Genomic DNA, 68762 nt, shown 5'->3' with positions numbered 1-68762 from the left:
GGTGTTGTAGAATTTCTAATGTCTTTTGCATTGACTGTGATGCCACAATAATGTTGCAGCAGGTGGTGACGGTATTGTAAATAAGTAGAGGAAAATGCATAGACAAATAACAAGTTACCAAGTCAACATGCATTTATAAGAACATTAATTCTTGCCTCATAAGCTGCAGTGTCTTCAGTGTTTCAGACAGTTGATTACTAAACAGAAATCACTGAGTCCATGGAGGAGGACAAGAACATATTACAGGACAAAAAGGGTCACTGGGCTCCACCAGCTCACCCTCCTTGTATCACAGAGTTATAAAACGAGTAGGGACTAGCCCATGTTGTTAAGGTATGGTGGTTCCAAGATTATTCTATCGGCTTTATCTGTACATAGCATTTGTATATGTGTGTTTGTTAGCTAGAACTGACATTGCAGGCTGTGCTATATGAGAGCACACTGGACTAATACGTTTGACTCAGAGTTCTGAATTAAATATCATGATTCCTGCAGAATTACCCAATGTTTTCTTGTAAAAAAAAATTGTATACCTCTCATTGTAGCTCTAGGAGTTAGTTTGTGTTATATTTTGTTATATGAGGGTTTATGCTTATAAAAATTCCAATTGATGCAGTTGATGTACTAAAACTTGTTGATGTCTCCCCATATTTAACATGAATTCCCAAACAAAATAGGAAAAAAAACAAACGAAATATAACAAAACTAATCACCTTTTACCATGACCCTCATTTATTTCATGATGTTTCTTCAGTTCATGTCAATATTCAATAATAATAATTATAATTGGTGTCATGTTTGTTTGTCAGTGAGTTAATTTATAATGTTTAATTATTGCAACTTGTGGTTGATTATTTCCCTTCTGGCTGGCTTGACCCTGCTCATATTTTCAAGGATTTTTCTGTGGAATTGTGTACTTATTCCGCTGCATTAGTAATTATTTAGTAACTTTAAGATTATTTATAGTTAGACCAGTAAAATCTATGACACTAAACTTACCACCAGAATCCTGCAAGCGTTTGAAGAATAACTAGTATAATTATTATTAATAGCAAATTTTGTTCTCTCCACTTTATTTATGTCAGAATTCTTGTTTATTACTTTGAATACGTCTTTTAAAAAAGCACACATATTTCAATTTATCAACTTACTTGCAAAGTAGAAACTAGAGTTTGTCAGGTGTCTCATCAGTTCTGCCGAGCATTAAACGATGTGTTGCTGCCACCTTGGAAGTAACCTCCAAGTTGAGTTGGTCACAGAATGTTGGGGGCCGGCCTAGACCTGAGACAAAGTTCCATTTTATTCTGATATCACAGCTATCCCTTCCCTCTGAAACCTTATTGGACAATCTGTAAGACTGAATGACCTGTGGAATATTTTCCTCAGGACAAAAGAATTAAATGTCCTCTAACTGTTTGCTTCTGGATGACGAAACAGAAATTGCGTAATTCCACAAAATGATAAAGGCAAACGAAATATTGATGATTTATAGGTCATTTTAAAGCCCTGTATATTTGAATCAATTCCATTTGAATGTCCTTGATTGGTTAGACAGAAAGTTAACCTTTGCCCCATTAGGTTCTGGCACAAGGATTTGCTCTTTCAATTTGGTTCTGATTAGACAAGAGAGATCACAGTCGAGCCACCAGGACACACTTAACTTTTATTGCAGTCATAAGAGCATCCAAAGCTGTTGTAAATAGGTTGACAAAACCAGCAACCTCGCTGTTTTTTTAAAAATAGAACATGACCTCCCTTCCCCTTTGAAACCTTCCTGATTCATCACGTATTGGTTTTTTAAGATGATGTGTGAAGACAGAGATAAAAGACATTCCTCTAAGAGATAACCTAGTTCATCAGTCTGAGATTTACACCCAGAAGCTATATAACGAATACGTGAAAGCACAGACAGAAATATTATATTACTTCCTTTACTGCAGTACATAATAAAACCATAAACTGTGAAAGTCCAGGAAAGTATTATGATTTATGTATTGATTTAGTGTACCGCACTAAGACACAACATCCAACATGTCAAGAGATACGATTTACAAAACAGATAAACTAAGCTAAATATAGATTATATATATAATTGAAAATGTAACTGAATTATATGACTTATTATCAGTACTATAAACAATACAAGTGATACAATATTTGTTTAGAAAATGAAAGTAAAAGTTGATGTCAGCAGAAAAACAACATATTAAAATAGCAGCAACATGTTGGGAGGGACAGCTTAGTTTTCTTCATAGCAGTGGGCTTTATGTGGTGAGAGGACACTGATTTGGAGATATGAACCATGAATGCAGAGAAGTGTTTAGAAACTGGGTGACAGACAAAGAGGAGAGCCTATTGTCGTATTTTCTTCACAACACCTGAAGCAGATTTTTTTTTTTTAAAAAGAAGAAAAAAAAGACATGCACCAGTTCCCCCACAAGGTGGTGCAAAGAAGGAGGTTGAGCCTGAGCAGCATGGAGAGCTTTTGAAACAGTGATGGCTGTTGTTTTTCTGACATATTTTAAACCAATCAGGTGTGACACATATGCAACATATTCAAGATAAAGAACATGTTTCTCTAAATGGATTACAGCTCAACTTTCAATACAATCATCCCAGACATTCTCATCACCAAACTGGTCACCCTCAGCCTCCCCCCTCTCAGATCTCGCCTGGATAAAGGACTTTCTCACCAATCGGCCCCACTCGCACGCTGAGCACCGGCTCCCCACAGGGCTGTGCGCTAAGACCCCTCTACACCCACGATTGCAGTCCGGCCCACAACAACAACCTCATCGTCAAGTTTGCCGACGACACCACAGTGGTCGGACTCATCTCAAAGGGAGACGAGGCAGCCTACAGAGAGGAGTTCCTGAACTTGGCAGCCTGGTGTTCAGAGAACAACCTGGCTCTGAACACCAAGAAAACAAAGGAGATCATTGTCGACTTCAGGAAGAACAGCACCGACCTAACCCCCTGCACATCAATGGCGAGTGTGTGGAGCGTGTCAGCTGGTACGGCAGCTGCACCGTGACAGACAGGGAGAGGCTTCAGAGAGTAGTAAAGGCAGCAGAAGATCGTTGGCTGCCCTCTCTCCTCCCTGACGGACATCTACACCTCCCGCTGCATCAGTAGAGCAGAAAACATCACCATGGGCAGCTCCCACCCTGGCTATGATCTGTTTGACCTGTTGCCCTCAGGGAGGCGCTACAGGTGCATCAGAACAAGGACTAACAGATTCAACAACAGTTTCTTCCCAAAAGCCATAACCACTTTGAACATGGCTGACTTCACAGTCTTACCCCCAATCCCAGACTTTCTTCTTCCCACCTACTGTGCAATATATAATATGTAATACTTTTGGTAACACTGATAATCTGTGTCAGGGGATGAAGGATTTCTTGTAGGTGTTTTTTTTGGGCCAGTGGTACCCTAAAACGTCTGCCTGATGGTAATAGCTGGAAGGAGTGATGGAGAGGATGATCAGGTTGGCTTCCCTGATCACTGAGTGGCTGTACAGCTCAGATTATTATCATTTTACAGTCAATGAAAGGTTTAAAATAAAATAAATAATCCCCTGAAATATATATATATATGTATATATGTATGTATGTATGTATGTATGTATGTATGTATGTATGTATGTATGTACAAGCAACTTCCAATAAGTCATCCAAATGAAATGTAATGTAATGTAAACTTTTATTAGAGAATTACACTTGAGACATTACACAACACAATATGTTACATCTACATCATTGCAGATGACACAACCTTGTACCCCATCATATAAGAAAGAAGCAAGAACTTCCTTTCCAATCCCAAAGGACATTAGTGTGCCAGAGATTGCTCAAACAACAATTACCACCAGTGCCTAACAGACAAGATAATTATATTTAAATAAGTAAGCTAGATAACAAAACTAATATGTTGTGCATGATATTGAAAATATTGGCAGTGATATTGAAAAAGTAATAAAAGTAATAGCTGTAAATACTACATGTATATATACACATTTGTGTGTGTGTGTGTGTGTGTGTGTGTGTGTGTGTGTGTGTGTGTGTGTGTGTGTGTGTGTGTGTGTGTGTGTGTGTGTGGCAGTGTAATGTCTTATAAATGAATGTCATTTAAATGAAGCAGAAATGCAATGTCATATAAATGAAGATTAGCTTTATAAAACCTAATGAGCCATATTGTCAAAAGTAAAAAATAAATAAATAAAATAAACTGAATTCATCATCCAGCTGTCAAAACAAAGTGTATGTATAATGGCCATTCTGCAGAAGACACGCAGTCCCTCGACCGCACTGAAACCACAGTCTTTGTCCTGCACCCATGACTGGGAGACTTTCAGGTTAACTCGTGTCTCTATTACAGGGTGATTCTGCTCACTCTCCTGTATGACAGCCACAGTCCCATTGTAATGCAGAGTAGCATGCCAAACTATATTGACAAATAGCAGCTGGAGCTGCATATGCTCGGCTGGCAGGTAAACAGACAGTGAGAGTAATTGCACTTGTGTCCTGTTTGCACAGGATCACTGAGGGATGCACTGAACATGCGATCTTATTCTCACACTATTGTTGGTCGGTCATATTGTCTTAGTGTGCCTATGTGTTGTTATGCTTAAACATCAGCGACAGGCCTATTTAAGTGTTGTTTCAGTCTGAAACCTTAAAAGGATGGCACACAGCTGTCAGTCAATGTGCAGTTATTATTAATCACATGTGAAGACTTATAGTCAGAAATGTTGAGATTTCTTACCCACAGTCTGTGGAAGGTTATCTTCCTACTGAGCTTTCTAACAATAGGTAAGTGAAACTTTTATTTCAGACGGCATTATTTTAGGAGGAATTATGCTTGGCGAAGTATTTCTAAAAAATATTCCAAGCTTTGGTGTACTCTCTAATATCAGGATGTGGACATGCTGACTCCAAATGCACAAAACGCAGATGTCTCGCTGAAATGTTGATCAGTAAAAGACGTCTATCTCAGCCACAGTATGAAAACTGCACCCAAAAGATTTACGTGCCACTCATTGAGTACCAGACTCTGTCAGTTGTAAGTATTGTATTGTATACATTTTTTTTGTGGTGATAACTGAGAATAATTCATTGTTTCTCCTCTTATAACTTGATAAATATTCTTGATTAATCTTTGTCTTGTAATTGACAGTTTTTGGTGGTGTTATTCCTAAATTTTGGAAATGTTAACCTGCTGAAGATGTGCTGAAATGAGAATGTGTTTTGATCAAGCAAAAAATACATACAGGAAGTCTTACCACATTTTATCTTATTTTTAACAGGACACAAAGAATCTCCGCCTAATAAGTTGGCTGCAAGCCTCACTTGTAAGCTTCAAGTCAATACTTATATGGACAAAAAATAAGATATAGAGTATGTTTTATTCACATAATATTTTTTGAAACCACAGGCATGGATAGATCCTGACTTGGGATGGAACACATCAGTTTACCCATATGATACAGTGGTCCTGCCAGTAAATAAAGTCTGGACCCCAGAACTCCATGTAACAAATGGGTGAGTTACATAACTTATCACAAATTCAATTTCATTGACTGCTTGGTCATCTCACACACCTGTTGTCTCTCACCTGGGCAGAATAACAACAACTATGGAGCACACCTCCAGTGATCTGCTGGTAAACAGTAATGGCACAGTGAAGCATAATGTGATCATAAATGCAGAGGTGAACTGTGAAGTCAACCTTTTCAACTATCCCTTCGCTAGTGATGAATGCCCCGTCGCGATCCAAACGTGGTCCGAAGATGGTGAGCTCAGCAATTCACGAATACACATATTTTATTCAAGTTTTAGAGCAAGTGATAATGCCCTTAATTTTATTATTTCACATACATGTAGGCCTATATGTGTTAATCCTGAAGAAAATTTTAATGTATCCTATGGTGTGGTCATGTTTTTCCTTTACAGCTATGCTTTTAAAAATGTGCTTTATTCTTCCTATTAGGATTGCTATTTGAATGGGTCCAACGATGTGAAATGAGCATAAATGCACATTTAGCTTAGGGTAAAAGGCATGTGAGTTGTATGTAATTACAACTATTTATTTCCTGCCAAAATGTTGCATGCAGCTTTTTGTGGCAAATCCTCACTTTATCATGTCAGCTGTTAAAATGAGTGAATGCAGAACTACGGGAGACAATATAGGTAAGGTGGTTTAAATATTATTCAGCTATGATCATTCCTCATCAGGGAGCTGCCCAAAGTCGGATAAATTGTCTCAGGTCATGTGACTTGAGGCAAATTCAGTATAGGCTGAAAACTAAAAGTTTGAAAATAAAAAAACAATCTGGAGTTGTTAAGTTAGAAAGAAGTGAGCTCACCAGACCTCTGTAGCTCACTCTTCATTGCAGCTTGAGGCTAAAGGTTCAAATGTTTTTATAATATAGGTCAAAACTGACCATCATGAGTCTGTCAATGTTAGTAGAGTTCACTGCTCTTCTTCTCTTTTAAAGAACACTTCGTTTTCTTCAGGATGTGGTACAGAGCTGGTATTTGGTAAGGTGATCATGATTGATGGTAACAATGGAGATTGGCAAACTGACAGTGTGGCCCTCCGGCAATATATAAACAGAGATGATCGCAATTACATCATGGTAAGTTCATGAACATATGAAATAGTCTTTTATACTTAATATAGGTAATGATAAAGACCATTAATTCTCATTTTTGTGCTTTAACTTTGAAATTAATTGTGACATGTCTGATGAGGTTAGAACTAAACGAGTAGTTGAGTAGGATTTGTTGCTTTTCTTATTTTTCATACCTGTCATATATGACAGTAAACACATTTGAGCGTTAGACTCTAGACAGGACAAATCACACAGTTAAAATGTTACCTTGGACTGTGGGAACTTATAATGGAGATTTTTCGCTATTTTCTGACATTTTATAGTAAAACAAATACTAAATACTAATCGATTAAGTAAGAAAATATGTTGTTGAAAATTATTTACGATTTTTTCCACTCACATAATAGTATTTAAGCCAGCAGTTCTAAAAACAATGAAAAGCTGTTGTTATATTGTACTGTTAAATTCTGTCTGCCATACTTCTCAGGTGGCATTGAGCCTCAAATTTCTGAACCCCTTCTTAACGTTACTGCTGCCCAGTGTTCTGATCGTCTTAGCTGATGTGTTCAGCTTCTCTCTGCCGCTGGAAGGCGGCGAACGCAACTCTTTCAAGGTCACTCTGGTGCTCAGCTTCACCATGTTCCTCAACATCCTCAGCGATCAGCTCCCCGGAGACAGAAAGTGCAGCCCCATCATCCGTCAGTCAGCTCGCAAACACACTCACAGTCCAAATACTGTACATCGACAGCATCACAGTTTACTGAGTCACTAAACTGTCTTGTCTGTGCCGCAGGAATCCACTTTGCTGTTTGTCTGGTCCTCATGGTTTTGAGCATGCTGGAGTCCATGATGCTGACACGGTTGGCCAAAGACGGCAGCCTCATTTTCTGCTCCAAGGGGTCAGTCCCAGAAAACACAGGACACAATGACGAGAAAGTGGATGAGGGTGAGGAGGACTTGATTGTTAAACAAGTACTGCATGTGTTGAGTCTGTATTGCAGTATTTGGTATTAAGTAAGGTATTTTGATGCTCACAAAGTCTTGATTTTTGATGAACTAAATAACACTGTATGACTACTCCGATTGTGTCTTAAATCCCTACAGAAGTCAAAGCTGACATTAGTGTTATTCAGCTGAACGGTTCAGAGGAGGACAGTCGAATGCTCAGAAAGGTGTTCAACTTCCTGGAAGCTCTTGATGCACAGACTATGAAAACTGAGAGAAATCAGATGGTTGCCAACAAGATTGACAAGACATATTTCTGGTTCTATTTAATACTAGGCACTATGTACTTTTTTGCCATGACGTATGTGATGATAAACTATACATGTACAGTCAACCATTTTGATTTCTGGTACTAATAAAACATGTAATTACTATAAAAACAGCTAAACTGAGCTGTTCTCAATCTCATAAATTCAAATTCAAAATACAAATGCAAAGATTCAAAGATTGATGCAATTCGCAATATGTCAAAGGCTCATAGTTTGTCTCTTTTGTCTGATAAAGATGTGTTGGCATATTTCTGAAAATCTAACAAATAAAATAATTTCATCCTGTATTCCTAATATACTTTTGAGACACGAGTATATTAAACTGTTATTTAAAACTGGGATATCTGCACACATAACAAAACCATGTTCCTTCAGCTCTCAAAAGTGGGAGATTCTGCAATATTGAATAACAACATCTTCAGGACTTGTTTAGCAGTATTAAAATATAGATTTTTCAGGAAGTTTAATCCATGGAATAAATGCTAATTATACTAAATGTCTACACAAATTCAAAGATATTAAATGCAAGGAAAAGAGATGAAAAGGTGAATGGACACGGAATCTGCTAAACACAGTTGTTCATTTGTTTCCACCTAGTGGTTGAATTATTCCCTACAGACAGACTGGTGACCTACTGCACTTGGTAAGCTTCCACAGAAATACTGTAAATCCAAGTGCCGTAGGTCACCAGTCTGTCAGTACTTCTACATGTACTCTGACTTGGACCTGATCAACCAGGAGGACTTCAGCTGATCTGAATAATTCACAACTCTGTTTATCTCCAAAATTAGAACAAAGCTGCTGAAATGAGAGGTGAATATATTGGTTTTTGGAAACATGTCAAGAAAATGTAATGCTTACACTTTAACATCCTATGAAACCCCGGAGGACACCCTTTTGTTATACTATCTCACTTAAAATTACAGTTCAATATACAATATGTTGACATGCCCGAAAGTATGGTTATACGTTTATTGTTGTATTTATTTTTCTGTGAAACAACAATTTCACAGAGAAGTCCGTGGTAAATCACCAGTTTTTGTATAAGAAACCCATACCAAGTAACACTTATTTCAAAACATTTTAAACTTCTCCCATACCATACCCGACAAGGTCATATTTAACAAAACAAAACTGCCTTGAATTAAGGGCATTGCCTTGATACAAATTCCATCAGAAAGGCCTTTTAACATTATTAACTCCTGCTTTAAGATGAATTAAAGCCTATTAGGGACTGCGACAAAGCAATGTAAAGTAATGGTTTGATCGTGATTACATTTCACGCTCACCTTACATTAGTCAAAAGTATAACTGCTCTGAACTAACGCACTGCCAAAAAGTTTTGGCACTTATTCCTGAATTCATCAGTCAATGAATTGGGAGAAACAACATACAAAATCAATTTGATCAAAATCTTGTAAAGAGTGAAATTACAAAAACCCATACATCCTCAGAAAAGACCAACAGGAAGCAAGTAAATATAAAGTGTCCATTACACTGCTGATGTGTCTTCACTCTTCCTCTTCAACTTTAAGGTTCCTCTGATTTCTTCATTGCCTTTAGTGAAAAATTTTAAAATTGAGACGTTAATGCATCATGTCATTAAGACAACAATGTAAGGAGGAAGTATGATAACGCTTCACATACCTGTTTAAAAAGCTGGACACCAAGATAGTTCTTTGCCATGTTTCTCAGGCTGGACTTTCCCCCCACCTTGCATCTGACATAGCCATACAGGTTGGCCCATTGTAAAACCAAGCCCATGATTACCACAGCCTGAGGGGCACAAACAGGAATGAGACATGAACTAACAAATAGCAGCTAATTAGATGGAAATGAAGTTGACTTAATTTTCATAAACACTGAACTGACCAGCCATTTAATCTTGAAGGAGAAGATGGTGCTGAACACAAAAACGATCCAGAAGATGGGGCATACAATGAGTCCAAGCCAGAAGATCCGTGACTCAGCACCAGACGTTGTGTTTAGACTGTGTGTCTGTTAAGAAAAAAAAATGTAACAAGATTTGGTTTCATGCTATTCAAAAAATATCGGGGAAAAAGAAAATGGGTTAAGTCTTTGGAAAATATGATATTTCTAAGAGAGGACAATGAAGCTGTTATATGTTACACTATTGTCAATTGTCCAACTGGGTCATGAAGCTACATTACATTGTAAAAAGGCTTTGGACTGGCCCCTAAAAAATAATCACTGCGAGGCATATTTAGCCTGTGAAATTGTAGACGCACATTTATGAATGCAGTCACCTGTGTGTTACTTTTAACATCCCTGTATTTACTGAGATCTCTATTACCGTCACATTATAAGGAACTTTATCTTACAAAGGATGTTGTTTTTCCAAATGGGTCTTCCACGTGAGAAACCTTTATTAAGAAAACTTTTTTGTTTACTATTGAGCTGAAAATAGCCCTTTGGCCCACCAGTCCTTTTAAGAATGTATCTGATGAGCGTCTGCTTACCTTCCTCGACTCAAATACCCAGTGGCTCTTTCCATCTTCATCCACTTGATTCCACCACCGAAGGCCCACCAACAATCTGCCAGATACATTCTGGGGGGGGGAGGGGACGGACAGACGGACAAGAAGAAGAGACAAAAATATGTGAAATAAAATAAAACAAAAACTATTAACAGCATGTAAACGGAGTATAGTTGGGGTTGGGACAACACATGCTATGTGAATCTGTCACCTTGGGATGTGGGAAATTATAACAACAACTTTTCACTGTTTTTTTATAAACATTTTTTGCAGCCCTACATGAAACACAAACAAGGTATTATGTATTAAACTGAAAGCATGACACAGGACACATTTATTTCCATAGTGGTCCTGTAGTTAAACATCCTCACCTTCATGGTCGAGAAGAAAAAGAGACAAAAATATGTGAAATAAAATACAACAAAAACTATAAACAGCATGTAACTAAGGTTACAGTGGTTAGAAAATGAATCGGCAACAATTTGTGTACCGGTTATTATGATTATAGTAAAATAATTGTTTCAATAATTTGTCAAGCAAAAATGCCAAACATTCTTTTGTAACAGCTTCTTTAATGTGGTTGTAAACTGAGTATAGTTGGGGTCGGGACAACACATGCTATGTGAATGTGTCACCTTGGGATGTGGGAAATTATAACAGTATAACAGTTTTTTTATAAACATCGTTTGCATCCCTACATGAAACATAAACAAGGTATTACGTATTAAAATTGAAGCATGACACCGGACCATTTATTTCCATAGTGGGCCTGTAGTTAAACATCCTTACCTTCACGGTCCAGAAATCGCATGACAGCAGGAGGATGATGGTGACCATACAGGCAATGAAACGACTGCTGAAGATGTCACACAGTAAGTAGACCAAGATGGCACTTGTTCGGAAGAAGAGATGGAAGAAAGAGGCCAGTGGATGTCTGAAACACAGGTTTTATTCTCCATAGTTCAAACAAAACCTTTTGGTCGGACAGTTACTTAGGAACCACAAAAGTAGCACAACTCACCTAATTTTGGACTTTCTTTGCCTGATGTCGCCGTCATCTTCACCAAAAAGAGGTGCGTCTTGGGAGTCCTGAAAACATAAAAAAAAAACATTAGCAGGTTAAGCTAATGCTAACCTGCCAAAAATCTGTTTCAACGGCTTAGTTTGACATTTCAATCTGAAAAGTAATGCACGGTAAAGTCTAAACTATCGATTCAGGCAAGTTGCGCTATACTCAAAACAAATGCTGTTTCTAAGTAATTAATAAATCAAAATTAGGATCGATAACCTGTCTCAGCATGTTGACCATGGATGTAGCTAAGAGATGTTGACACACACGGCATGTGTTTCCTGGTGACGTGGATGTAAACAAAACCGTGTGCTAAGGACCCAAAGGAAATGTGGCTTTAAATGTGCCTGACTCAAAAGTGACAAACATATCAATCCAGCCCATAGACTGTAAATATTAATATACTCATATTTTAAAAGTAAGTAAAAGTAGCAATACCCCAGTGTGAAACGTTTTTTTTCCCACAGTGTGGAACTTGTAATGAAGTAAAAATACAAAGGCATTAGCATCAAAATAGCCAATTAAAATGCCAAATGTAAATGCAGTTCAGAATTATGTAGGCTATGTAATCTAATGGATTAAAATTATTGACGCATTAATTAGCAAGCATCACTAATGTTGCAGCTGGTAAATGTAGGGTTAATTGGCCTACTCCCAGGTATCTTAATTTATTAATAATTTATCATCATGTGTTGATTTATATTATGTATAAATAATCTGAATCTGCAAAGTAACTAAAGCTGTCAAATAAAAGTAATTAAAAGGTACAACATTTGCTTCTGAAATGTAGTAGAAGTATAAAGTAGCATAAAATGGAAATACTCCAGTGAAGTACAAGTAGGCTACCTCAAAATTGTACTACAGTACTTGAGTAAATGTACTTATTCCACCACTGAATCTAGTCTATATTGCAAGTAATTGTTTCACTGTGGATGTGTCCTTTTATAAGCATGTAAGCTCTTTCAAAAGCTTATTTTGAGCATGTTTTGTATACTGTATAGTGTTTATTGAATTATTGAAATATTGATTTATTTAATCTTTTTTATTATTATTCTTTTTTAGAACACGGTTTTGTGTTTTGTATAAAATCCCACCCAAGTGGCAATTATTTCAAAACATTTTAGAACTTTATAAACTTGCACTTTTACATTATAATGTATAACAGTAGTTTGTTTTAACTAGACTAAATAAGATGCCAAAAGTTTGGATACACCTTCTCATTCAATGCGTTTCCTTTTTATTTTCATGACTATTTACATTGTAGATTCTCACTGAAGGCATCAAAACTATGAATGAACACATATGGAATTATGTACTTAACAAAAAAGTGTGAAATAACTGAAAACATGTCTTATATTTTAGATTCTTCAAAGTAGCCATTCTTTGCTTTTTTATTAATAAGGGAAAAAATTCCACTAATTAACCCTGACAAAGCACACCTGTGAAGTGAAAACCATTTCAGGTGACTACCTCATGAAGCTCATTGAGAGAACACCAAGGGTTTACAGAGTTATCAAAAAAAGCAAAGGGTGGCTACTTTGAAGAATCTAAAATATAAGACATTATTATTATTATTTCACACTTTTTTGTCAAGTACATAATTCCATGTGTTCATTCATAGTTTTGATGCCTTCAGTGAGAATCTACAAGGTAAATAGTCATGAAAATAAAGAAACACATTGAATGAGAAGGTGTGTCCAAACTTTTGGCCTGTACTGTATATTATCCCCAATAGCCAGTCATTCTCTTATTCAACTTGGCTTGCCTTTATGTTATGCATACAGAGGCTGAAGCATAAAACAAGTCATACAAGATTAGCTTCACAATTTTTTTGGGCTTCTGAAAATAACATTATGAATACATTTACTTTGTTACATAAACAGGCTATAACAAAATTATGAACTATTGGTCAGTAAACATCTACTTTGCAAATTTATATAGCATCATTAAAGCATCATCAAAACAAACCACAATTTATACAAAAGAGCTTTATAATGTCAAAACAGTTGTACACAGTTGTACACATTGTATCCTCCCGCAGCATTATGAGGTCAAAAAAACCTCAAACAGACTGGCGACTGAATGCATGCGGTAAAAGATACCAAAAGGAAGTCCAATATTCACAATCGCAGCCCACATGTTGACATTGTAGAAGTTAGCTTCAGTGTCATGGTCAAACTGGGGACGAGCACCGAATGCCGGCATGATCCACAGCTGTCAAAGAAAGAAGAGAGAGATGAGAACAGGTTGAGTATTTGGGGAATTTTATAACAGTGACTTTGAGAGTGTGAGGGAGAATGGCACTCACTATGATGTTGCCTAGCAGCAGAAACGCACAGACCTCCTTCAACACCCGTCTCTTCCACAACAGTTTTTGCCTGTGCTCGGCCGTAGGGCCGTGCAGGCTGTCTGCTGTGAGTACTGGGCTGGGCTTTGAGTCCATGTCTGATCCTCCAAGGATGCTCAGCTCTTTGCTTGGTGGCAGCACATATGGATTTACAACCACAGTGGCCAGGTGCACCTCGTGGAAGGGCTCCCGATGTAGACCTTCAATGATGAAAAAGTTCTGCAGGCCAAGTTGGATCACCATCAGGACGGCCCAGGCCAGGTTGAGCCTGTTCAGGTAGCCTTTGGCTCCAGTTGAAGCCATGGCTACGATAGAGAAATAGCTGATGATGAACTGCCCTAGTGAGGCTCCCACTAGCAGCCCAACATCCAAGCTGCGTGTTGGGTTTTTCTCTGATACATGCTCTCTGTGGTCCACCTTGTAGATGGTACAGCCAATCACAGTAGAGACAGACATCAGGGTCACTATCACTATATTAACGATAAAGTGCATCATCACTGCTTTGTCTCTGTGGTCACGCTCACTATGGTTGTTAACCATTTCCATTTCATATACGATAAAGGTTGCCAGACCCGCCACCACTAAGAGAACTCCTGTCACAGGAGCAAGATATATATCATTCAGACGGAATTTGATGTTGGGGTGACTGTGTTCTTCTGTTACTCTGCCCACATTTTTCCACATGATGTAGGACATGGCAGAGGCGAAGAGACTGTACTCGATGTTGAAGGGGTACAAATAGTAGTAGGCATCCATGAAGATGCTACATGAAGTGTGGCTGCACTTGCAATTATCGGCTCCATAAGCCGCTGTAAGAGATAACAGGGCACAGGTAGACAGAAGTGTTATGTCATGTTAATTTACTGATTGCATCTGCTTTGATTGCTTTATCCACTTCAATTACCTTTACTGGTGTACAGGCTTCGTCCAGTGAGATTAGTGATGTTGCTTGAATATTGGGAAACTGTTCTTTGGTGAAGGGACTCCTCAGTGACCGCAGTCATCCACACAACTAGATTTGTGGAGAGAGTGAGCATCAGCCCACAACTAAATAACAAGACCAGACGGAAGCAAAAGGAAATAATCATCAGAGACAAAAACAGTGTCAAAAAACTTAACGATTTCAAATGTATACTGGATATTAGTGCAACATTTAACAATAGTATCCACCAAGTAATAAAAGTCTTGCATTTAATTACATTCTAGTATTAGTTTAGAGCTAAAATGAGTCGATTTTCAATCAACAGAAAAATAACTGGAACATATTTTGATAATAGATCATTAGTTTAAGTCCTTTAAGTTGAAAATGACAAGACAAAAAAAAAACGGCTTTCAATTTTTTAAATAATATTAAATATAATGTGAATATTTGCTGGTTTTCTTAGTCTACTATGAAAGTAATTAGAGTACCTCTGGGTTTATGACTGTTAAACAGGTCAACTTTGGCTTTGGGAAATTATTATAAACATTTTACACTATTATTTGCCAATCAAATAAATAATTGTTAGTTGCAGCGCTATTGCAGTTAACTGTAATACAAATAATATAATAAATGCACCTTTTCAAGGACTACAAATTAAAAGAAATGTCTGATTTTAGCAGTGAAACAACATCAGTAGTGTGGCAGCAACTTCAGTATAAAACTACTCTCAGTTTTCAGTGGGTGATAAAAAGAAGGAAAAAGGTAATTCAATAATCACCTACCGTGTAATGTTCCTTTGTATCTGCACACAGTCCTTGGCGTGGATCCACAAAAAGTATGTCTGCAAATTGATGGCACAATTATATAAATATTTTTGCAATGATAAAGACTTGAGTAAATATCTTAATTTCTTTGTAATAGGCTTTTTTACCTGCAAAACTACGAAGACAAATTGCACCACAGGGAATACAACCTTAATAGCAGAATCACAGTGGAGGTAACCCACATAGCTGGCTATCTTGAAAATGTCCATGATAATGCTAAGCATTCCAAATACCACAAGTCCTCCTGAAGGAGCAAGAACAAAAATCATAAAACTATTGGAAAATGATCTGTAAGAGTAAAAGAAAACGTAATAATAAACACTATTAACTTACCCCTGAGCCATACAGGTCCAGCATGGCCATCCTTGTACATAACAGCATTTTCTTTTCTGGCCGTGTAGATGACATAATAAACCATCCAGATGGAGGTGAGGAGGAGGAGGATGATGAGGAACATTTGCAGGTCAGAGCTACTGATATTGACATCACTGAAGGCACTGCTGCTGACCAAGGCACAGCCCAGGATCAAAATGTTTAAACAGATGACCCCAGACAGCATCCATCCCCAGTATCGACCCGGCTCTCTGACAACTCCAATGGAAGGGATGTTCAGGTCGGGTTCACATGTGCTCTCCACTTGACTTTGTACATTGATGTTGTTGGACTGGTGAGCCTCGGCTGTCTCCTTGTCTTTGGCCGTCATCCTGCATGATTCACAAGGATTACCATCGATCAAACAGTTGCACGAATAGCCACTGTTCAGCCACGTCCTTCCTCTCTCTTAGGCTATGTTTATTATGCTATGAAATTCGATTAGTATGCACACCAGGCGTCTGGTGCCTCACAACACCACCAAGTCCATAGAACCTTCCTTCTACTTCCTTCTAGGGAGAAGTGAACAACAAAAGCTGACAATTTTGCCTGGACAGATGAGGAGGTGGAGTTATTGCTCCAAACAATGCACACACACACCCGGCACACACACACACACACACACACTAAGGCAGTGCGTTAGGCCTACATAAATATTAATAAGTATATATACTGATTTGATTACAGCAAAGTAAAAAGTCGGCAGTATTGACGGCAAAATAGGCTACAGAATATTTCCTTTTGTATTGACAGGTGCCACATTTGAAAATCGATTTTTTTTTTAAAAATTAGCCTACATTTATATCTGCATTTATGTCAAAACCTAGAGACTTTCAAACATCAACATATCATTTATTAATATGTAGGCTATTCGTGTCAAAATGACATACACATCTTTTTGTATTCTATTTCTAGCACACTTTTTTTTTTTCGGACGCAGGCATGCGTGTAAGTTCTAACCTGTTAACATACCGAAATATACGGATACGCCACGCAGCTGACACGCTCACCACGCAGCCAATGTGGCAGGCGGTTGATATAAATGTAGATATAAATGTAATTTTAAAATGTTGCTATTTTGCCATCGATACTGCCGACCTTGTCTTTGCTGTAATCAAATCAGTATTTATTTATGTTTAACATGGTATTTCATTTTATCAATGGGAAACATAGGATAGGCCTATGTGTCCAGACAAGGCAGCAGCAGCACCGCCTCAGACACGTTTCTGGACATAGAAAAATCCACGCAGCCGCCACGCTGACGCAGCTGAGACACAACAGAAACGCCACGCAGGCAGTGTGTAGCCTTAGTTGGAGCTTTTTTTAAATTTCCACTCTGGATGGTGGTTTCACTTTTTTTCGTTTTTAAGCCTCAAAAACGCCATCGCCGTCTAAAGGAAAGGCACATCTGATCAAAAATGTTTACATTTTCACCCGCGAGCGTATTGGTGTAGCTAAACAGGGCCTTAGATCCAATTACAAAGAGCTAATTTACTGCATCTGGTTCCATGAGACATTGCAGGTTTAACCTAGGTTAAACCTGGTTAGGTACACCCAGGTATTGGCTTCCTTTACAGACAGATCCCGCCCAAGCAAAACCTCCCCACAGACACAAAAGACAGAATCCACAAACATAATTTAAATTGAGGAGCTGTGCTATTTTCTTAAGGTCATCAACACTTCCCAATAGTGTATATCTGATAAAAGCAGTAATAACATCAGAACAGGTGAAATATAATAATGTAAAAGTAGCTCTTGTTGATGACCAAAATCAGGCTCTTATGACAATCCGACAAAGCAGTGACCTTCTAATAATGAAGAATGGGTTTCAGGATACCTGTTAGCTTACCTGATGCAGTGTGATCCACAGAAGCAGTCTGAGCCGTCATGGCTTTTATATGGCTTCCAAAACACAGGTGTTTACTGTACATCATAAAATGTCAATAAATCTGTTATGTACGACACCATATTATTACCAAACACAGTGTGTTTTGCACAAAATATTTATGTAAAGTTTGAAAGATGTTTCCATGTAAAACATTTTCAAAGTACAAAAAAACGGTTTCTTTTCAGATAAACAGCTAAAAAAAATTATCTGATACGATACATTTGAAATTCCAGCCATTTGTTGTAGAAGTCTTAACAGCATGCACAAAATAAATCTTAAAGTAAGGAAAAACCAAACTACCTGTGGCATTAATGATCAAAACCCTTTTTATGATCTTTTTGCATTTATAAATACTGTAGAGGCTTTATGAGTTGTTTTGTTTGTTAAACTTGATCTCTTTTTGCTGTGGCTTACCACATGCAGCTACGCCTCACAATCTAAATGTGATCTTAATCCTCTAAATAGGCATAGCATGTGTTACTCCTTTATCTTTTTGAATCAGTGCTCGCAGGGATACTTTTGGTTCTTAAATGCTATGCATCAAATGTGCCTTTGTACTGAGGTATTAGGCCTACATGAAAAGCCATTATCTGTATTTGTTATGGAAGTACCAATTGGGTAGTACGTCTGAGAACTCAAATGGCTGGTGTTGCTGTTGCCATTATGCTTATTTCAGATAAGTACTTAGGCTAATGAATGCCCTTTTCATCAGGGTGGGGCTTGCTACAGTTACATTTTCATTGTAACACTCAATGGTAATCATGAACTCCTACTTTGTCTGCACTCATATTTCAAATTTATTTCTATCTCAAGTTTAAAGTGAGAACAATGGTTTACTCAAAAAAAAACATTGACAAACAATGATACCGGAGTGACTCTGACTCTTACCCATGTGTCACAATGAGACTTGATGAAACTTGTTTATTTTCAAATGTCTGTGCCAATCGTGTCCTTCCCAGGTTTATATAACTCTACAGCTTTAGTGCAGTACATGTTTTTGTCTCTTAAGTTAATTCCTCTGTGATGAATGGGGGAAAAAAATATGGGCCTACAATGTAAATATTCTATCAGGTAATATTTATTTTGCATTAGCCATTAAAGTCTTCATTGACTGGAGAAGTGCAATACAATTCAACAGCACCACAAACTGTATCCTCCAAAAAGACCATTAACACCTCTAAAACAGTTTGAACAAAACATATACTATTATAACCTTCATGAAGGAAGGATTTATCATTCCTTTGAGCTGGATATATCCTAATAAACGTGAGTGTAGCCTATTAACATTCCAAAGGATACTTTTTAAAACCTTTTTTTAAGTGATAAGCCTACTGAGAGCCTAGTCTCGCATTGCCAGACCTATCTCCACAGCGCTGTGCTGAGAGCCCCATAGGCTACATCCGGCCTGAGATGGGTACATCATTAAATAAAATGAGTTAGGGGTACGGGCAACATCCATTTCCCTTTGATATTTAGGGACTTGTTGTAGGCCTATATTGTCTATTTTGGGGGATTTGTTTTTTGTTGATCAGGGACCACGATCTGTTAAGACCACCTCGGCCACCGGGAGCACTGTTACCCACACTGTGTGCACCGTGGCGTCCTTGGATACCACCGACGCGCTCCTCCACTGATCAGGAGCGACTGGCTCTGGGAAAACTGCAGAACAAACTGGCACTTTAGCCGGTCTGCTCCCACTACATCGCCGTATGACGACGACGACGATGATGGTGATGTTGATGAACCGGAATGGAGTCGAGCAGGGTGGATTAATTCTGCACCATGAATGACAGGTACCACAAGGCGGCCCGGGACGGCTACCTGGACCTGCTGAAGGAGGCAACTCGGAAGGATCTCAACGCGCCGGATGAGGATGGCATGACACCGACGTTATGGGCTGCTTATCACGGCAACCTGGAGGCTCTGCAGCTGATCGCGGCGAGGGGGTGTGTAGAAAGCATTGGTATCTGTATGACTTATTAGGGCGTGGACACACTACTGTGTCCAGTCATTGTTATTTGTTATTAGGAACATTTTGGAGCAAAAGTGTTTTACCCTTTTTCTTTCTTATTACGAATAATAACCTATGCACTGTCAGATTACTGAGAATGACCTCACGTATTATAGGGAAATAAGATAAAATAGCCTAGATATTTCGATACTCGAACATAAAGGCTTTTTTTGCAGTTGGACCACACAAAGTCCAGCTTAGTAACAATAGGACACCACTAACAATGTAGGTCACCTTTTAAATGTTGCAGCAATTATTTGAGTTTAACATACCCAGGGGAGAGAAAAGGCCATGGCATTCCAACCCAATAACCTCAGGCTTTGCTCCTGGCTGAGAGAAGAGCACTTTTAACTAAACAACCTGTTTTGTTACTGGCCATGTCTGAAATATCCACATGTTGTATTTCAAGATGAAACATATTTCTGCACATGATGTTAGCAGGTTATATCCACCATTTAGAGTTTTATTTGCATCATATATTCTACATTTTAGAGTTGTGAGCTAATTTCATAACTAAAGCTTTAACATTTAACATTTACCACATATTTTCATAACTTTAAACTTTATGATCATCATCTAAAAGCTGGAGGTAGCTTGTCATTTTCAAAGCCACATAGGACTGTGTAAAATGTAAAACCTTTATCCCATCTAACATGTTCAACGTCATGATGGCAGGGGCACCTCTCATGAAAGCACCTGGGATGAGTCAGAGATATTACAAGTACAGTTCATTGAATGCTCTGCAGTCCTGCATTCAGTGACTGCTGAAAAAATATTTAAAGACATAAATTATAATTCATTCCTAAATCAGGAACTGTTATGTAAAAGGAAGCATTTCAGTACTTTATTTTGATAGTTTATGATGGAGAGACAATACAACCTATCATTACATAACTAGCCAATTTAATATCATTGCAGGCAAAAGAAAAATATTAACAGCAGATGACATGTGTAAAAAGGAGGCTGCATCATGGTATAAATGCTGGCCTTATTTCAGCAAAGTGTGCAAATGTGATTGGTTGCCATAAATTCCTCATCTTTTCTGGCTGACCTGGTTTGCTTGTCAGCCAGAAAAATGGGCCCATTGTGAATCTGCTTAATTGAGTAAAGTGTGTGAGAGACTTACTGTAAAAGTGAGACAACATCATGCATCAGTGTTTAGTTTATTGATTGCAAAATATAAGATTTGAGGACATTTATTTTTTACAGTTTACAGCAAGGTAGGCTTCCAGTCCTATCTGGTAAAACTAAATTCACTATTTCCCACGGAATAAGTGTAAACAAGGCTCTGGAGGCATTCAACTGCCAAGGACATAGTATTCCTCTATTGATAGCAGAAAACATAAACTCATGATTGACACGAGGTACTAAAATTAAACATTAATAGCTGCCATAATGTTTCACAGAGGCAACAAACTCATGAGACCTGGGGATATAATGAAGATAAGTTTAATACTGCTTGACAATTTTATGGGAAAGATGCCATGCAGGGGTATATTTGGCAAGTATATTGCACTGGACAGGCTGCAGTAACATCAAGTTGTCATAGCAAGTGAAGATGCAAACAGCCTGTAATGTGATAAAGAACAGGGGAGGGGTGAGTGGGCAGACCTATCACTGCTGCAGTCAGCATTTTACTAGGACAGACATAAATTATGACACCTAAAGCTATCATGTTAGATGGTCTTTACTTAAAACAGGCATATTGTATAATCTGAAAGGTGATAAATATTTCTTCTCAAAATAAAAATACAATATAGCTAATTGCTGTTTATCCTTTGATAAAAACAGCAGTTAGCTATGTTATATCATTTATCAGTTTTTCTCATAGCATTTCATGTTCCTTCTTTTGTTTCAGTGCCGGGTTAACAGTGTAATTCCTTTGTTTGATCATTGTTTTATTGTCCCCTTCTGGGCTATTTATCACATACTGTCCATCATGCACACCGATGAAAACCATTTCCCTACATTGGAACTACATTATAGCAACCCATAACCCTAAAGCTGCTTTTTCTTTCTGATCGTTTAAACCCAATCCAATCCAGACAAAAAAGAGCAAGAGGGCTGAAATCAGAGTGGGACTTTGCTAATCGCTGTTGGGTCTGGCAGATCTGACACACATTCCCTGTGAAAACCTTACAACGCAATCCATCAATAATACATTTGCACTTCTACAGTAGCTTCACGTCCATCATATCAAATATTCAGCAGTCTGTACATGGCTACATTGGAAGACAGGGACAAGACACAAGACAGTTCAGTAAACATGTCATTGGGTGTGACACCAACCAGATGACTCTAAACTGGAAAAATAAATGCAGAAATGTAAAGTTAAAATCGTTTTACCAATATTTAGTTGTGGTGGCCACAGACAAGCTGTATATCATGAACACATCCTGTTTTCCTTTGAACATTATTATCAGTAAGATGCTTAATGAATGACTAAAAATAGACATTTTCAATAAAGACAAAACAAATGAGCTTTCTGTAGATTTGCATACCAGGCTAATGATGGAAAAGAAAAGTAATAAAGCTCCATACACATCTGCCCTCCACATCATCCAACCAGCTGTGATGCTGATATGTTTTGACTTGAGGAATTCAGAATGACATCAGCACCAGTCATGCACAGTGTTGCTTTTTGAGGCAGGTGCAACCTATTCGGCCTCCCCTGAAACTGGATACAGGTAGTGTAGCAGTGGTGCTGGCAAGCCTGTGGTCATATTACAGACAAGGCAGCAACAGTGCAGCACACCTAGAGGTAACCCTAAGGTCGGGGACAGTCAGCCAAGGGTATATATTGCTTATAGTTTTCAGTTATGGCCCCTGCATACTGTAATAGTAAATTCCTTTTATCGTATTGTTTTATTCAAACCATCCGTTTTTCTAATTGATCAAAGCCTTTAAAAAAAATAATTAGTTGCCTACAGAAGAGCTACGGTTGGTTTACTAAAAGGGCAATGTGGTGTTTGGACTATAAATAATTAAGGCCCCATTAACAAACCACGGATGGCAGGTTAGTGTTGAAAACATAATTAAGAAATCACATGCTTACTCATGAGTGTGTCATCTAAACAGAAGGCCAAAGAGTCATGTGGTTGGTAAATCTGGTACAAATTCAAAGTGCTGCATCTAACATCTTTCTTATGGCCCAACAGAGGAAACCCTGACAAGTGTGATATATGGGGGAACACGCCACTCCACCTGGCAGCTGCCAATGGTCACCTCAACTGCCTTTTCTTCCTGGTGTCTTTCGGTGCCAACATATGGTGCCTGGACAACGACTACCACACGCCGTTGGACATGGCCGCCACAAAGAATCACATGGATTGTGTCCGCTACTTGGACACCATCGCCACCAAGCAGACAGGCCTCAACACGAAGCTCGTCAGCAAGATGAAGGACCGGGCATTTCGCGATGCTGAGCGGAGAATCAAAGAGTGTGTGAAGATGCAGAAGAAACACCACAAACGCATGGAGCGAAGGTTTCATAGGGAGACTTCTGAGGCTTCTGCATCAGATGTCATGAGCTTTTCCAGTTACACCAGCAGCTCTCTTAGCCACAAGCTGCACAACTTTAATGCAGCCACAGTCAGTGTGCCATATTCTCAGGTCAGGAGTTTTTATTTATATATTCTTAATGTTTAGAGTTTGTTTTGCATGCTTGCATAGTTCAGGTTGCAAACTTGAAAGAATTGTCAATACATTCCTCTTAACTGCATAACACAAGACTAAGCTAAATGCTAAAAATGGTCACAGTGACAATGCAAAGTATAATTTTTACGACCATCTTAGTTTAGCATGTTAGCATGCCAAAATATTGGAAAAATAGGAATTTTGATTGTGTTAGGGCAAAAGCAAAGGGTTTACCAAAGTTATTGTACAATTCATCATTTTGGGGCCATGGATGTCTGTACAAAATGTACTTTAAATTAAATGAATTAAAAAACCAAAATGTTAACATAATGGTGGCGCTAGAGGGGAAGTCACCGATCAACGTCAGTAGGATTCATCCTCTGGGGACCATGAATGTCAGTACCAATTTTCATGACAATCCATTCAGTAGTTTTGGAGATATTTCAGTGGTGGGCCTACTGACACCACCATCCTTAGCCCGCTAGCATGGCATGGTAAACTGAAAGCAGTGTCAATGAAAAGTATCAAAGCTAATATTAATCTATCTCAAAGCTTTTAAAATTGGTCACTAGTAATGTTGTAAAATCTAATCCTTTCATTTGTAATTGTGCCTAATTGCTGTATTTATACATATCCTCTTAGGCTACTCTCCATGCCACAAACCGAGGGAAGACAAAGATTCAGAGGAAGCTGGAGAAGAGGAAACAAGGAGATGGGACCTTTAAAATCTACGAGGATGGGAGGAAGAGTGTGCGCTCCCTTTCTGGACTTCAGTTGGGCAACGATGTTATGTTTGTCAAACAGGGGACTTACGTCAACCCAAAGGACCGTGGCCGCCGCAACATTCGTGACATGTTCCCCAGAGACAATTATGATGCCATTTCACGTGCCATGAGCGAGCCGGACCTCCACGGGATCGATGTGGACTACTCTGAGATCAGCACTGACTCGGGACATGATTCTCTGTTCAATAGACCCGGTCTGGGCACCATGGTCTTTAGGAGGAACTATGTGAGTGGGGGGATGTTCGACCTCGGTGGTCGGGATGAGGATAGTGCAGACCGGTCAGGCAATAATGTGCGTTTACGCAGTCGGCTGCAGCAATACCCGAGTGCAGATGAAGACAGCATTGGCAGTGCACGCAGCCTGCAGGAGAGGAACGTGGAGGAGCTGCCCTGGGAAGAAATCGAATTAGGGCTGGACGATGATGATGAGGCTAAAACGAGCCCGCTGGAGGTCTTCCTCGCCACACAGAGCATGAGTGACTTTTTCTCCATTTTCAAGAGGGAAAAGATTGACCTTGAAGCACTGTTGCTCTGCTCTGACCATGACCTTAAGAGCATCCACATCCCCTTAGGACCAAGAAAAAAGCTCTTAGATGCTTGTAAGAGACGGCTGGAGACCATCGAGTACCCAGACTACATTGAGGACACAGAACTTTGAGTCACGGAATTTTCAGTGATACAGCATAGTGAAGAAGTATTTGGGCATATCGCTGTACTCCAGCCCAGATCCTCTTCAGTTACAAACACAGTTTCTTCTTTTGCCTTCATTCTGTCCTGCAGATTATAAAAAGTTGTTGGTCCCTCCTGCTGTGTGCTCATTCAGGCTTAAAGGTCAGTGGAGCATTGTGGAATAGATGTCACATATGGACAGGGAGGACGTAATGATTTACCTCTGTGGTAACAGAGCAGAAAGGACACTGTTAAGATGAATATGTCAAGCAAGAAGAGACAAGTGTGAGACTCTTTTACAGTGTCTCGTTAACTTTAGGAGGATCACTGCAAATATCTCTGTATGTCGGTTGGTTGGAGTCCCCTGCACTGCATGGTTTAACAAACTAAAAGACAATTTGTCGAGTGCAGTGCAGTGTTCATTGCGTGCTATATGGCATAGTTAACAGAGAACTGATTGTGGGGTCTGTGTCCCCTAAACATTTTTGCCCCTGTGGGGTAAATCCCACCACCTCATGTGCCTGCATTGCTCGTGCCTGTGCATTTGCTTAAAATTGTCTTTTGTCAAAAATACCATTGACATAAACGTAATTGTAACTTCATTAATAGCAGTTTCAATTACAACATTCTGAGCAATATTTTCACCCAGAGGAGCCACTCAGCTGTTTCCTTACTCACATTTAATCTCTGTACATGTTTACATACAGCAAGCCATGTCAGTCCAAGCGTGGCTCTCTGGCAAGGCAGGCCAATTGTTCATTGAGATAACTGTTCTGATTTACTGTAGTATTTTAAACTATATGAAAAACCAGTATATTTAGGTAATTTTATAATACACAAGTTACATATGTTGCAGTTCTATATTTTGCATGTTCAGTCCATAAACTAGGAGATTTATAAACTTTCCTATATCACTCATGTCAGTCTTTATAATATGACAGTCTTCGAACTGTTTGTATCTGGAGTAGTTGTCTTTTTTAAATAATGTACATCTGCACAGGAGCATATGTTGATGTTTACTACTACTACATCTCAACCTTTTAACATTTAGGTGGATTTTAAATTTAAAAAAATACTCCCTACTGCACTCTGTGTACTATAGCCTATCTGCAGAGTAGTTTAAATTAAACATATGCAGAGTAGGATGTGCCTTTGTATAGCAGGGCCAGAGCTACCATTTAAGGACATCAAGGGCATGTCTTTATATCATATTTTTGGTATTTTGTAGGATTTAATGTTTCTACGTGGTTCTACGATTACACACATATTACACATTTTCTTAGGGATGATTCTGATGTTTTTAAATATTAAGTATTTAAAATTTGTGGCCACCAGAATTACCGACAGTACATGTAAAAAATGTACAGAAGGCTCTAAAACAATATTTAGATCATAGCGTAAGGAGATAAAAAAAAAAAGTAATTGAACAATTAAATGGAAAATAGAATGTGATATTTTTTGTGACTTTTGACTCATACTCATTACTCAGAACATTTGGCATCTTCATCCATAGTGATAATCCTCACTAATGCTCACACACAAAAGATAAGCATCATTGTTGCCCTTTGTACATAACACAACGTCAGGATACTTGGTGTGGTCTGGATCTCCATGCCTCTTACATAACATTGTTGTCATAACCCTGTCAGACTCTCCATCACTCTTTTACACTATAGTATCCATATGCTATACTGACGATACTATACCAAGACTTTACTGATGACAGAAGCCAGACACAACTGTTTTTATCACCATTATTGTTGAAATAAACATTTAAACCCAACTTCAAACTGTTGCATCTTGAGTAGTTTTTTAAAAATAATGTACATCTGCGCAGGAGCATATGTTGATGTTTACTACTACTACATTTCAACCTTTTAACATTTAGGTGGATTTTCAATAAAAAATACTAATGTTTTTGATGCTCTATACTGATAGATCCATACATGTTACACTCCCTACTGCACTCTACTGTAGCCTATCTGCAGAGTAGTTTAAATTGAACATATGCAGAGTATGATGTAGCCTACATTTGTATAGCAGGGCCAGAGCTACAATTTAAGGACATCAAGGGCATGTCTTTATATCATATTTTTGGAATTTTGGGGGATTTAATGATTCTATGTGGTTCTACGATTACACACATATTACACATTTTCTTAGGGATGATTCTGATGTTTTCAAATCTTAAGTATTTCAAATTTGTGGCCACCAAAATTACCGACAGTACATGTAAAGAAGTGTACAGAAGGCTCTAAAACAATATTTAGATCATAGCGTAGGGAGATAAAAAAAGTAATTGAACAATTAAATGGAAAATAGAATGTGATATACAGTACAGGCCAAAAGTTTGGACACACCTTCTCATTCAATGCGTTTTATTTTTATTTTCATGACTATTTACATTGTAGATTCTCACTGAAGGCATCAAAACTATGAATGAACACATATGGAATTATGTACTTAACAAAAAAGTGTGAAATAACTGAAAACATGTCTTATATTTTAGATTCTTCAAAGTAGCCACCCTTTGCTTTTTTTATTAATAAGGGAAAAAATTCCACTAATTAACCCTGACAAGGCACACCTGTGAAGTGAAAACCATTTCAGGTGACTACCTCATGAAGCTCATTGAGAGAACACCAAGGGTTTGCAGAGTTATCAAAAAAAGCAAAGGGTGACTACTTTGAAGAATCTAAAATATAAGACATGTTTTCAGTTATTTCACACTTTTTTGTTAAGTACATAATTCCATATGTGTTCATTCATAGTTTTGATGCCTTCAGTGAGAATCTACAATGTAAATAGTCATGAAAATAAAGAAACCCATTGAATGAGAAGGTGTGTCCAAACTTTTGGCCTGTACTGTATTTTTAGACTTTTGACTCATACTCATTACTCAGAACATTTGGCATCTTCATCCATAGTGATAATCCTCACTAATGCTCACACACAAAAGAGAAGCATCATTGTTGCCCTTTGTACATAACACAACGTCAGGATACTTTGTGTGGTCTGGATCGCCATGCCTCTTAGATAACATTGTTGTCATAACCCTGTCAGACTCTCCCCCACTCTTTTACACTATTATCCACATGCTATACTGACCATACTATACAAAGACTTTACTGATGACAGAAGCCAGGCACAACTGTTTTTATCACCATTATTGTTGAAATAAACATTTAAACTCAACTTCGAACTATTGTATCTTGAGTAGTTTTTATTTTTTGGAATAATGTACCTCTGCGCGGGAGCATATGTTGATGTTTACTACTACTACATGTCAACATTTTAACATTTAGGTGGATTTTAAATAAAAAAATACAGTTTTAATGCTCTATACTGATAGATCCATACATGTTGCTCTCCCTACTGCACTCTGCTTACTATAGCCTATCTGCAGAGTAGTTTAAATTAAACATATGCAGAGTAGTTCCGAGGCGTTCCCAGGCCAGGTTGGAGATATAATCCCTCCACCTAGTCCTGGGTCTTCCCCGAGGCCTCCTCCCAGCTGGACGTGCCTGGAACACCTCCCTAGGGAGGCGCCCAGGGGGCATCCTTACCAGATGCCCGAACCACCTCAACTGGCTCCTTTCGACGCAAAGGAGCAGCGGCTCTACTCCGAGCTCCTCACGGATGACTGAGCTTCTCACCCTATCTCTAAGGGAGACGCCAGCCACCCTCCTGAGGAAACCCATTTCAGCCGCTTGTACCCTGGATCTCGTTCTTTCGGTCATGACCCAGCCTTCATGACCATAGGTGAGGGTAGGAACGAAAACTGACCGGTAGATCGAGAGCTTTGCCTTCTGGCTAAGCTCTCTTTTCGTCACAACGGTGCGATAGATTGAATGCAATACCGCACCCGCTGCGCATTTCTCCGACCAATCTCCCGCTCCATTGTCCCCTCACTCGCGAACAAAACCCCAAGGTACTTGAACTCCTTCACTTGGGGTAAGGACTCATTCCCTACCTGGAGAAGGCATTCCATCGGTTTCCTGCTGAGAACCATGGCCTCAGATTTAGAGGTGCTGATCCTCATCCCAACCACTTCACACTCGGTTGCGAACCGATCCAGTGAGTGCTGAAGGTCGCAGGCCGATGATGCCATCAGGACCACATCATCTGCAAAGAGCAACGATGAGATCCCCAGCCCACCAAACTGCAACCCCTCCCCACCCCGACTACGCCTCGATATCCTGTCCATAAATATTACAAACAGGATTGGTGACAAAGCGCAGCCCTGGCGGAGGCCAACCCTCACCTGAAACGAGTCCGACTTACTACCGAGAACCCGGACACAGCTCTCACTTTGGTCATACAGAGATTGGATGGCCCTGAGTAGAGACCCCCTCACCCCATACTCCCGCAGCACCTCCCACAGTATCTCCCGGGGGACCCGGTCATACGCCTTCTCCAAATCCACAAAACACATGTAGACCGGTTGGGCATACTCCCAGGCTCCCTCCAGGATCCTTGCGAGAGTGAAGAGCTGGTCCGTTGTTCCACGACCAGGACGGAATCCGCATTGTTCCTCCTCAACCCGAGGTTCGACTATCGGCCGAACCCTCCTTTCCAGCACCTTGGAGTAGACTTTACCAGGGAGGCTGAGAAGTGTGATACCCCTATAATTGGCACACACCCTCTGGTCCCCCTTTTAAAAAGGGGAACCACCACCCCAGTCTGCCACTCCTTTGGCACCGTCCCAGACTTCCACGCAATGTTGAAGAGGCGTGTCAACCAGGACAGCCCCTCCACACCCAGAGCCTTGAGCATTTCTGGACGGATCTCATCAATCCCCGGGGCTTTGCCACTGTGTAGTTGTTTGACTACATCAGTGACTTCCGCCTGGGAAATCGACGACAATCCCCCATTATCCTCCAGCTCTGCCTCTAACATAGAGGGCGTATTAGTCGGATTCAGGAGTTCCTCAAAGTGCTCCTTCCACCGCCCTATTACCTCCTCAGTTGAGGTCAACAGTGTCCCATCCTTACTGTACACAGCTTGGATGGTTCCCCGCTTCCCCCTCCTGAGGTGGCGAACAGTTTTCCAGAAGCACTTTGGTGCCGACCGAAAGTCCTTCTCCATGTCTTCTCCAAACTTGCTCCCACAAGATGTGTTGTGTAACTCCTTCATGGACAGCCCCAGCAAGGCCCTAAAATCCTGCCTGACCTTTCTGGTTTCTTACTGTGAGGCACATGTCAGCCAAATTTCAAAACCACCATCTGTGGATCCCCCTCCACAACATAGACTGTCGGACTTGTGAGGTTCATCCACTTCCTCTTGAACGCTTCTGTCTGATGGACGGCTGCTTGTTTGTGTCAAGACTGTGAGAACCAAGAGCACAAAGGGCAAACAACTGCATCTGTGGGAGAGGCACGGACACAGATTGATGTCTTAACAACACAACTCATAGTACAATTCTTTTTTTTCTTTTATTTTAATTTGCTTAAGTTTAAAATTATTTTCTTTTTATCATGTAAAGATGGCAAAATATTAATTTAGGATATGTCAGTAATGGCCTTGCATCTTTACAGCATCTGTTGTATATGTGAGGATTGCTTGTGCTGTAGACTGAGCTGCAGAAGAAACAAGAAGAAATCAGACAGAGTGCCTCAACAGCTGAGAAAGCAATTGGAAAGCTACAGAACAACAAAGACTCAATTAAGGTTTGTAACATAGGCAGATATGACACTATAACATTTATTTTGTACATTAATTTATTGCACAATGGTCTGGTTTAAATATGTTTCTTTTGCTTTCCTCTCTGGTCCTTCAGTCTTCAGTGCAGGAGGGTTGTGTGTTATCGTTGAACAGCAGTTTGCCAGGCTGCAGACAACCGTAGAGGAGGCCAGAAAGGCTGCAAAGGTGCGAGAGGGAGAGCTGAGACAGGCCCTCAGTCAGGAAGAGGGCACATCTGGAGCAGAGAACTGAGCAGGCGAAAACTTTGGCTCAAATGACCAAACTGTCCGGGTTCAAGTTGTTGACTTCCTGCAGGTACAAAATATTTGAAATATTTAATATAATGATAAATAACTCTTATGTACTATGTGATGTGGAAAAGCACAGGATTTTCTCTGAGGCAAAAAGTTTATTTTGGGCCCCGGTCTGTCTACACAGAGAAGGCATTTCATCTCGTCATTCAGTGAGGTTTAGAGATCAGAGAACTTGCATGTTATTTAACAACTTCAGGATTTCACATCATGATACATGTTCCTTTGTTTTGCTTGTTCCACAAGTGCTCAGAGTGGAAGAAAGGAATGGCAGATGTGTGCCTGCCTACTCCGTACCTCAGTCAACCGCATGGACCATCTATCCGCCCATGTCCAAGTAGTGACTGATGCTACCCAGGAGCTGTGTGACCTGATCCTCTCAGTTTTTCCTTGTAGGAGACAAGGAAAAACTGACATGTATCTGTAAAAGTGGTAAGTGTATATCATATTCTGTACTTTACCTTACTTACTGGCTCCTCATAGAGAAAACAGCCTCAGACGTACTTTCTTCAGTGCATCTTGTTATGTGCTCTTTTTAGGCATTCCAGCACCACTGACTCACAAAGCTGCTATAGCGTGGCAGTAGTCTTTAAGTCTTGTTATTCAATCTTTATTTGCTCAGCTCCATTAAAAAAAAGAAATCTCTATGTATTAGTACATTCAGTACATTGTAAAATAAATCCTCATGTGTTACCAAAATACCAAATAATCTCTGACAAATGATGAACTAGGTACTAAATCCTCTATGCCAACCTTCATCCCTGCCTGTTCCTGAGACGCCAGAGGATTTCTTAAAATGTAAATACAATTTTCAATATATTTTGTACTCTGTTTGTCGAATTGTACTTGTTTCATTTGGCCTATGAATGATTCAAAAATAATGTTTTCCCTGTATTGTAGACACAAGAAGTTTGACCTTTGACCCAGACACCACCCATCATTTCCTACGTGTAACAGAGGTCAACGGAAAGCTGACCAACACCAGCCCCTGGCAGCACCCAGACTACCCTGGTCGCTGTCAATATTGGCATCAGGCAATGACTTCAGACAGCCTTTACCTGGGGAGGCACTGCATTGAAGCAGAGCTGAGTGGGGAGGGTGCACATGTCGGAGTCACGTACAAGAGCATCAATCGTAAGGGAGAGCAAAGCCCCAGCTGCATCACCTGGAACGACTTTTCCTGGTGCATGGGACGAAACAGCCGAGGTTTCTTTGCCTGGCATGCTGGTGTGGAGACACCCTTGGATGTCACTGATATCACAAGAATTGGCGTATATGTCGACTTTTCCTGAGGCTCTGTGTCTTTCTATTACATTAACAGTCCCATGAGGTCACTCCACACGCACACAGAGCCCTTATATGTTACAGCCTGGCTGTCAAATAAAGAAAATTTAGTTTCTCTGGTAATTGCAAAATGATGCAAGAAATGATCATCTGCCTTCACTGCAAGCTTGTAAAAGAAAAATGACTGCATTATAAATTTTTATTGAGATTACGTAACAAGGTCTATAAAGTTATGGTACATATAGAGGATTTTTTCACATACATGCCATTCAAGGTTAAATGTACTACCATCTAGTGGTAACTGCAATGGTGTGTTAGGAATTTACTGCAGCTTTATTGCAACTTAATTGCTCTTGAATGTGATATGAATGAGGAAAAAAAGTACAAAAATGTCTGCCAACAATTCTTTAATTGTCTGAAATTATAAGTCCATTTGCTGAACTAGTATAAAGCTATAAGAGAATGTATTGTTTATGAAAGGTTTGTAAAATCATCAAGACAAACAAAAGTGCTTTGGAAAAAAGTTTAAAGTTTACTGCAGTCAAATAAAATCAGTTTCATTCTCGTCATAAACTGGATTCACAAAGTGCACACCCGTCTGAGTCATGGAGATTGAATTATTTGTTTCAGTTGCATACACACCAGGAATATCAGGCAGCATGTTTGGCTGGTCAAAAATGGGATTATCAAAGCCGTGGTCAAGAGGCCCACCAAGGTCTGTAACGTCGCTGCTTTTCACGAAGCTGCTCAGAGAAGGCAGTGATGATGGCAACTGAATAACCCCCTTACGAATCAGGACAATGATAACGATGAGTGTAATCATAATCAAAACTCCAAACACAACTCCAGCCACCATCCCAGCACTACCACCAGTCTGATCACTGCTGCTCCCAGAGGAGGCTTGAAATTCAGCCCCAGTGATTCCCAGGGTGGGGCCATGAGAATGGGCATCCTTCACTATGTCCCTGGCCAGAACCTCTGATAGTGTTCCCTTCTCTCCATCCACGATAAGCACCTGGATTTCAGGTGAGGTACCAGAAGGGATGACCCCCATCAGCCGCTGTGACTTGAAGACTTTAGACATGCCCAGCTGAATGGAATTGTATTGTGGCAGGACAAGAAATAGGTGATGAATTCGTTGCCTGTAAGTTTGCAGGTTGAACCCAGCGGCGTATTGGACGGTAACAATGGCACCACAAACATCACAACAGTGTCCCACAGGGAGAAGAGGCTTTTTACAGGTCAGAGAGGCACATGTTACACTGTTACAGATCTGCTGATGGTTCACAGAATTCCCACAGTCACAGCCAGAAGGATCCCCACACTCTTGGTTTCCAATAGACAAGGCAGAGGATCCTTCAAACTGCAGCTGGCCTGAACGTGAGCTCAGATAATGGGAGAACTCAGATCCGCTATCAAACTTCTTCCCCAGCACAGACACAGATTTGACAGGAATGCTAGGCTGACTGGAGCTGGTGTCCACCCTGAAAGAGGAGCGGGCTTTAAAAACCACATCATCATACTGGCAAGGGACACTCTCCTCGTGGACTGAGAATAAGAAATTCCCGCGCTGCAGGTCATCCTGAGTTGCAGCTGCCTGCCACAGAGCTGGATTAAACCACTGGAGAGACTCGGAATCTTTGAATTGAGTCGTGACACCCGCTCCGCAGCCCGAATCTTGTCCTCTCACAACATAAAATCCAGCTCCTGAATCCAGGATGAACTCTCCATCAACTGGCAGCTTCATCTCCTGCACAGCATGCGTGGTCTCCACGAACACAGACACTTTTCTCTGGGCTGGAAACTGAACAATGTCGTTACCACATGGAACATTTTCTTTATCCCAATTGGTCTTATTCTCATAGTTGGTGTCAGGAATCCACTGTTTGTGCAGGGCACCCGCTGCCCCAACAAGACAGAAGAAGATAAGCATGTCTGGTGATTTCAGCATCCTGAATGTTTGTGACAAACTGAGAGAACATTAGGTGACCTTTGTTTCCAACCTTGTGACTAACACATGATTGCACACAGCTTACCATTATAGTTGATGAGCTCTGAACCACATCAACCTGCTCAAGCAGGTGACCTGTAAAAGATTTACATTTTCAGTAACAGACCTGCTTCATGTTTTTCCTCTTTTTTTTTAGTTTTGTTTGAAAATCATCAGAATATGTTGCCCACTTGTGAACACATTTGAATGCATTTTCTAGAGTCCAGTGGTTATTCAGATGTGGGCATTCTCCTATCTTTTCTTATTTCCTATTTCTTCAAATAATAAATCTACAGGGTACTGTCAATTCAACCAATGAAGTGATCAATTCTTTAAATTTGCAGGGAAATTATTTTCTAAAAGGACAACTTCTGGACGGTACTCTGAGCTCCATTTGCCATTCAGTTTGCGTTGCAGACTGCCTCAAAATATTGCTGAGGTTTTCACCGTGCAATACATCAGAAATGCTATTAAACTAGTTGTTAAAATCTCAAACTATTATTTAAGTTTTGTACGGTGACATGCAGATGCCTTTCGAGGAAGCAAGTGTAAGAATTTAGCTAATTAATTTAAAATCCAATTAAGTTGCATATAAAACTGAATTCAATGTGAAATTTAACAACCATGACAGCATGAGCCACTTTATCATGTATATGCTAAGGCTTATTAATTGTGTTGGTGTTAAATTATTTTATAAATGTGTTGGTGTTTCATGATTTTAATAAATGTGCTTCTTTTACTGTTGCTTAACACCATCATATAGTTAGGAAGCAAACGGCTTTGTTTTTGTAAACTTTGTATTGGCTTTTTGAAATGTCTCGCGTCAGCAGGAGCAGGGTTTTATGAAGCAGTAATTCTGCTTTCTGGTACAGGTACCAGGATTATGTATATAAAAACTCAAAACATACACACCCTTATTGAACCTGAATCTCCCCTGAGGCAGTGTCTCACCTGCGCCACAGTAGCACGCTATGAGAGAGAAGTAGGCCTATGTTGTTTACATAGAATAACAATAAAATGCGTGGGCATACGGGAATTGCTTTAGAAGTGGCGATCGGAACTTCCATTGATAATTTTCGGAGTGTAACTGTGGGTGCGATGCGAGACGCGAGTAACTAATCAGCTTTTGGACTCTAGAAGATATTCAAAGAACTGTAAAGCTCTGAAGACTGGCCAGATATATTTAACAATTGTGACATCACGTGACTGAATGATATTGGAACTCTTCTAACTGTAATGCTACGAATTGGACTGCTTGTTGATTGGCCTTGCTGGACTTTGCAGACTCCCTGGGATATGAGTTGCTTATGTATTTATTTTGCAGTTGTGTGTATGTGTACTTTTATGTGTTGTTTGTAACTGAGCAAATGCTCTCAATAAATGAATTAAAAAAAATTAAAAAAAAAGTTACTAATCAGCTGAAACTAATTACACCTGTGTTCTTAATTGACTGCACCTTGTACGGTCTGCCATCTTTCTGTGCAATCTGACCTCCAAAGAGATGAACGGTGGTCCACTTATTTTCTGTTTTCCAGCTCTAGGTGTATTTTCTGCAATCTCCGTACACAGTTTATCTTTGTCATGATGTAAACAGGTCCAAGTATCCTTAGACCTGCCTCTGACTTGTTTTGTGACGTACAGTCACAAGATGAGAACTGTTGCTCAACATACGCTCCTGACCTGCAACAAACTTTTCTCTAGGTAGGCCTAAATTTGTAGTGATTTATTTTTTATTCTAGAGGATTTTAGTGTTGCACACAACTATGCATCGATACCGTTTACTACTGTAGGGCTTTTATTACTTCAAATACACTGTCAAAAACAGTCCTTACAGGACTTCAAGATTCAGCTCCTGGCCACTTGGTACACCAACACAATATAATGCAATTCAATACAACAGACCTGCCACAAATTCTACATTTAGGAAGATGTTTTTGTTGACACTGTCAGAGGTGTTAATTCACTTTGCCTTTATGTTTATTATTGAACTAGTTTTTGAAACCTTGACATAGACAATGTACCTTTTCAGTGATGTAAGAGACTTCTTATGTCCAGTAGTTAAGCTTTTAAAATAAAATGTTTTGCATATTCATAGAAAAACATCAAATTCATGTATACTTACTCTTAAATAATGTCTGGAAGGTGATCTTTAAAGTAAAAAGAGTTTTTAAGGCCCTTATCTAGGCTTACAATATGCAGTATGGGCTCAAAGTTGTAGTTTTTTTGCAGCTGCACTTTATGACTTGTATCCTTTTTGTAGAAAAACACCAAATTATGTTATTGAGGCCCATCCATCCAACATTGAGACAACAGCACAGATGAACATCCAACATGTGCCCAGCCCTCCTTATGCTCCCAGTGTTCGCCATGTGGAGGCGGTGGAGAGGGCCCACCGTGGTGGTGGATGGCTCCTGTCTGGCATCATCTGCATCAACATCCTGATCCTGGGCTGCGCTCTGGTCAGCGGCAGTGCTTTTAACATTGTGGCCATTACTGCTGAGCACAGGCAAATCTTCCTCATCATTCTCCTCCTCCTCACTATGTTGTGGATGCCGTTTTACGTCTTCACTTCTCGAAAGGATCAAGCAGTTTTGTTCAAGGATAGCCACGCAGGGCCTGTGTGGCTCCGAGGTGAGTCATTTCTGGGTCTGTTTTTTAGGTAAGTGTCATTTCAAGGCTTAATCCCTTAAAATGTTTATATTTCAGCTGGACTTCTGTTGTTTGGGTTTCTCAGTTTCCTCAACATCTTCAAGATTGTCACTTATGTGGGCTACCTTCACTGTGATTCTGCTGTTAAAGTTGCCTTCCCTGTCGTACAAGCTGTGTTTCTGTTTGTCCAGGTTGTTGCATTTTAAAAACCTCAAGCTTACTGCATTGCAAGACCATATCAGTCATAACTTTGGATGAGTTTTAAAAATTTAACAAAACCTTTACAAAACCTGTCCATTTTAGACACTTCCTGTGGATTCATGCAAAGGACTGTGTGGAGCAATACACAAATTTAACGCGGTAAATTATTGTTTTTACTCACTGGAAAGTTACCTTTTTTTTTAATCTTGGAGGACACTCACATTTTCACTTTTCCAGGTGTGGCCTTACTCTTACGCTTTCAACTAACCTGGTGGTGCGGATGACAGCAGTTACTGAGGAATCAGTTCACCAGACTACGATACCTGATCTAAATGTCACTGTCTGACAGAAGATGTACAAAGGTATTTAGGCATGGTTTGTTTTCAACTCTAATCAAATTCATGTATGGATTCATTAAGAGTAGAAAAAACTCACAACTTTCCATTTCAGCCAGCTATGACAAGTGTACTTGCAGCCACTCGGTGTGTGACACCTTCAAAGAAGCCTCCTATTACCTGTACCCCTTCAACATAGAATACAGCCTCTTTGCTTTGGCTATGACCTACGTCATGTGGAAAAACGTTGGTCGGGTTGTGGCCCATCACAGCCACCACAGTGTGAAATTCCATCCAAAGGATGTGTGTTTGGGACCTGTAACAGGAATACTCCTGGTGGTGGCAGAAGTTGTAACATTCATAGTGTACGAGGTGGACATACTGAGGACAAGAAGAGAAACCAAGCTCTGCTGATTCATTTTATTATGAATATAGTGATAGTGAGCCTGATGTGCCTCTCCACTGTGATTGGCTGAATCATCTACAGGCTGGACCACAGGGAACACGTATCGGAGAAAAACCCCACTCGCAGCCTGGATGTGGGGCTGCTGGTGGGAGCCTCACTGGGGCAGTTCATCATCAGCTATTTCTCTATCGTGGCTGTGATGGCAACCGGAGCCAAAGGATACCTGAACGGCCTCAACCTATCCTGGGCCGTGCTGATGGTGCTCCAGCTCGGCCTGCAGAACTACTTCATCATCGAAGGCCTCCATCGGGAGCCCTTCCACATGATGCAGGAAGCAGCTCTGCACACTAACGCTCACGCCTTCCAGGAACATGACATGAGCGTTGTCCTGAAGAGCCGTAAGTCCAGCTACTTCCTGACGTCAAGCTGTGATAAGCCACGTTGGAAAAGAAGAGTACTGAAGGAAGTCTGTGCCTTTTTGCTGCTTGGTAACATTATTGTAAGTTGTTTTTATGCTTATTTTCTTTAACTATTATTGCAACAAACCAATAATCGGTATGTTTTCCTGTTAATGTGTCCTGCTTATTACACTCAGCTGTGGATCATGCCTGCCTTCGGTGCTCGTCCCCAGTTTGATCATCCCATCGAGATACAATTCTACACATTCACAATGTGGGTGACTATTGTTAATATCGGAGGGGTTCTTATTCTGTTAATTTTTGAGCATGGAGAGAATTTTATGATCTATTTTATTAAATGTTTAAATTGAACTTGTTATATTAAAACCCTTAAATTCCTATATTTATTTAAGAGGGTCTTGTATTTAATGATGTGCTGCACATTACAGGCAATTACATTTACATGTGTGATTATTTATGACCATGAAATTTCATTGGTCATCAAGCTACTTTATCAATTCAGTAATGGGCTAATTTTTAAATGGAGCAGACAAAATCACGTCCCCTTTAAAGTTAAGTAAAATTACGTGATTATTCCTTAAATTGTTAAATTGGATGGTCTTAGGCCATAAGGGGTAGCCAGTAATTCACAAAAAATAGCAAATTACAGGAAAATCCGTCTTGTAGAACATTTTTGATTAGATCCTTTGCTGTTAATCACCTCATGACCCTTTTTTTAAAAAGACATTTTTTATATTTGTTGTAAATAGTTGGAACCGCTTTGGACATCACACTGGTGGTCAATCTATACAAAAAATAACGGTAAAATAATAAATTGGACATTAGCAAAGCTGCAATTGGTTGCTCAAAACAAATATAGGTTATATGCTGGTGTAGAGAGATTTCTGGGAAGAAGTGTAAATGTTCTCCATTAAAGTCAAACTTTAACTGATTGGTTGCTGGAGAGAGACCTAGTGCCATCTAGTGATCATGGTGTAATGGTGGAAGCTTGCACTTTACACATCGTGTTGGGGCCAAGCTACATACAGAGAATGGCTGTGCAATTAATATGGATGATTAATAATAATCAATTTAACTGAAATTAGTTTTGATGAGGACCCACATGGTTCAGTGTAAAGAGTGACTATTTGTGCTTAAAGTTTCACAGCAATTAAGATTCCTCACTGAAGCACAGAGCTCAGTAATGCAACCAACACAGAATTTCTTAGATGCATATCAATATATATTTTCAAGATAATTTACGTAAAATACAATTTCCAACATTAAGCATAGCCAGCCAGATCGAAACTTAAACCTGGTTATATACAATCTGTAGAATTGTCTCCTAAATCCTGTAGTTACATTTTCACATAAACTACAACCATAACAGTTCACTTCAAAGTATGGCAAGTACGACAAATAATGTGAAACACCAATAATGTGCCGTCCAGGATATCTTACAAGCATCTGTTGGAAACAAGTTTGGCTGCAAAATTTAACTTTCCTCGTTCACTTCTATGCTACCAAGAAAAGTGCCTCAGCCTTCAGGAAACGCTCTAGACATTCTATGGTCTTGAGGTCTTAAGACATGTACAAACACAGTTGTTTATGGACAATATTGATAATTCAAACACCTCCCACCTTAATTTGAGAGATATCTCTACCTCACTCGTCTAAATGATTCTCCTACCCAAGTCGGTGCTGTATGCATTGCGATGATGATTACAGTGGCAAGTTAAACACAGTGAGGTTTACTGGGAAAGCAGCAGATACTGAAGGGAGGAGGAACCCTGGAGTTGAACAGTCCCACTTTTAGTCTTCTGTCTACATCCTCTGAATCTCAAAAAGGCGGACATCAGTGTCATACCAGATAGGAGGGTCCACATTTCTAGAAAAACAAAGGGTTAATGTTTAGTCAATGTGAATAAACGATTGTTTCCATAATGCTCAGCTCTTATGGCTGACTCACCGCAAATAGACAACACCCCACATGTACGTGCGAAACCACATGGCAGTGCCTGCGTTGGCCTGATACTTTCTGATGAGGATAGGGTGAGGGACTGGCAACAGGCCCACTAATGTGCCATGCTGGAGAAACTTCAGGATCTCGGATTCATCTGTCAGACCCCTGCAGTGAAACATGAGCACACTTTAAAAAGGTAATATTTCAAAAGATGTGACTTTCACATGCTAACCAATATAGAACTGTGTACATACTTATCGATGCAGATCTTCTCCACCTGGGGAACTAGCACTTGTAGAAGGCGCATGATAGTCTGCAGAGGTAGTTTACACTTCCAGGAGTGGACCTGGGACAAATAAGGTAAATCCAGATCATGTACGCATTCTACCAAATATCCAACATAATATAAGGGCAAAAGTTACTGACCCATTCTTGTGTGGGAGCCCAAAACGATGTCGAAGACGCACTTGACAAACGTCTTCTCTCCATTTCTGATTCAGTGTAGAAAACATCCTGATAATGTGAAGAAATAGATTAACTATTATGCATATGCTTTTAAACAAACACATGCATACAAACACATGCACTTACTTCGTTTTCTCGACCTGAGTTTGACTCTGTGTCACTGGTCCCGGCGACTGCAGTTTGGTCTGAGTGGGCTGTGTGTGTGGAGTCTCCCTTTGAAACTGACACCATGGTGCCATCCTCTGACACTTGGGACTTCTCAGTCAGTTTATCAATGCCTGCAGGAAGCCATGAATCACAGGAAACCAATCACTATTTACAGGATAAGTCTGGTAATTTTCTTTATTTTTCTTAATGTCAACAAATCCCATGAGAAGATCATAATCAACAAAGAAAAGTAAGTTCTGTGTATCAAAAACCTGATATACCATAGCTTATTCCTCTGTGCCATAGTGCTAAAAACACATCAGTGAGCCACACCCACATGTTTCTTCTTTAACATGAATTTAAGCAGTTTAGTTTATTTTGAGTCAATTCTACACTTTATTGCTGCTGTAAATAGATGCTAACACAACAAATCCATGGCTGAAAATAGCCCTACAACAAATACTCTATTTGTTCTATTTTTTTTACAAATCTAAGCATATATTTGTCAGTCCTCTTAGTTAGACAGTTATAGTTCTCTTCAGGTGCTTAAAGAGCCCCTTTTATGCTTTTTGGGATTTGTCCCATCTTTTAGTGTTATATATATTTTGTGTGTGTAATAGATGTATAAATTACAAAAAAACATTTCATTCCAAATGGAGCTTTTTCTCCTACAGACAGCACTTTTTCTCAACTGCCTGAAAATGGCATGCTGTTTTAAAATTCCTCAATTAATGATGTCATTGATTGAGAAAGCCAGACCAGTTTTTCAAATGTGCTGCCCATTGGTGCTGCCTGAGCAAGCACAGCCCGTCCAGTGGCTTGTTTGAATTGGGTTGACCAATTACAACAGAGTGGGCCAGCTGACCAGCATGTAAACCTATTCTAGGAGACCCCAAGAATACAAATATGACACTGAAAAGGAGTATAATAGGGTCTCTTTAATGTACTGTATGCTTGTGTACATGACAAACATCTACCCCAAAGTCAAAAGATAGGAGAAATTTTTATAAAATATGAAAAGTATAGTAAGTTTACCAATGAGCTGAATGTACATGTAATCAGTAACATCCAAATTAATTCCAAATATAGCTTACCAGAGCTGTACCCATGTTTAGATAATTGTACTGTAAATTACCAAGGTGTATTGTGGTGTGTGTATTGTGTGATGTGTATTTTAATGTATTTACATATACAGTCATGTGAAAAAATTAGGACACCTATGCTAAAGTCGACTAAAAAGAGTAATAAAAAAATCCTCTTTTGCAAATTGATCTTAATGCCTTAATTAAAAAAATGAGGAAAAATCCAACCTTTAAGGACACCAATTGTGTTTGTGAATGAATAATGTATTATAAATAAATAAATGTTCTTCCTTAAAATACAGGGGGCATAAGTATAGACACCCCTATGTTAAATTCCCATAGAGGCAAGCAGATTTAGATTTTTGGTTTTATGGTTTTATGTCAGTTAGCCTAATAGCTGGTTTGATTTGCATTGAGAGATGATTTTATGGGTACCCCATGCCAATCTCTATATGGTGAAGTGTATGTGATGATGTGGGGCTATTTTAATTCCAAAGGCCAAGGGAACTTTATCAGGATGCATAGTATCCTGGATCCATGAAATAACTGGCCTTTAAAAATAAAAATCTGCCTGCCTCTATGGGAATTTAACATAGGGGTGTACTTACTTATGCCCACTGTATTTTAAGGAAGAACATTTATTTATTTACGATACATTATTCATTCACAAAGAAAATTGGTGTCCTTAAAGATTGGATTTTTCCTAATTTTTTTAATTAAGGCATTAAGATCAATTTGCAAAAGATGATTTTTTTATTCCTCTTTTTAGTCAACTTTAGCATGGGTGTCCTAATCTTTTCACATGACTGTATGTAGTGTGTGTGGTTTTATGATAGTGAAAGCTATATATTTTCATTACACTGTACATGTAAAATCCCAACTAGGGACAAGAGTTGGGAATTATCAATAGATTTAAACTCTCTGTGAAGCACATCAGTTTCATGCTCTGTATTGGAACTATGTAAAATTGCATCATTCCTATCAAATAAAATAACATTCAAATTCAAATAGCATACAGAGTCAGTACCTGGTATAGCGACCAGACTGGTCTTCAGTGTACCAGGCTCTGCTGGCACAGCAGGGTGAGAGCCCTCCATGGATACAGTCTCCTGTGAGCTAGTGCGGGAAATTACATCTGGAGACTTCCTCTTCCTCTGCAAAGCCTTCTGGATGGAAGCAGGATCAGAGGGCAGGTTGGCCAACTGGTGGAACACATTACGTTTGCGGATGATAGCGTACACCAGGTTGCAGTTTCCTGGAGGTGAGAGAAAGAGGGACAGATTTACTAAATGAGCAAAAGTAAAAAAAGTTCCTTCTAATACCTTGATCTTGACAACACAAAAAAAGAGAAAGCAAATCCATACAAGCCCAGAATTCTGTTACACGTCAGCTTTCTCTTACCATCAAACTGGTACTGGATGATATTGTTGAAAGCCTCAAGAAGGAAGAACACAAGGTGATGGTTCTGGGCTACAGAGAACAGGAACCAGCTGGTAGAGAAAGCCTCCAGCAGGTGGAGCAGTTTATTGGCTGCCACCATGGACAAGCTCTTCAAATAGGGAGACACTGCAGAAAGAAAAATGTTAGGAAGATGATTGTGTACCTAAATAAAGAAAACTATAACAGGCATTTTTATTTTAATTAAGTGGCATCTTTTCTTCTTATAAGATGTCAAAACTTTTAAGTAATTGATGTTGCAAATAAAATGTGTGCATTGTCAGACAGATGGCGCCAAAGCAATTCACCATTTACAACAATGGTGAGTAGGCAGTCAAACAGAGGCTGGAGACGCTGGTGGCCTGTGGTGATAATCTTGTGAAACACCTACAAAACAAACACAGTGACAGCTGGGAGCATTGACTGTATGTTAATTTGTCCGCAATAACGAACATCATAATGTAACATAGTAGACACTCACCACTATAAGCAGGTCAGCATGAGTGCCTGTGAACACTGGGATGTCCATAGGCACATGGACGGAGTAGGGCTTATTCAAGCGCACCCCAAAGTTTCTCTCCCCGCTCAGCAGCAGCAAAATGAACACTCCAATGTGCATGAGTCCAACACGGGCTGCAGCCATAAAACACATCAAAAGATTAAAAAAACGTATATGCATATTAGAGGCTTGTTGGGTGCATGAAAAGTGATAACACTGGGATGTGACTCACACTGGTCAGCCCTGGCATCATTCAGGTAGAAGAGAATAGGAACCAGAATATCCAGCACATCACTACTCTTCAGGACAAAAAACAGGAACTTCTGTCGGTAGAACACAAACAAGATTATGTTTAATAAAAGCACACATTCTTGATCAAAGAAACTCTTCATTTTAGTTCTTTGTTCTAACCTTGTTGAAGTCACAAAGCTTCCAGAAAAGAACCAACAGCTCTTGGTGAAACTGGATCTTCTTGGTAGAGTTAGGCAGGTAAGTCTGAGTCAAAGGGTTGGTCAGTAGACGAGCTAAGCCCTTCAGTACAAAGTCATAATCCTGCCATTGGAAAGACAGAAGGCGTCCTTTTGATATCTTTACAGGGAAAATCTTCATGTATTTTATAGAAATGATAATCGGCATACCTCCTCTCTGTGGATCCTTGACAAATAATTCACAAACAGGTTCTCAGGGCCTGCAGACTGCACAAACAAAAAGAGATGTATTTGAATGACATTAAACACATGTTTGTTTATATACTGTCTGTTTATATAAGGGTGGTTATTGTGTAAATATGTTTGTTTTATTACTATTATTATTATTATTATAACTAATTCTATTTTTTCTATTTCTTATACTTTATGTATATGTTTTCTCCTTTGTCTACTTAATGTGTATTTGTTATTCTGATGTGTGTACATTTTTCTTTTGAGCTGCTGTAACACAGGAATTTCCCCAGTGTGGGATTAAGAAAGTCTATCTTATCTTATCTTATCTTATCTTATCTTATCTTATCTTATCTTACATGCTATACAGTCATCGGGATTGATTTCTTTGAGGAGGTTTTGGTGCCGTACCTCTTGTTCCTCCATGCTGGATGGGGAGGGGGTCCGGTGGGGAACCCCTCCGTCATGCTCCAGCGTCACAATGAGGATCTGTACAGCCTGCTCCACCAGCTGCTCTCGGTAGTCGGAGAAGAGCAGGTGGTTGTACGGGATGCCGTAGCCCACTGGATCATAGGCACACACCACATTCAGCAGAGAGGTGAATAGCGGCAGTGCATGTCTAGGGAAGAAGACATGAAGACCACGTTGGAGAATCATGTGCAAGAATGTATCCATGCAAAACATTTTAATGAAAATTATAATATACTGTAATTTGTAATGAACTCTCATATTTTAGTCAATACAGAAATGTTATTAAAATGCATATGCGCATAATATCTACATTTATTTAAAATAATGTGTAAGCATAAAATATAGAATCAGTAGATTGACAAAAAAATATCTTAACTCAAGGTCCACTTATAAGCTTTAATTTAGGAAATGTCATCCACATCTCACTGACAAGTGATCTACAAGCCATCTCCATGATCACTGAGCAAACTCAACTTGTGATAAAGACCATGACATAAGTTTGAAAGCTGAAAAAAAACTAGTAAGTGCGCCAATCACATTAATGTAATCCAATCAAAGTTTTACATCAGGTGGCATTAAAAAATTCTAATAGAAATTCACTTAGATGGCTGGATGCACATCATCACATGTTTGTCCATATATTTGTGGATGTGACTACATTTGCCCTTTACCTATTTTCTGTTGAGCAGAAGAATGTCACCCAAGGGTTGAGGACATTGTTGTCCGATGAAGAAGGCAGGTACATGGCCTCAGAGAAGCAGGTTAGTAACAATCTCAGCAACTCTGTCCTGAAGAGGATCAGTGAAAAAAATGCATAGGGGGACAGAAAAGAGTAAAATTTGTAAAAACAAAATCAGAGAGTAAAGCATGTTAGTGCTACAGATGGTGCCAAGGCATGCAGCCGGCTGACTTACCTATTCAGATCATGGATGTAGTTTAAAGGGGGCGACTGTGCGAAGCCCACCCCTGCCTCCCAGATGTATTCACAGCTGTCTATAGATTGCATGTTCTCTACCGAGTCCTGGATGATAATTAAAGTACAGGATTAACATTTCTCAGAATATTTGTTCAATCACATCGGAAATTATTGTCTATACTTTCTCCAACAAGTCCCCTAACCTAAATGACATATTAGGCTGTTTAATATTGTATTCTAAGTGTTTTCTGATCTGTGTAGTTGAGGTATAGTTTAGTTTTGGCAATTAAGTGACTTTTTCTGAAAAAGTCTCACTTTTTTAAACTTCCTTTAGGAACTGTATCTGATCGTTTTTACCATGATCCGGAAGGAGACTGATGGTGAAATAATGAGCAGCATAGTATACTACAGTTTACTAGGGAAGTTTAAACACCCAAAGAGCAATCACCGTAAACAAAGTTTACGTGCAACATTCCTTTCTTGCTCATGAGGGATGAGCGATTCATTCTGGTGAGACTGACAGGGATTCATCAGTCACAGTGGCGTAACGAGCCAACACCGGGCCCTTATGCAGGATTATCAAGGCGGGCCCCCCTACTACAGCACGTGATGATGGCGCAATGTCCATGAGCAGGCTACCATGAATAGGACAGGATAGGATCATAGAGACACAGCATATAAGAGATGAGATGACTGACAGTAATAGCGTTAGAGAAGGCTAGCTTTAGTCTCACGCTGAAGTCCCGTGGGAATTCAGTTGTAGCAGGAAAAGGTAAACAGTAGTGTATAGATCAGAGCGTAGTGTGTGAAGAGTGAAGAGCGGAGGTGGAGAGGGAAGAAGCTTGGAGTAAGAATTACGAGACTACAGCTAGCCTTCTCTAACGCTATTACTGTACAAGGCACAGACATAATTTTGCCCTTTTCCATGTAGTTACATAGTCACTGATATGGTCATAACCACTACAGTGCTCAATTACCTGGCGACGAAGGCGGGGAGACAGAAGAAGCAAGGATGCCGGTCGGGCCTGCTGACCCGGCTAAGGGAATTACCACACAGATTGCCACTGCCAAGACTCCTACTTACCAACGCTAGATCGGTCGCAAACAAAATTGATGAGCTACAAATACACACAAAACTGCTGCGTGATGATTATCACCGGAGCCTGGCTGAATTCACACTCATCCCAGATGGCAGCTAGCAGCTAGCAGGGCGAGCTAGCTACCGGCAGGATGTCTGAGTTGAAAACGCATCTTGTTGTCACGTAAGGGCCCTGTTTGTGTTGCACAGACATTTTAATTGCATTTTGTGTCTGTTAAGAGGGGCAAAGGCACTCTTTAGAATATGCCCCCACAACTTCCGTTTTAGCTAACTGGAGCTCTGGGCATTAGCTGCAGCAACTCCAGTTTGCGAGGACCAATTCTGGTCGTTTTTTTTTTCTATCGACAGTACTCCCATATTCATAGCGATCAAGATTCACGTAAAAATTGCCCAGAGTTCTCCTTTAATAGAATTTTTCCAACCATTTTCCAGCTATTATCATAATGTGTCATTAATTATTATTTTTTTCTGAATGATGATGAGATGACTACACTTGCATAAGTGACAGGACACTGGGTACTCACAGGGCCTCTCCTATGGCTGTGCACCGTGAAGTCAGGACAGAAGAGCAGGTCAGCAATTGCCAGGAGCAGCGACTCGGCCAGTGGTCGAGCGCCATCATCATCATCCAGCTCATCTGTCTGGAAAGGATGGACATAATGTGTGAGCCTAGATTCAGATGATAACTATTATTCTTTAGCATTCATTGAAAGAAATTACTTAAATTGTAAAATGAAAAAAGTGTTCATGGCCTGAAAGCAAAGGGCTCAGTACAGCTGATATTTCCTGCTTGCTCTACACCTCCTAACATCTGTAATGAGGAAACCAATTTAGCTGATCAAGCTGATTAGCTGATGAGTGAATGATATGTGTTTAAACTTCGAAGTAAGATTTCAGAAACACTGTCTGATAAAAAAGTGTTAGGAGGAGTGATTAAAACACCTGTCTTCATGCTTTTTGCAAGTAGGTTTTCATTTCCTGCGCCCACTCACCCCAGCCCGCCCAGCACCGGGCACGGTCGACCAGAAGAATCCTCTCCAGTCCTGGTCCTCAAAGATGTAGGGAAGGATGCGGCTCAGGATGCGTGTGCAGTTCAGGATCACCTGCTTCTCCCTCTCTGTGGGGCAACCAGACTCCGCACCCTGCACCATCTTCTCCACGGCCTGAGGAGACAAGAAACATGATCAGGAGGTACGTGAGAGTGATCATTCATGAGTATGGAAACCTCTGCTAAGCCAGAAATTTTCATTTAAATTTTAATAGTCCAATTTTCTACAACAACATTGGTTCCTATTTTCTTACTGTTGCTTTCTCAGTCGGCTAATGAGGAATTACCCAGTCAACATGCACAGTACCATAACAAACACCTTAGTTTCTTAGACTTGTTTCATTAGTCATTTAGTGAGCATACATCCACTTATAATATCATATTATTTCACTTTACCATCAACTGGACACTAATGATTTTGTTTGTGGAGAACAAAGATACCAACAAACTGCAGCATCTCATAAATTGTTCATTTATGTACTTAATATAATTTACACTCGGAAGTACACTGATGTCTACATGATATGGGGACGTATTGTTGTTGTTAACAAAGATTTACTTTTGAAAATTACTCATTATCTAAATGTAATCAACAGCGTGGAGCAGACTGGGTTTAAAAATAGGTAACAAACCACTTTGAATCAGCTTCAGGGGCTCTCGTCTCCTCCTCTGTATTTAATTAGGCTGTAAGTACCCTGTACTGTATGTCTGTTTAGTTTCTGATAGGTGGCTTCAAACGGAAGCTGGTACCAAGAGACGGGAAGTGAAGGGAAAGGAAGGGGAGTTGACTCACTTATTCCAACATCTGAGAGCATGAGGCAGTGCCTTGCTGACAGACGCCTGTGCTGGGCTTGAACAAACAACATTCCATATTCCATGATGTTGCCTCAAAGCAAGGAGTGTCCCTGTGCACTCTCATCTCATAAACAAGTTTGTATTACACAGATGCATTAACAGTTCATACAGTGTGTACCTTATAGCAGAGGGTTGCTAAATTGGAGGGGGACTCCTCTCGAACAGCTCTTATCTCTGCAGCTGGCACCAGCGCAAAAACATCCTGGACCGTGGTGGTGGTGTCTGCCCAGAACTGGTCCCAGAAGGCATCGTCTGTGGCTTCCACTGGCTGTAGAAAATATGTTTACTTTTCAATGCCCATATATCTGAGCCTAATGGAGCATTTTATGGCATTGAGATTTTGAAATACAAAGGCCTGATTGATCTTGCATTGGATTAAAATATAATGTTGCCCTTTTTCATCATAATAATTCATACAAGGTTGTTCGGTCTTCTAGCTCATCCAAGGCCTACCTAATGGCAATGTAAACACAACCTCAATTCTAGCAGCAGTGAGAAAACATGATCTGGCACACAGGTCTAACAGTCCACCTGCCGCATCTGCAAACGTGGTCACTGCCAATCTACGTCATCAGTTTTGATTTAGCTACGCCATTGCTTGTTTTATAATAAAAAAAACTAAACATGAACAGCCAGAATAAAGACAAATTATGGTATTCTGCATCGCAGAACCGACCATTATTTAATCCATGACAAATACGACATATTGGAGTAGCCTACAGTGCATGCAGCCTTTCTACACCGACCATATAAACATTTCGATTATGCTAAGTAAAATGATTGTGAGTACAAAAGCGCGCATGCAACATGAGACTCTTCGCTTACTGCTACCACATCATCCGCGTTATCGCATCTCTTCAGTGATGCTCTCCGGCGCGCTCATCGACACCCTATCTCTCTATTTAATCCTTTATTCGGCTGTATGGAAGCGCATATACCTGTGTTTTGGTTGTCAGCTGAATCACTGCTTTCCTGAAGTTCAATTTTGAGTCGGTGCTGCCCATTGCGATTATTTCCCTTTATACTAACAGGACCGCCGCTGCTGAGGATCCCTGGTTAATCTCACCTCAGTCCTTCGCTTGAGTCATTGGCGGAGGTTTTTTTTTTTTTTTTTACTCTATTGGCTGGCTGGACCTGCTGCACTACAGGGTGTAACTTCCGGGTTGTGAAAATGTCAACCGTTCAGTCAGATTGGATGTTTTGTTCCAGCATTTATACCTGCAATATAGGCTATACAATACTCTATAATTTGTTCTAATTTCCTTAGGCTCGAAATTGTTCCATACTTTGGTATAAAATTGCCATAACGGTTTTATGGGGAGATGGGCTGCAGCTCACTTTCTGTTACGTTGTATATCTGTTTTTATGAAGACACAGATCGGTATTTTCAAATAATTACATTAATCTGCAATGTAGGCTATTGACTAAAACTGTTGTTGCAAACAGCGACATCGTTTGGGGAAATTAACATTTTGTCATACAGGATTGGTCGATTGCTGTCTAATACAGAGACAAATTAAATTTTTATAGCAGAAACAAATTAATAAACGCATGGTGCTAAACAAACAACAAACAAGGATCAATCAAGTTAATTAGCAGCTTTTTTATATTGCACAACAAAATGTGCATCGCTTTTATTATATGATGCCTTTAAGTGCTGCTCGTAAGCCCCTACTTTCTTTCCGAAATTATCTTATCCGTATTGCATACGTGTAACCTATAACAAAAGTAATGGTCTTCATCATTTCAGCTACCATTATGGTCATCATGCCTATGGCGCTCGCAACCTTTTACATCTCTGATGCCACAGAAAATTCCACTCTAATTGTCCAGCTACTAGCACAACACATACATATTTTCCCGACAGCATTTAAAAGCACCATCAATAGTCTTCGCGCAGCCGCATTGCCATGTAAACACAACTGTCGCTACTGGCTGTGGTTTTTATAGCTAGCTAGGTTAAACTAAAAGAGGTGTAATTTTAGTCGGGCTCTAGATCTGCCTCTGAGATTGTTACATTGTTATCAGAAAAACAAGGCTAATTTTCTGCAATATGTGCTGCGGTCAGCTAATTAGGTGCATCAGCTAAGAAGGTTAGCTAGCGGTGACGTTAGCTTGTAACCTAACGTTAGCGTTTGTGACTGGCTTTTTAACTAACCTCGCTAGCTTAACGCTAGCTCGGTCTTTATGCAAATGAATAGCCAGTTACCTTAAATTGTCTGTGTAGTTTATTATAACAGATTTTTCTTGTAGTGTTGCTAAACTGGTTAATAGTATCACATCAATATTCAACATGATTGGCTAGTCAGGAAAGATTAGTTTGCTAACTCAGGTGATCGGCCATTGGTCGACAGAAAACAAGCTAACGTTAACAAGTCGTCAACCGGTCGGGTCCTCCAGTCTGGTCAGAACACATAAAGGATTGAGTTAGTGTCATCATATGTTGACTGAAAACAGGTAAGCGAGGCCTATAAATATGTAACGCTAACTGATGAGATATTGCTCGAAACAAATGTTGGCGTAACGTTACTGTGCAGCAGCCATTTCAAAATGTTGATTACCATGGTATGTAACAAATGATCGGTGGTCACGCATGCGAGCAGCAGTGTGATGATTTTTTTATATATATATATATATATATATATATATATTTGTGTGTGATTTAAATGCCTGTATTTATGTACTTGCACCCAAATAGGAAACGGCAGCGCAGCGGTGGTGATGAGGAGAGTGGCCACCTGGTGCCTCAAGCCAAAAGGCAGAGCAGAGCTCATCCTCTCTCTCCTGAGCCAGGCCGAGATGCGTGGGACTCTGAGGTACAAACCGCTGTCAGGGGAAATAACCGTAATACTGAAGAAACTGTAAGCAATCTGGGCAAACAGTTCACCTTAACTAACTTTTCATAAGCAACATTTTTTGCTAGATGTCGACACGATTGACTTTGTCAAACCTAAAAAAAAAAATGAATTGTTGCCTTATTAGCTGCTGGTCACAATGAGCTCACAAAGAAATGGGTAGTTATGAGATATATTAGTAAAGATTGGATCTCTGGTGTCCTAATTAGTGACAAATGGGGAGAAATAGGATTTAAAATGGCATCTTGTACCTTAAAGGTGCCCGCCATACAAAACCGTTTTTACTTGCATTTTTTGAAATATGTTAGGTCCATATGTGTTTGTGTTATGTTGTGAATGTAAAAATGAACTGCGACCTCCTTTGTCAGCTCTAGCCACTGAAAAGAAATAAGCAGAGAAATCAGGCCAATTACAAAAGCTGGTCAGTCTGACATCATATTGCCTGAGCTCATTACTATTCATTAGCTCGCCCAGTTGGGCTGGGTAAAGGATTCTGACAGCCAGTTTCTCATTGGCTAGCTGTTAGCCAATCAGATTCAAACAGCTTAGGTTGTTGAATATTAATGAGAACTGGCAGAAATCGTCTTCCTGTAGGCTTTCTATACCATGCTAGAAAGGCTTGAAACAAGGTAACCAAGGCATTTTTTCCACAAAGAATGTTACAGAGTCCATGGTAGAACTTCAAACATTACAACAAAGTAATGAAATACGTGTGGCAGGGCACCTTTAATATTATCCCATCTGTTTTAACTACTTTTTACTATCTGATTGGGACCTTAAAGACCACACTCGCATGCTGACATTCATACATTACCATTTTTGCCAAATAATCTTACTTAAATATATATTGTTTAGGAGATCACTTTCATGCCAGGTCCCCCTCTCAACAGATGGATTTAATAGTAGTTTAGATTTTGAATTCATATTCAAGTTACTATCTACTATTGCAAAATCCTGTGGTTGGTCTTCTTTGCTCACACCATAAGTTTGATTGAAAGCAGACTGAGACCCCCATTTCTAAGCCATCTCGGTAGAGAGACAGCTTTCAAACCAGCATAAACAAACTGAACAAGATTGGAAAACATACCACAGTTTGATTGAACTGCACCAAACCAGGTAGGCGTCAAAGCACCCTTTGCCTATGTTCTATTTCGAGGCATCGTGCCTAATGAGTCCTTTTTGAGTCTACTTTTGGCATGCATTACCCCAAAGCATTTCAGTTGTAAGGCTTTTAATTTATCTAGACAAAACAACCATGGATTTTGACATTCGTATCTCCAGTAGCTAGCATATAACTAATGTTGACATCTGCTTTTCAGTCATCCAACAGTGAGAGCAGCAGCAGCATCAGCAGTCCAGAACATACAGCTGGGAGCTGTAGCAGTCAGTGTGTTGTGGGCCCCTGCAGTCCCCTCAGATCCGGGGACTCCCCCGATCTGGCCCGCCCTACAAACCTGGTGTCCTACCTTCAGATCAACCGCATCCTGAAGCATGCCCACTTCCAGAGCCTGCAGAGCCGATGTCAACTTAGAGATACATGACGATCGAATGTCTCTCTGTCAGCCACCAGAGGACAGAGTCCCTGAGGGATGCCAGAGTACCACATGCTGATTCACTTCACTCAGCTCTTCCCATTTCCAGTTACTGTGATATCTTGCAGCTCTACATATCTGTGGATAGAGACCAACTCCTGGTCAGGTATCTGGAGGGGGGTCATTATTCAAATAAATCAAAAGTGATAATCATTTTAGCAATAATAACTGTGTGATCAACTTAAACATTTTTGTGATCCACCTGATTTCTGACCAGTCTGGTTTACATGCTGCTCACGGAGCCTTATTGTGACTGATTGATGATGGTGATGAATCCCTGTGTTTTGTCTTAAATGTTGTATGAAAACAGTGCTACTGAAGCTGCAGAAATGGCACCAAACACAATTTTAGGCCGGTCAATGTGACTCGTTTAGTCTCATAGTAGGGTACTTGGGTTGTATAATGCTGAATCTGATGTCTGTGTAAGTACATGGACCAGTCTCAGGGAGGATTTGCACTTGTCTTGGACTGCTCATTTGCTTTCATGTTCAGGCAGGGATTCCTTTACAGGGACCTGTAGAAGCCATGGTGTTACCTTGGCCAAGGAGGTTTTGAGGTTAAGTTTTCTGTCCTTATTTTGTTAGTTTATAGATTATTTAGATTTAAGTTAAATTTAGTGGAAAGTCAGGCGATGGAAGAAGGGTTTCGGTTTTAGCCCAGTTTGGATTTCATAATACTGCAAGATTGGAAATTTTGAACACTTGCTAATTTTCCATCAACTACTGCACATAATTGGATATACAAATGTGGCTCATTAAGCATATATTTAACAATTATTACAGTATGGTTATGGTTCCTGATGCAGATAAGCATTTTATGAACATAGTTGATTATTAAAGTATTATGCTGCCTTGGCAGTGGGATGGATACTGTAGGTGTTGCTATTTAGCTGTTTTTTTCCTGATCATGGAATATACAAATGATTTCATGATCTTGACATAAGAATCCCTTGTGTTCTTGTGATCAATTAGGTTTGACATAACGTAACCCATCCAGTCTTATCATGATCATTAAATTAAAAAAACGCTGTAAATTGCGACATGGGGATAATCCTCTATAATCAAATGTCACTGCTAATATTTCACATCAGAATTTTATTATTATTATTATTATTATTATTATTATTATTATTATTATTATAATAACTGATGCAATAGCAACTAAAGAGTCCATGTAATATTACTAGACCTGCGCAACGTATCAATATTGTGATATGAGACTAGATATTGGCTTAGATTTTGGATATCATAATATGGCTTAGGTTTTGTCTTTTCCTGGTTTTAAAGGCTGCATTACAGTAAAGTGATGTAATTTTCTAAATTTACAAGACTGTTCTCACAATTCTATTTTTTGCCTTCAACCTCTTAGTCATTATATTGATGATCATTTATCTCAAATTTAATTTATGATATTTAAGATATTTGTTAAAGCACCAATTGTCAACCCTACAATATCGTCGCAATATCTACATTGAGGTATTTGGTCAATATCGTGATATCTGATTTTCACACACTATCACCATACCATTGGCATTCCCTTTATAGGGAGTGAGGGTGCACCTGCCGTTGTCAGCAGTTATTAAAGTTAACAAAATGGACACAAAGCAATTTTGGGTAGACATTATCTTATTTGTATGGATGATAGATCATTATCTGGCATGCCTTTTCTAATCAGAATACAATTTGATTAATGTCAAAATTGATCATGATAACAAAGCTAACTATGTCGAGATCACGAGATAATCATTTTGAATATTGTTTTTTATGAGATTAGGTCAGATAAATTAAGCAGTTAAACGTGATAAAGTAACCTTAACTGCTCAATTTATCTGACGTGCACTCATAATCTAATCTAATGATCACAAAGAGAAAACAAAACAACGGTGACACCCATAAACTTTACAACCTCCCATACTTTTAGACTTTCTTGATCTTTTTTTGATTGTGTGGAGGGCTGTTTGATGTGGCACTTGAGCATGTAGGAAAATGTAGTTCTTTCTGTCGGGGGGGGGGGTCACAGTTTAGCTTTTAGGAACAAAAAGACATTCCTTAGGCTTTGTTTGCAATATCACTGGAGCCACTAAAATGCTGTTTTATTTGCAGACAAGCCTTTGTGCCTGTGCACTAGCATTTAATGGTTGCTGGATTTGTGTCCCTGTGCACTAACCATCCAGGTACAAGCACTCGCCCTAAGGCTGTGCGTCTCTCCTTTTTCTTAAAGAGGGATTGGTTTCACTGCTGAAGCCTCATCCCAGGAGTAAGCTCGGCCGTTTTAGTTTTCTCAGACTAATGTGTCAGCGATGAAAGCATTTTGAAGAAGTGGTTTATTTTAATTTTTTTCAATGATATATATTTTTTGTATTTAGTAGTGTACATGACATTAGCCTGCCATTGACTCTTTTTTCCTGTAAATAGCCCTTCATTTCAGAAATAAAAATTAATGTTTTTGAACAAAGGCATTATTTACTCTTTTGTATTATTATTATTATTAAGCTACATTTAGCCTTTAATATATATATATATATATATATATATATATATATATATATATATATATATATATATATATATATATTACATCTCTAACATGGTGAAGGATCTGGGTCTAATCATACTGGTCCTCTGAGAAAAATACCTAGCTTTGCATGCTATGTACTGTATGTTCAAACAGGAATCCCCTCCATCCCCATATCCTCCCTTTTTCCTCCAAATGGCCAGTAATGAATGACTCGCCATGCATTAAGACCATCATTTAATGAGATATGACCTGTGTCTAAGCGAGGAGCAGTGGAAGGTTTCTTTAATTAGCACACTACATGTCCTTGTCTTGTCACAGACACAGTAACCGATTACATACATTAATGCACCACACGTAACCACGGTTACCTCGCCGGCCACTCTAGGTCCTCATTACTCGACCTCCTTTGATTCCCTCGCTCCACCTCTACTAAGTTAGAGATGACTTTTTTTTTTTTTTTTTTTTCTTTCCTCAGGTGCATGCCTTTTCATTATCTTGAAACGTGCAGCACAGCGACATATCGAGAGGGACAATTAGTGATTTGTAACTGAACCTTTCATCTTAGCACCATCTGAGGTATGTTTGTTATGAGCAGCCTTTTGTATCTTGAAGCACACATCACATTAGAGCCAGGCAAGTGCTGTGTAATTAAGGCGGTGAGGATGCAATTAGCAGCATCTTGGATAGATATTTTTCTGGATAATTCAAATTTCTGTTTGAGAAAAATGTTAGCGCATATTAAAGAAATAATTTATCCCAAAATGCAAATTCAATGAAGCCTCAATAGTGCCCTATTATTGTGTATGTGTGTGTGTGTATATATATATATATATATATATATATATATATACACATATATATATACACATATATACGCTCTGGTAACTTATGCTGTGGTAAAGATCAGTTTTCAACAAGGAACATAGTAGATAAGATGAAAATTTGAACTCTATATAAAACACGAATTCTCTTGCATGCACTGTTTAAAATGTCAACCTTTTTGAGGTGTGAAAACAACGCTTTACTAGAAAAGATAGATACACACAAAATAAGTTTTTATCTATACAGGACAAAGAGTAAAAAGCCATTGATACAAGCACTTGTTAAGCTCATGCACAGTGTATTTTCTCAGCAGATGTTCTGAGTCCAGATGTTCATGAAAAAAGCAGTAGAGGGCAGCACATACTGAGTGTTAGCTGGACACAAACTGTATTCCTTGCAGTCTGCATCTCATAAAAGCTGGGGAATCCTACAACAGGGTCAAAACGTGTTGGCTATGTAGAAGATATTTATCTTTAATCAGTTTACACACACACACACACAAACACACTGTCCTTTCTGGGCAGCACATAGATATGAAGGTGGGCGGTGATAAATGGCTCATATCAGTAGAGTGGAGAGGCAGGAGAGAGTTAAATGAACTGTCCTTGTTCTGGGGTCTATGTATGTGCATACATTGTTATATTTTTACCGTGGCCAGCGAAAAAAAAATCTGGGTTAGTCTTTAGTTTCCTTTTCTTTGTGTCCTCTCTGCTAAGATTCCCATCGCTCCTCAAAGGCAAAAGCACAATGAACATCAGCTTTTTATCCAACAGACAAACTGCACTATGTTTTAGATTTATCAGTGTCTGATTCACCTTCAGCTTCGAGAATAATCTCAAACAAAAAGACAAACTGGTCAGTCCTTCAAGTGTGAGTGGCTTTGGTATATTCAAAATATGGAATGTTTCAGGGCTAAAGGAGCCTGGGAAAATAAAGAAATAGTGAGCTAATACTGATCTGGTCAACCTTGCCTCTCTTTGCCAGACTTTGGCTAAAATGTATTTGGGCAGCTGTTGCCTAGCATGAGATGGTGATTGGGTTGGCATCAAGTATACAGCTTTCCCTCGCCAGCCAACACAAACATCTGCTTTCCCTCCCCACCACTATTTCGCCCAACATCAAACAACAATGCTTGCCTGCTCTGCTGCCCCCATGGCCATCCGAAGAATTAATGACCGACCAAGCAAATTAGCGGTGCCCTGTTTGCCCCGGCCTGGCTGGAGCGGGGAATAGAAAAAGCTGTGGCCGGCAAACAAGGAGAGGGAAAGGTTAGTGGGTCAGGATAATGAAGTACTTCACAGGTCAGGAATTAAGATGGATAGATATTCAGGTGATATTGGGATGTTTAATGCATTTATGCAAATCCTTTTTTCATCCTGCAGTCAGCCTTTTGCATCACTTTTACAGCCATGTTGACAGATTAAACAGTTTTTTCTTGATTTGTGATAGATGTTTTGTGTTTTCTGTGAAAGTACACTACTACGTTCTACGTTTGGCACGTAAACTATAGTGCCAGAGCAAGCCAGTTGACTAAAGTTGAGGACAGAGGTTGTTAAAATACAAAAATGTATGGCTATAAAGGCACAGCACTCAGAATGAAACAACCTGCTCTTGAGTCAAAACAAAAACAGAGGAGGATTCTTTTTCTCTATGAGCCAACCTACTGTACACTGCTCCTGTGAGTGCTCACTCTTTCCCCAACTGTTGCTGTCAGGGTGTGGAGAGTAGGACTGGGTTATCTCACTGACTGTAGCCTAAACATGCAGCCCCATTGCAGCTGAGAAACAGTCGAAATTTCCTTAAGAAAAAGAAAGCAAAGTCCAGCCACTCTATAGAGCTGTCTGCTGTTTGAATGCTTTGAACGGACTGAGCAGAAAAGTAAGATAACCGACAGGCTCGGCATGCTTGGGTCAGTGTCTCCGGTTCCACCTTATGGCTTCCCTATTCAATTTCACACAATGCGCTCCAGAGAAAATGTACAGTAGACTGTTTTCATTGCACAACAAAGTTACAGTGAAGGCCACGATCAATCATAATAAATGTTCACCCCAGAAAACAGAAAGAAATGCTGTGAGCAGTTTCTCGTCCCACGTGCGTGCCACAATCGTTCCTACTTTTATGGTTGCTAGTGAGAATATACACAAACCCTGTCTTGTATTTGGAAAACGTGATGTTTAGTGGGTTCAGTTTTGCCCTGTTCATCCGTCAACACTCACAGGCTTTCAACCCAGAGAGTGCCGGAGAGAAGAAGTGCAATAGTTTAGAGTGAGTCGTGCTAAGTGGAACTGTTTAGGGTTGGCTGGGTAGAGCATGCACTCAGCGCACCACCATATAGACCGCTGTTTTCTAAATGGCCCCTATTAACTGAATGAGAATAGGCTGCACTCAGGCCAGTGTTGTTAGCTCAGAGAGGACAGGCTACATGGCTCACACAGCCTGGTGTCGTCTCCACACAGCTGACCTGCCACACAGGCATGTTTCATCACCAGAGGACTGATATGGCGCCGCTCACAACCACCAAGATGCAATGTGTTGCATTTGGACTATAACTGTCAGGAAGAGATATACCCTCACTTAAATAGCTGCCCATAATCTGCCCTTCTCCCTGTATTATCCTAATTGAACCCATGGGCGGCCAACACCATCAATAGCTGAGCTCATCTGCAAATTAATAAAACATGGGCCCTCACCAAATCTATGCTTGTGATAAAGCTTGAAGCTACTTAGACGCACTAAAGGACTGAGTGTTTGTGATTGTTATTTTCAAAAGAAATGGAAGCACAATAAAATGTTCTCATTTTGTTTTTCAGCAGTGATGAGTTCTTATGGCTCCCGCGGTCCTACATGTATTCCCAACGAGCCTCTCTTTCTCCTTCCCTTTCTTAATGGAAATGCTTAATAAAACCATCAAAAGCCATTGACCTAAACATGCTTTTGCAATCTACCCTGTAATGTGGTGATGTTAGATCAGTGGCCACAGGGCTTCGAGGTGCTTATTCTAACTGATTCAACAGGTGATCACAGAGCAGGATGTTTTGTTTTTGCCTTACTGCTGAAGATTGTGAAGCCACATATTCCTTGCTCATGACTGAGACATGCCGGCACCATCAACAAGTGCCACATCAGCACAAGTACAGGGGGGGGGCTTTTGACTTTGTGTTTATTTTGACTGTCTGTACTGATGCCCAGCGTGAAGTGGGAGTCAGTGAAAGAGGTGGTCATCATAATAAGACCTACATCTTAATAACAGCAAATCCTGGAGGACACTAAAAAAGCAGCCAGCGGTTATTAAAGACATCTATCATGTCTGTTGGGCTAGTAGCCACTCAGTCACCATCCCTTCCTCCTCCTCCTCTATTGATGATAAACATGAAACCAATGCTGTGGTGACCAAACTTTCTTCTGCTTTCTCCTCTTTTTCTCTCCCACACAGCTTTTTCTTGTGTAGCACAAAGCCCTTTGTTTTCACACACAAAAAACCCAAGGCAGACTTTCAAAGACTGCAACCTCCTACTGTTCCTCCAAAAGGAGGGCCAAGCCCAAAGTGGCATCACACTGACACTCTGAAGGAAGGCGGGACTCCTCCAATATCAACACAACGTACCTGGTCTAAAGTGCACCTCAAAGCTTTTGGGCTGCTCATGGGCTTATTTTACAGCGCAGTCAGTGTACACTGATGGAAAAAAAATGCTTGGGACATAAAGAAAGGAATGCTGTAAAAGCTGGAAGGCCATGACAACTTGATGAGCCATATAGATTGACTGTGAACTATCTAGAAACATGGAGAGAAAAGGCTGACATCACAAAGCTCGGGTATATGGAGTCATGGATATATGGACAACATAGAAAAACAAACTGACTCTCCAGAGAAAACAGTGAGTAATCCTTGGACAGAGTATTGTTTGGGCATGCATATGATTGTTGAACTTCCTCGATGCCACAGTGAATGATGGTGCACACTTGTCTTTGCTGGACTAGTTACAAAGTAGGGGGTGTAAAAACATGAGTAATCATCAAACCAGATGGGAAACAAGTTCCCATGAACAATATACACAAAGGCAAGCCTTTTCATCCACAGAGGTGTTTGAGCTTTAATAACGCGCAAAAAAAAGATTGCTGCTTAAGGCACTGTATGCTGCAAAAAGGCTGATACTATGTTGGATTTGTAAGTGGAGTTGGAATAAGTGCATTTACTCAAATACTGTGGTTGTTTAATTTTACTGGCACTGTGAATATGTTTTCACTTTGTGAGACTTTATTCCACTAGATTTCAATGGAAAATATTGCACCTTTAAAGGCACTCCACTGAATTTAAATTGTAAATGGACTGCATTGATATTGGCCTTTCTACCTTACCAGACAAAGCGCATTACAATTATCTTCTCATTCACACACACACACACACACACACACACACACACACACACACCAATGGTGGCGGAGTTGCCATGCAAGGCTCTGGCTTGCCCATTTGGAGCAACTTGGGATTCAGTGTCTTGCCCAAAGACACTTCAACAACATGCAGGTAGGAGGAGTCAGGGTTTCGAACCGCAAACCTGTTGATTAAAGGACAATCCACTCCACCTCCTGATCCCCAGCTGCCCCTCTTACTTATTAAGTTCAGTTTAGTCATCATAAGAAGTACTACTCAGTCTGTGAAAACAGTTGCATAATTGTGTTTCCTGTGGCTTTATAGGGAGCTTTCTGAAGTTAGAAAAAATAACCCTGATGATATCAGACGCCGTTGAGTTGCATTAAAGGCAATGTAGTTTTTGGAGCTTGGGCCATACAAGGAATTAAAGGTGAGCTATTATATAGCATTTTCAGGTTCAGACAAAGGGTGAATACAGGTAAAGACCTGTATTCACCCTTTGTCTGAGACGCTCTGTTCGAGTGCCTGTCTCTTTAAGCCCCCCTCAAGAAAAATCGGAAACGGAAAAGCATAATAGTTCACCTTTAAAAGCCTCTCCTGTTTCAATGTTGCCCTTTCTTATCTGTCTCTTCTGAATTTCCCCAACGTTATGAAAGTGCAAATGCAAATAGCTGGAATACCAATAAAAAAAACAATTTGAAAATATTTTACACTTTCTGGTGGAGAGAAAATTGGTACCACTCTCATGTTTGCCTGTTAAAAATAAGGCTACAGACAGCAGCCGGTTAGCTTAGCTTAGCATCAAGACTGGAAACAGGGGAAATGGCTAGCTTGGCTCTGTCCAACGGTGACAAAATCTGCCTACCAGCACCTCTACATCTCAACATTGACACTGTTTAATACGTATTAAAAACCAATGTGTAATAACAACAGTTCACTATTTTACAGGGGTTATGTGCCAGACTATTTCTGGGGTCTTAGCTGTTTGTCTGGCAACTGATCAGAGCCAATAAAGAGTTAATTCAACAATTCTTAAAACAGCAGGGAGTAAAATGTGTATTTGACATTTTTATGCTTTGTTGCAGATTAAACAAAACTTATTATTTAGTGAGCTTTAGAGATGCTAAAGGCAGATTTTGTTACTAATGGACAGCGTCAGGCTAGCTGTTTCCCCCTGTGCTAAGCTAAGCTAAACAGCTGCTGGCTGTGGTTTCATATTTAATGGGCATTTATAAGACAGTTATAAGAGTGTGTGGTGTAATCGGTAGCGATATACCTCAAGTGGTATTGATTTTCTCTTCTAACTCTCTGCCAGAGAGCAAAAAAATATTTCTTAAAATGTCAAACTTTGACTTTAAGTGAACCCCTTTTGTCTAACAACCATATTGTTACTTTGCATGAATGAAAAGTATATGAAATGATAACAGGGTGTATTGTTGGAGTTAAGACTATACAGGGCTGTATGAAGTAGTTTGACCAACTACATTAAAATACTCCCTTCAGCTTTGTGCATTCATATTTTACCACTCTGAAAGGGACCATTTGTCACAAAGAAGGATGTTACTTTTAAAACCTGAGCTGTAGATTTCAGAGCTGATACTTAAGTACAACTTCTTTTCTCATGCTGTATCTGCATTGTCACTGCAAATCTCATTTTTACGACTGATTCGGAGACTACACACAATGCCAAGAAAAGGAACCTAACACAAATTGTGTGGCCTTCTTAACAGTACAGTGTCATGTATTGGTCTTTCTGCATTCTATTGAATGATTTACCCCTTCCAAACTTCAGTGGAAACATAATATTTTACATCCCTTTGAATGTCTTGTGTAGTGCAACAGAGCGTAATGTTGACTGTCATTACCGGAACGGGAGTTTTTGAAAGAGTAAACCTTGGAGTCTACCCAGACAGCCTTGTTGAAATTTGCTGTGTTGATTAACATTGAAAAAAAGAAGTCACTCACTGTCATTGTCACTACCCATAAAAAGTGGAGCCCAAAGGACATTAAGTGGAGGATTTATGGCCGCCATATATTTGAGTGGAGGGGCTGCTAAAACTTATGAAGTCTCTCTTGGCGCTGTAAGGTTTTGCTTCCTCTGTCTCGCTCTGTTGGTTTTTTCCCTGTTGCTTCAGAGTGCCTACAATTTCCCTCTCTTTATTTTCATTGGCATTTAAAGAGCTCGGTGCTCTGTTGAATGTACTCATTCAATAGTCAGCTTTTCAACACAAACACACGCACACACGCACACACACACAAACACATCAGAACACAGACGCATGCACACACACAAAGAAAGCAGCCGCGAACATGCAGAGAGTAGACCCTGACTCTCCTGCTCAATGCCACAGGATGTTGGAACCCAGCAAGTTTCAAACATATACCAGGTCTGAAAGCATTTCTCCCTGTCTATGCTTGTCATTGTTGGGAGGCATTAATTGATTGGCTTGGTTTCTATTCCCTTTTGTGAAGTGGCTTTAGTCCTGTCTTTATGAAGGTTGCTGAAATCCATTCAGACCATTCTCTTTGCCTGGTGAGGCAGAGCACAGCGGTGGAGCAGCCACAGTCTCCACCTTTATTGGTGGAAATCGCCCTTGCACATTTTAATCTGCCACCTCCTGGGGTCTCATAACACTTTATAGCTTTATATGTCTCATCACATTTTATATTCTAGGATCATACAAAAAATGACTTTCCTTTTTTATTATTCTTACAGTCTTCGTTTTGGCTTTTCAGTCGCCATCATGCTTTTTAGTTCTTAAGATATTTCCAGCCAAATGAATGAACATATGAGCCTCGTATGCCTCATATGAGGCTGTGTGTGTCAGTATAGAATAGACTCAGTCTTCAGGATATAATTGACCACACATGAGATCAAAGTGTGTCTGTGCCCAACATTTTATGATTGGCTTTTTTGTTGCAGAAGTGTGACAAGATGCTGAAAGTCTATGTACACACTCCAAACTATGTTCCAGTAATTAAATGTTTAGCTGGTTTTCCTGCCATAAAACAGCCAACATTCACCTTGAGGCCATTAGGATCTACAATAATCCTGACAGGGTGTAATTGGAGAGGTAGGTGTAAGAATCAAATCATCAGAAATAGTGACATTACTCAATTTGACTCGTGTAAGCTGCAGCTTTCAGTGCCTGCTTTTTTTAAAAACACACAGTCACACAAAGTAACAGCTCATGCAGATGGTCCTTTATTCACATCTGGCAACAGCTGCAGTTGTGAGCACATCTGTTCCGTCCTAGGTGGAAATGGAGAGGTTTGCTGCTGCTTTAATACTGACCTTCTCTTCAATATTTTCTTCTTTTTTTCTATCCACTGTAGTACCACAGCGGCCAAAATCCAACAGCAGCGGGGTTCTCCTACGTTCCCCCGAATCAGACAGAATGGCCTATCAAGCTTGCCCAAGGGGAACAAATGTCTGCCCAAATCACATCGTTTACACTCTCATACACACCGTTCCCCCGCCGTCTTTGTGTTCTTGCTTCTGCAACTTCACTGACTTTCCTCCTTTGTTCTTTACATCTTTATTTGCTCTCTACTTTTCTGTCTCCCTCCTTCTTATGTCCACATAATATCAAGGCAGCTGGTGATTCTCCTTAAACCGCTTTATTCTAGATACGACAGACAGCTAAGATCAGCATCTGTGTGTGTGTGTGTGTGTGTGGTAGACACGCCAAGTCATCATTTCTATAGCTGCAAGGGTTTGTGGTCATTTTTGATGACATCTTGCCTTTCCGAAACCACCTCTGCATCTCAGTATAACAAATATGTCTCTGTGATCTTTATATTGCCTGTGCAGGTGGCAAAATAGATTGAAAGGATGCACAAAATTTGTATTTGAAATACAGCCCAAGACACATGGCCTGTCTCTAACTCATTTAATTTCACTCTTCCATTCTTCTTTCTGTAGATCCATGAGACCTATTTCCTTTCTCCTCCATCACCTTCTACTTCTCTACATCTTACTTTTTACTTGCCCCATTTTGCAATCAATCTGCTGTTCGTCGTATCTAATGAGCTCATTAGGGTGTCTTAAGCAATGGTGATTGATAATGCAAATAGAATAATAAATAGATAATGGCTTAGAAATGTCCCATTGATTCACTTCTATATCAGGCCTGTGAAGTAAAGGCTCTCTGCATTAAACTCATAGGTCAACTGAACCCTCTCTCCTGTCTATCGCCTATAACTAGTCCTTTGTTATCAACTCAACTGCCTCTCCCCCGCTCCAATTCATGATGAGTGAAACTGGTTTGTAGTTAACACATCTGCTTAAACATTTCTGTAAAGCCTCCTTAACAAAAGTGTAAAAATGCATAACCGCTTAGAGGATACATCAAGGACTCCTTTGGAGCGTTTTTCTTTGAACAGGCTTAAATCCCGCCATATTTTACATGTTTATGGAGACTGGTGAGTGAAACCGAATGTTAACAGTAGACATCATATTATTCCAGCCAATCAAAACAATGGAGACATGCTACAGTTGGTCAGTTTGCTGGAAGTCTTTAATTTTTATGGCATAACAGCCATGACTGATGGAGCCATTTGACAAGAGCTACTGTTTGTAATGCAGGCAAGTTTGCGAGGCCACTGGCAATATGTCTGAGGATATACTACAGCTTTTATGTATGCCGTTTGTGTGTTTGCATTTGTATGTCTGTGTGTGTGTTTAAAGGAAGGAAGGAGGGAGAGAGATGGAAAAAAAGAGAGGGGTTGGGGGGTGCTAATGATAATTTGGGAGGCGGTGTGTGTGACAGAATTTGCACCCACACAAATAGCGCACAGTCAGCATGCAAGCTCAATTCACTTCAATAGTTTCACATCAACCAATTTAATGGCACAATCCCGGGCCAGTGAAGTTTTTATTCCAAATCCTGTCCATAATCTAATGGCCTTTGAAAGTCTGCCACTTCCCCCTGGCTGACAGGTTGTGCATTTGGATCTAATTGAATCCATTTACATCCTGCACAAATGGAAAGCACATGGAGGCCTACCCACCTGGTTCTGATCAGCTACTGAGTTGGGAGAACCTGAGTTGGGAGAGCTCTTCGGAGTACGCCTGATGCCAGCAGGGGATACACTACAGAGCCGAGGGAGAGGAGGAAGAGAGAACACCTTTTGATATTACTGGCTCACTCTAATTTAATTCAGGTTGAGTTCAGTTACCTCTTCACATTTCCATTTATTCCTATCTGTCTAGCAGACTGAGGTCTTTTTCCAGTTGTCCAATATTTTACCACAAGGGGGAGTCCAGCAATACCCACTCATGCATCATTGTGTCTGCTAATGTGGACCTGCCAGCATTCATCTAGTTTACAAAAGAGAGAAGGCAATTTAGGCTTTAAAATGTAGAATTAGTACAGGACTTGAAGGTACAGTGTGACATCTAGGCCAGATCTTTTCTTGCCACCATGTGTTAGTCACACAAACCATAACAACTAATACAATTATTAAATTAATTAATTCTTTAATTAACCTTTCACATGCCCCTGAAAAGATGGTGCATATTAGTTTGAAGGCTAATTAGCAGCATTTGTTAGTGAATAAAATTTGATACTGAACAACGCGAGACAACTGACAATCTAAAGAAATATTGAATATTCAAACAATAGCAGTGTATGATGAACTGCATCAACAAAAATATGAACTGGGGACTCAAGCTAAAACTAACAGCATGGACAAAGGACAGACCTGTACAACATATATACAGTGATGACAATGTTGCTAATAGTTAGCATGCAAAGTAATATACACCAGCAATGTTTTTACATTAGCTTAGCACAAAGACTGGAAAATGTTAAACCACAACTTGTAATTTGAATGCTTTGGTGTTTGTACGGATTAAACAGCCAGGATATAATGTGGTAATAAGTGAGCTTTAGAGGTGCTGGTAGGCAGATTTTGTCACTTTTGGACGGAGCCAGGCTAGCTGTTTCCCCCCGTTTTCAGTCTTTGTGCTAAGCTAGCTAAACTAAGCTAACCAGCTGCTGGTTGTAGTTTCATATTGAGTACAGGGTATCAATAGTCTCATGTAACCCCCAGCAAGAAAATGCATTTCCCCGCACTGTTACTATTTTTAGTTTTTACAATATTCTAATGCAGTATGTTGTCTTTGTGATTTGTTCAGAGTTGAATATTAAGTGTCATGAATTCTTGCAGGTGGGCGTCCACATCATGAGTAAAGTGTTCGTGGAATGGCATGTGTTTTGAGGATGTATTTGAATATGCACCAGAATATAGAGTCCAAGCTTTGTACGTGGCCTACATTAATGTGTGTCTGCAAATATGGTTAATGGGGGCAGTGGGTAACATCATGACCTTCATCAGGTCCCCTCTCGTGGTCCATCCCAGCCCCACCTTTCAACACATCTGGTTTGACCATCTCCACCCCAAACCCCTGCCAGCCACCCCCGCCTGCACCTCATCAATCCTGTGTGTCATCATTGCCACACTTCGGGCTATTGCCAAAGTAAGCCATGACACGAAGACGTGAAAATGATGAATAGACTTTTCCGGACAGGAAGCGGCGATGGTTGAAGAGACACCCACACCCTCACTCATCTTTCCAATCCATTTTTCACTTTCTTTTCGCCTGCCACGTCTCTCTGTTGTCTGTCCTTCTTGAGTCAATAGGAACCAAGCGATCATGTTCCACAAATGCAGCCCTCCAAAATATGTGGTTGGATTTTTTCATTTTCTCGAAAGTTGAGCTTAGAATAACCACATTTTTTCTGTAATAAATCCTGTTGTGTTGGTTTTAACAAATGCTGAGGAACTGAAGAAACTTTGACCAGATAAAGGGAACATTTAAATACACTTAAATCACATTGTAATTTTTGTATGTATTTCATCCATTTTTTGCAGTTTTGACAATCAAAAACATTGTTCTTCTATCGGTGTTTACACAAGTCGATCTGCGACTACTTTAGTCCTCACATCCGCAACCACAACGAGCTGCAGTGAACCTTGGGACGTCTGTATACTGTCCATTGTTGTTTCTGCCTACCCATAACATGTCCATTTACTGCTGGACAATACTGCCCATTAACTATTATATGAGTTGTTGTAGTTTTTTTGGTTGTTGATGTGAACAGAAGTCCCACTGTGTTTCACAAGAGACATAATCAATCTCTATCGCCATAACTATCGGTTACAACGTACGCTCTGAGGGTTCTGTCCAACACATATGTATAGTCCCTGAATGCTGTGGAGTTTCTCATAATGGCTCATGACTGAGATATTCATCTTAAACGTTGGTCAGACATGGTTATTACCTTTATAAATTGTAGTCATTTTCTCTGTCATATGTCATATGATTTTAATGTTTGTGTCAGGGTGTCTGTTAAGGCTTTAGGCACATGTTTTCTAACAGAGCCAGCGCTTAAAGTCCTTCCATAGTCTTTACTCGCATTTCGACTTCATGAACTCTAGCTTCCAATATCAGACCAAAGAAACACTCCCTTGTTTAAATGCTCCCTCAGGGCAAAGTCCCACTGGTAGATATTTAAGGGATTTAAGCCTCCTTTGTTTAGGGGACAGAAGCCACTCCTTCCATAGCCCCCTAAAGCACAGTATAGCAGCAAAATTACTGAGCTTTAATACAACATCTTCATCATCTATATACATATATACATATATTTATAACTGATTTAATACACAGAAAGAATTTTATTTCCACCAAATAAGTGATGAATAAAACATCCACTACAGTTAAATACAAGTTTTCTTGAGACCATTTGTTTTCCAAGCCTTTCAAAATAATTCTCTATGGAGATGCACAGTTT

The 68762-nt window shown here is 39.8% G+C and overlaps 6 protein-coding genes across 8 annotated transcripts; 2 read left to right on the top strand and 4 right to left on the bottom strand.

The window, feature by feature from the left end:
- Positions 1 to 8845: 8845 nt before the first annotated feature.
- LOC114569767 (Golgi apparatus membrane protein TVP23 homolog B) lies at positions 8846 to 11765 on the bottom strand. The gene is made up of 7 exons (XM_028599824.1): positions 11674 to 11765; positions 11407 to 11474; positions 11175 to 11319; positions 10368 to 10457; positions 9760 to 9885; positions 9535 to 9663; positions 8846 to 9444 (listed from the first exon to the last, which is right to left on the bottom strand). Exons 1-7 carry the CDS (start codon positions 11692 to 11694, stop codon positions 9418 to 9420), a joined length of 606 nt encoding a protein of 201 aa, XP_028455625.1. The 5' UTR covers positions 11695 to 11765; the 3' UTR covers positions 8846 to 9417.
- A 1732-nt stretch (positions 11766 to 13497) lies between these two features.
- Positions 13498 to 16250, bottom strand: otop2 (otopetrin 2). The gene is made up of 6 exons (XM_028599247.1): positions 15881 to 16250; positions 15655 to 15791; positions 15506 to 15564; positions 14706 to 14848; positions 13763 to 14610; positions 13498 to 13668 (listed from the first exon to the last, which is right to left on the bottom strand). Exons 1-6 carry the CDS (start codon positions 16248 to 16250, stop codon positions 13498 to 13500), a joined length of 1728 nt encoding a protein of 575 aa, XP_028455048.1.
- A 3241-nt stretch (positions 16251 to 19491) lies between these two features.
- Positions 19492 to 25212, top strand: ush1ga (Usher syndrome 1Ga (autosomal recessive)). Its single transcript, XM_028600559.1, has 3 exons — positions 19492 to 19753; positions 22977 to 23430; positions 24097 to 25212. Exons 1-3 carry the CDS (start codon positions 19590 to 19592, stop codon positions 24895 to 24897), a joined length of 1419 nt encoding a protein of 472 aa, XP_028456360.1. The 5' UTR covers positions 19492 to 19589; the 3' UTR covers positions 24898 to 25212.
- Positions 25213 to 32726: 7514 nt separating this feature from the next.
- Positions 32727 to 36649, bottom strand: amn (amnion associated transmembrane protein). The gene is made up of 2 exons (XM_028599238.1): positions 36298 to 36649; positions 32727 to 34271 (listed from the first exon to the last, which is right to left on the bottom strand). The coding sequence occupies exon 2, from the start codon at positions 34134 to 34136 to the stop codon at positions 32727 to 32729; it is 1410 nt and encodes a 469-aa protein (XP_028455039.1). The 5' UTR covers positions 34137 to 34271; positions 36298 to 36649.
- Positions 35638 to 38057, top strand: LOC114569757 (proton channel OTOP2). Of its 3 annotated transcripts, none has more exons than XM_028599810.1 (6): positions 35638 to 35876; positions 36436 to 36806; positions 36910 to 37015; positions 37128 to 37184; positions 37263 to 37387; positions 37480 to 38057. In XM_028599810.1, the coding sequence occupies exons 1-5, from the start codon at positions 35824 to 35826 to the stop codon at positions 37369 to 37371; spliced, it is 696 nt and encodes a 231-aa protein (XP_028455611.1). In that variant the 5' UTR covers positions 35638 to 35823; the 3' UTR covers positions 37372 to 37387; positions 37480 to 38057. The 3 variants fall into 3 exon arrangements, with proteins under 3 accessions (XP_028455611.1, XP_028455610.1, XP_028455612.1); XM_028599809.1 differs by having other exon boundaries at positions 37476 to 38057; XM_028599811.1 differs by having other exon boundaries at positions 36882 to 37015; positions 37476 to 38057.
- A 1376-nt stretch (positions 38058 to 39433) lies between these two features.
- hid1a (HID1 domain containing a) lies at positions 39434 to 49883 on the bottom strand. Its single transcript, XM_028599996.1, has 19 exons — positions 49744 to 49883; positions 48924 to 49073; positions 47895 to 48065; positions 47427 to 47543; positions 45802 to 45908; positions 45559 to 45675; positions 44828 to 45035; positions 44396 to 44452; positions 44169 to 44309; positions 43990 to 44080; positions 43740 to 43891; positions 43567 to 43645; positions 43223 to 43387; positions 42849 to 43076; positions 40719 to 40870; positions 40554 to 40640; positions 40382 to 40473; positions 40134 to 40292; positions 39434 to 40052 (listed from the first exon to the last, which is right to left on the bottom strand). The coding sequence occupies exons 1-19, from the start codon at positions 49807 to 49809 to the stop codon at positions 39989 to 39991; spliced, it is 2403 nt and encodes an 800-aa protein (XP_028455797.1). The 5' UTR covers positions 49810 to 49883; the 3' UTR covers positions 39434 to 39988.
- Between the last annotated feature and the right edge of the window lie 18879 nt (positions 49884 to 68762).

This window comes from Perca flavescens, chromosome 15 (genome assembly GCF_004354835.1).
Source record: "Perca flavescens isolate YP-PL-M2 chromosome 15, PFLA_1.0, whole genome shotgun sequence".
NCBI classification, from domain to species: Eukaryota; Metazoa; Chordata; class Actinopteri; order Perciformes; family Percidae; genus Perca; species Perca flavescens.
This window is presented reverse-complemented; position numbering and strand designations above follow the sequence as displayed.

Coding starts and splice junctions, on each gene's coding strand:
- LOC114569767 (XM_028599824.1), bottom strand. CDS start 11,694: ATGGTCAACATGCTGAGACAG. Junction 10,458..11,174: donor GCGATTTCTGGACCGTGAAG/GTAAGGATGTTT, acceptor TCCCCCCCCCAG/AATGTATCTGGCAGATTGTT. Junction 9,664..9,759: donor CCTTCAAGATTAAATGGCTG/GTCAGTTCAGTG, acceptor TGTGCCCCTCAG/GCTGTGGTAATCATGGGCTT.
- otop2 (XM_028599247.1), bottom strand. CDS start 16,250: ATGACGGCCAAAGACAAGGAGACAGCCGAGGCTCACCAGTCCAACAAC. Junction 14,849..15,505: donor ATACAAAGGAACATTACACG/GTAGGTGATTAT, acceptor CTTGTTATTTAG/TTGTGGGCTGATGCTCACTC. Junction 13,669..13,762: donor TGCTGCTAGGCAACATCATA/GTGAGTGCCATT, acceptor TTTCTTTGACAG/CTGTGGATCATGCCGGCATT.
- ush1ga (XM_028600559.1), top strand. CDS start 19,590: ATGAATGACAGGTACCACAAGGCGGCCCGGGACGGCTACCTGGACCTG. Junction 19,754..22,976: donor CAGCTGATCGCGGCGAGGGG/GTGTGTAGAAAG, acceptor ATGGCCCAACAG/AGGAAACCCTGACAAGTGTG. Junction 23,431..24,096: donor TCAGTGTGCCATATTCTCAG/GTCAGGAGTTTT, acceptor ATATCCTCTTAG/GCTACTCTCCATGCCACAAA.
- amn (XM_028599238.1), bottom strand. CDS start 34,136: ATGCTGAAATCACCAGACATGCTTATCTTCTTCTGTCTTGTTGGGGCA.
- LOC114569757 (XM_028599810.1), top strand. CDS start 35,824: ATGAGAACTGTTGCTCAACATACGCTCCTGACCTGCAACAAACTTTTC. Junction 36,807..36,909: donor AGGGCCTGTGTGGCTCCGAG/GTGAGTCATTTC, acceptor TGGGTTTCTCAG/TTTCCTCAACATCTTCAAGA. Junction 37,016..37,127: donor CTGTGTTTCTGTTTGTCCAG/GTTGTTGCATTT, acceptor TGTCCATTTTAG/ACACTTCCTGTGGATTCATG.
- hid1a (XM_028599996.1), bottom strand. CDS start 49,809: ATGGGCAGCACCGACTCAAAATTGAACTTCAGGAAAGCAGTGATTCAG. Junction 45,676..45,801: donor TACATCCATGATCTGAATAG/GTAAGTCAGCCG, acceptor GATCCTCTTCAG/GACAGAGTTGCTGAGATTGT. Junction 40,293..40,381: donor GAGAAGATCTGCATCGATAA/GTATGTACACAG, acceptor GTTTCACTGCAG/GGGTCTGACAGATGAATCCG.